A 72,089-nucleotide genomic window follows, 5' to 3' on the forward strand; every position below is an offset into this window, starting at 1 on the left:
TTTCACATCTAGACCTTATCTTCTGCCATGTGGGATTCCGCAGGAATCTTCCCTCAGCCCCACATTGGTTAATGTGTATGTAGTGCCTTTGGCTAGTCTAATTCGTACTTTTGGTTTCATCCCATCTTCCTATGCTGATGACTCCCAGCTTATTATTCCTATTAATCAGCCATGGGAGGAGGTTGCAGATCGGTTTAGTAATTGTATGGTGGAAGTGAGTAACTAGATGAAGACCAATTGGATAAAAAAGAATGCCACCAAAACTGAAGTTTTATGTTTTGGACCTGGAAAGAATTTATGGAACTCACGGTGGTGGCCCTCTGAATGTGGTAACTGCCCTGTGCCCACTACTGTTACTAGAAACCTAGGCATCTTATTCGACAAACATCTGTCTTTTAAAAAACAGATTAATTATGTGGTGAACATCAGTTTATGGTCAATTAAAATGCTCAGAAAAATCTTCCCCTATGTGTTACATGAATGGAGAGTATCTGCTATCATGGCATTGGTAATGTCTAAGATAGACTACTGTAATGCACTGTCCCTTAATTTGGATAAGGGGCTGATAAAAAGACTCCAATTAGTTCAGAATTCAGCTGTCAGAGGGGTTCTTAATCTCCCACTATGTATATCAGTTAGAGAGAGTCTTAGGAAATTACATTGGTTACCAGTGGCGCAGCGTATCCAGTTTAAGTCGCTCTGTCTTACTTTTAAGGCAGTTCATGAAACAGGACCACCGTACCTGACTTCCAGACTCCTCCTGCATGTACCTAAAAGAAGCTTGAGGTCTTCCCAAGCTCACTTGATTCAGGTCCCTCGCACACATAAAGCCAAATGGGGAGACAAAGCTTTTACAGTAGCTGCAGCCAGAGGATGGAACTCTCTCCCACAGAATATTAGGCAAGAATCAGGTTATATGAAATTTAGGAAAATGGGGAAAACTTGGCTCTTTCCTCGTTAATTTTTTGGTACATCAAGATCAGGGTCTTTGATTTAGTTTGTTTCAGTTTCTTCTATTGGATGTTTTTCTATCTTCATTATTTCTGTTATTTTTCTTATCCTCTGTCTTTTTTTTTCTACGCGCTTCAATGCTCTTTGAGTAGGAACGCGCTTTATAAATCTTGAATTACATTACATTACATTACTAATCAGACTGACATATTTAGACATATAGCAACAGGCATTCACATATTTACAAACAAACATAAGATATAGATTTTCTTTCTTTAAACCAGAAAAGGTGGTTCTAACAAGAACTGTTTTTTAACTTCATTTTTTGTAGTTTTCAAACATTTTGTTCTTTGTTGATGTTTTTTTCATTTTGTTTTTAAGAACAAGCACTGAACTTGTGCATAAATTTGTTTAACATGTATGGCCTATTCTAGCCTAAGTCACTGCAGGGATGGACTGCTCCCTAACAGTGAGAACTTGTTTGCGTTCTGTACAAACAGTTCCAAGGTTGCAACATTTTGGAAATGTAGCAGAAAGCTAATGTGTAGTTGTAGGTGGCAGTTGGTCACTCGGTGCTACTTGTAACAAAATAGATGTCGACAGCTGCTGGGCATCAAGTTCTTGCTCAGCTCTCATGAGGAGGTGAGGATGAATAGATTTTTAAATGCTTCATCATGCTACTAGTTCCATGATTGTATTTGTCCAAAGTGCCCCCTGATATTTTTTCTCTCACAAAGAGTACACTGCACCACCTTTGCAACAACCTTCTTTTCTCCAGAAGGTATTTTAAATTTCCACTAGATGGATTCCTTCTTCCTCCAGTGACAGATCTCTATGCTGCTCCCCTGTATTCTCTACAGATGCCTTTTTTGTAAGGAAAATACACCAATTGAAATCTAAAAAGAGCAATGCAAAAAGAACTGTCTCAGCTTGGTGTATATGAAGGTGCTATTCTCATTGCCACAACCAGAGCAGACAAAACTGGGAGGGACTCTACAACAGCATGAAAGGTGTTTTAACCAATGGAATCCCATTCTTGTTGAGTCACATGGGATTTGCGGATCGGTCACATGACCGTACATCTGGAAATTTGTATTAACCCCTTCGCTGCCAGGCCATTTCCTCCTCATGTGCCAAGCCTTTTTTTGCCTATTTGGGGAAGTTCGCGCTTAGGCCTCATAACGTTTTGTCCACATAAGCTAACCAAGCCAAATTTACGTCCTTTTTTTCCAACATCCTAGGGATTCTAGAGGTACCCAGACTTTGTGGGTTCCCCTGAAGGAGGCCAAGAAATTAGCCAAAATACAGTACAATTTTTAGTTTATTTTTTAAATTGGAAAAAGTGGCTGCAGAAGAAGGCTTGTGGTTTTTCCCCTGAAAATGGCATCAACATAGGGTTTGCGGTGCTAAACTCAGCAGCTACCCAGCTTTCAGGAACAGGCAGACTTGAATCAGAAAACCCAATTTTTCAACACAATTTTGGCATTTTACTGGGACATACCCCATTTTTGCAATTTGTTGTGCTTTCAGCCTCCTTCCAGTCAGTGACAGAAATGCGCATGAAACCAATGCTGGATCCCAGTAACCTAAACATTTCTGAAAAGTAGACAAAATTCTGAATTCAGCAAGGGGTCATTTGTATGGCTCCTACAAGGGTTTCCTACAGAAAATAACAACTGAAAAAGAAAAATATTGAAATTTAGGTGAAAAAAACATCAATTTTTCTTTACGTTTTACTCTATAACTTTTTCCTGCAATGTCAGATTATCAAAAGCAATATACCGTTACGTCTCCTAGACTCCTCTGGTTGTGGGGATATATAGGGCTTGTAGGTTCATCGAGAACCCGAGGAACCCAGAGCCAATAAATGAGCTCCACCCTGCAGTCCGTTTTCATTCTTTACCGGGTATACAGCAAAATCGTTTGCTGAAATATAAAGAGTAAAAAATTGCTATCAAGAAAACCTTTGTATTTCCAAAAAGGGCACAAGATAAGGTGTTGAGGAGCAGTGGTTATTTGCACATCTCTGAATTCCGGGGTGACCATACTAGCATGTGAATTACAGGGCATTTCTCAAATAGATGTCTTTTTTACACACTCTCCTATATTTGGAATGAAAAAATGTAGAGAAAGACAAGGGGCAATAAGACTTGTTTTGCTAATCTATGTTCCCCCAAGTCTCCCGATACAAATGATACCTCACTTGTGTGGGTAGGCCTAGCGCCCACGACAGGAAACGCCTCAAAACGCAACGTGGACACATCCCATTTTTTTTTAAGAAAACAGAGGTGTTTTTTGCAAAGTGCCTACCTGTAGATTTTGGCCTCTAGCTCAGCTGGCACCTAGGGAAACCTACCAAACCTGTGCATTTCTGAAAACTAGAGACCTAGGGGAATCCAAGATGGGGTGACTTGTGGGGCTTTGACCTGGTTCTGTTACCCAGAATCAATTGCAAACCTCAAAATTTGGCTAAAAAAACACATGTTCCTCATATTTCTGTGGAGAAAGTTCTGGAATCTGAGAGGAGTCACAAATTTCCTTCCACCCAGCGTTCCCCCAAGTCTCCCGATAAAAATGATACCTCACTTGTGTGGGTAGGCCTAGGGCACCGCGACAGGAAACGCCCCAAAGCGCAACGTGGACACATCCAATTTTTTGAAAGAAAACAGAGGTGTTTTTTGCAAAGTGCCTACCTGTAGATTTTAGCCTCTAGCTCAGCCGGCACCTAGGGAAACCTACCAAACCTGTGCATTTCTGAAAACTAGAGACCTAGGGGAATCCAAGATGGGGTGACTTGTGGGGCTCGGACCAGGTTCTGTTATCCAGAATCCTTTACAAACCTCAAAATTTGGATAAAAAAACACATGTTCCTCACATGTCTGTGGCAGAAAGTTCTGGAATCTGAGAGGAGCCACAAATTTCCTTCCACCCAGCGTTCCCCCAAGTCTCCCGATAAAAATGATTCCTTACTTGTGTGGGTAAGCCTAGCGCCCGAACAGGAAACGCCCCAAAGCGCAACGTGGACACATCCAATTTTTTGAAAGAAAACAGAGGTGATTTTTGCGAAGTGCCTACCTCTAGATTTTGGCCTCTAGCTCAGCCGGCACCTAGAGAAACCTACCAAACCTGTGCATTTCTGAAAACTAGAGACCTAGGGGAATCCAAGATGGGGTGACTTGAGGGGCTCGGACCAGGTTCTGTTACCCAGAATCGTTTGCAAACCTCAAAATTTGGCTAAAAAAACACATGTTCCTCAAATTTCTGTGGCAGAAAGTTCTGGAATCTGAGAGGAGCCACAAATTTCCTTCCACCCAGCGTTCCCCCAAGTCTCCGGATAAAAATGATACCTCACTTGTGTGGGTAGGCCTAGCGCCCGCGACAGGAAACGCCCCAAAGCGCAACGTGGACACATCCAATTTTTTAAAAGAAAACAGGTGATTTTTGCGAAGTGCCTACCTGTAGATATTGGCCTCTAGCTCAGCCGGCACCCAGGGAAACCTACCAAACCTGTGTATTTTTGAAAACTAGAGACCTAGGGGAATCCAAGATGGGCTGACTTGTGAGGCTCTGACCAGGTTCTGTTACCCAGAATCCTTTGCAAACCTCAAAATTTGGCTAAAAAAACACATGTTCCTCACATTTCTGTGGCAGAAAGTTCTGGAAACTGAGAGGAGCCACAAATTTTCTTCCACCCAGCATTCCCCCAAGTCTCCCGATAAAAATGATACCTCACTTGTGTGGGTAGGCCTAGGGCACGCGGCAGGAAATGCCCCAAAGTGCAACGTGGACACATCCAATTTTTTGAAAGAAAACTGAGGTGTTTTTTGCAAAGTGCCTACCTGTAAATTTTGGCCTCTAGCTCAGCCGGCACCTATAGAAACCTACCAAACCTGTGCATTTCTGAAAACTAGAGACCTAGGGGAATCCAAGATGGGGTGACTTGTGGGGCTCAGACCAGGTTCTGTTACCCAGAATCCTTTCAAACCTCAAAATTTGGCTAAAAAAACATATGTTCCTCATATTTCTGTGGAGAAAGTTCTGGAATCTGAGAGGAGTCACAAATTTCCTGCCACCCAGCGTTCCCCCAAGTGTCCCGATAAAAATATACCTCACTTGTGTGGGTAGGCCTAGCGCCTGCGACAGGAAACGCCCTAAAGCGCAACGTGGACACATCCAATTTTTTTAAAGAAAACAGAGGTGATTTTTGCGAAGTGCCTACCTGTAGATTTTGGCCTCTAGCTCAGCCGGCACCTAGGGAAACCTACCAAACCTGTGCATTTCTGAAAACTAGAGACCTAGGGGAATCCAAGATGGGGTGACTTGTGGGGCTCGGACCAGGTTCTGTTACCCAGAATCGTTTGCAAACCTCAAAATTTGGCTAAAAAAACACATGTTCCTCAAATTTCTGTGGCAGAAAGTTCTGGAATCTGAGAGGAGCCACAAATTTCCTTCCACCCAGCGTTCCCCCAAGTCTCCGGATAAAAATGATACCTCACTTGTGTGGGTAGGCCTAGCGCCCGCGACAGGAAACGCCCCAAAGCGCAACGTGGACACATCCAATTTTTTTAAAGAAAACAGGTGATTTTTGCGAAGTGCCTACCTGTAGATTTTGGCCTCTAGCTCAGCCGGCACCTAGGGAAACCTACCAAACCTGTGTATTTTTGAAAACTAGAGGCATAGGGGAATCCAAGATGGGCTGACTTGTGAGGCTCTGACCAGGTTCTGTTACCCAGAATCCTTTGCAAACCTCAAAATTTGGCTAAAAAAACACATGTTCCTCACATTTCTGTGGCAGAAAGTTCTGGAAACTGAGAGGAGCCACAAATTTCCTTCCACCCAGCATTCCCCCAAGTCTCCCGATAAAAATGACACCTCACTTGTGTGGGTAGGCCTAGGGCACGCGGCAGGAAATGCCCCAAAGTGCAACGTGGACACATCCAATTTTTTGAAAGAAAACTGAGGTGTTTTTTGCAAAGTGCCTACCTGTAAATTTTGGCCTCTAGCTCAGCCGGCACCTAGGGAAACCTACCAAACCTGTGCATTTCTGAAAACTAGAGACCTAGGGGAATCCAAGATGGGGTGACTTGTGGGGCTCGGACCAGGTTCTGTTACCTAGAATCCTTTCAAACCTCAAAATTTGGCTAAAAAAACACATGTTCCTCATATTTCTGTGGAGAAAGTTCTGGAATCTGAGAGGAGTCACATATTTCCTGCCACCCAGCGTTCCCCCAAGTGTCCCGATAAAAATGATACCTCACTGGTGTGGGTAGGCCTAGCGCCCGCGACAGGAAACGCCCCAAAGCGCAACGTGGACACATCCAATTTTTGGAAAGAAAACAGAGGTGATTTTTGCGAAGTGCCTACCTGTAGATTTTGGCCTCTAGCTCAGCCGGCACCTAAGGAAACCTACCAAACCTGTGCATTTCTGAAAACTAGAGACCTAGGGGAATCCAAGATGGGGTGACTTGTGGGGCACGGACCAGGTTCTGTTACCCAGAATCCTTTGCAAACCTCAAAATTTGACTAAAAAAACACATGTTCCTCACATTTCTGTGGCAGAAAGTTCTGGAATCTGAGAGGAGCCACAAATTTCCTTCCACCCAGCGTTCCCCCAAGTCCCCCGATAAAAATGATTCCTCACTTGTGTGGGTAAGCCTAGCGCCCGCGACAGAAAACGCCCCAAAGTGCAACGTGGACACATCCAATTTTTTGAAAGAAAACAGAGGTGATTTTTGCGTAGTGCCTACCTGTAGATTTTGGCCTCTAGCTCAGACGGCACCTAGGGAAACCTACCAAACCTGTGCATTTCTGAAAACTAGAGACCTAGGGGAATCCAAGATGGGGTGACTTGTGGGGCTCTGACCAGGTTCTGTTACCCAGAATCCTTTCAAACCTCAAAATTTGGCTAAAAAAACACATGTTCCTCATATTTCTGTGGAGAAAGTTCTGGAATCTGAGAGGAGTCACAAATTTCCTGCCACCCAGCGTTCCCCTAAGTGTCCCGATAAAAATGATTCCTCACTTGTGTGGGTAGGCCTAGCGCCCGCGGCAGGAAATGCCCCAAAGTGCAACGTGGACACATCCAATTTTTGAAAGAAAACAGAGGTGTTTTTTTGCAAAGTGCCTACCTGTAGATTTTGGCCTCTAGCTCAGCCGGCACCTAGGGAAACCTACCAAACCTGTGTATTTTTGAAAACTAGAGACCTAGGGGAATCCAAGATGGGCTGACTTGTGAGGCTCTGACCAGGTTCTGTTACCCAGAATCCTTTGCAAACCTCAAAATTTTCCTTAAAAAAACACATGTTCCTCAAATTTCTGTGGCAGAAAGTTGTGGAATCCGAGAGGAGCCACAAATGTCCTTCCACCCAGTGTTCCCCAAAGTCTCCGGATAAAAATGATACCTCACTTGTGTGGGTAGGCCTAGCGCCCGCGGCAGGAAATACCCCAAAGTGCAACGTGGACACATCCAATTTTTTGAAAGAAAACAGAGGTGTTTTTTTGCAAAGTGCCTACCTGTAGATTTTGGCCTCTAGCTCAGCCGGTACCTAGGGAAACCTACCAAACCTGTGTATTTTTGAAAACTAGAGACCTAGGGGAATCCAAGATGGGCTGACTTGTGAGGCTCTGACCAGGTTCTGTTACCCAGAATCCTTTGCAAACCTCAAAATTTGGCTAAAAAAACACATGTTCCTCACATTTCTGTGGCAGAAAGTTCTGGAAACTGAGAGGAGCCACACATTTCCTTCCACCCAGCATTTCCCCAAGTCTCCCGATAAAAATGATACCTCACTTGTGTGGGTAGGCCTAGCGCCCGCGGCAGGAAATGCCCCAAAGTGCAACGTGGACATATCCAATTTTTTGAAAGAAAACAGAGGTGTTTTTTTGCAAAGTGCCTACCTGTAGATTTTGGCCTCTAGCTCAGCCGGCACCTAGGGAAACCTACCAAACCTGAGTATTTTTTAAAACTAGAGACCTAGGGGAATCTAAGATGAGCTGACTTGTGAGGCTCTGACCAGGTTCTGTTACCCAGAATACTTTGCAAACCTCAAAATTTGGCTAAAAAAAACACATGTTCCTCACATTTCTGTGGCAGAAAGTTCTGGAAACTGAGAGGAGCCACAAATTTCCTTCCAACCAGCGTTCCCCCAAGTCTCCCGATAAAAATGAAACCTCACTTGTGTGGGTAGGCCTAGCGCCCGCGACAGCAAATGCCCCAAAGCGCAACGTGGCCACATCCAGTTTTTTGAAAGAAAACAGAGGTGTTTTTTGCAAAGTGCCTACCTGTAGATTTTGGCCTCTAGCTCAGCCGGTACCTAGGAAACCTACCAAACCTGTGCATTTCTGAAAACTAGAGACCTAGGGGAATCCAAGATGGGGTGACTTGTGGGGCTCTGACCAGGTTCTGTTACCCAGAATCCTTTGCAAACCTCAAAATTTGGCTAAAAAAACACATGTTCCTAACATTTCTGTGGCAGAAAGTTCTGGAATCTGAGAGGAGCCACAAATTTCCTTCCACCCAGCGTTCCCTCAAGTCTCCCGATAAAAATGATACCTCACTTGTGTGGGTAGGCCTAGTGCCCGAGACAGGAAATGCCCCAAAGATCAACGTGGACACATCCAATTTTTTGAAAGAAAACAGAGGTGTTTTCTGCAAAGTGCCTACCTGTAGATTTTGGCCTCTAGCTCAGCCGGCACCTAGGGAAACCTACCAAACCTGTGCATTCCTGAAAACTAGAGACCTAGTGGAATCCAAGATGGGGTGACTTGTGGGGCTCGGAACAGATTCTGTAACGCATAATCCTTTGCAAACCTCAAATTTGGCTAAAAAAACACATGTTCCTAACATTTCTGTGGCAGAAAGTTCTAGAATCTGAGAGGAGCCACAAATTTCCTTCCACCCAGTGTTCCCCCAAGTCTCCGGATAAAAATTATACCTCACTTGTGTGGGTAGGCCTAGCGCCCGCGTCAGGAAATGCCCCAAAGTGCAATGTGGACACATCCAATTTTTTTAAAGAAAACAGAGGTTTTTTTTTGCAAAGTGCCTACCTGTAGATTTTGGCCTCTAGCTCAGCCGGCACCTAGGGAAACCTACCAAACCTGTGTATTTTTTAAAACTAGAGACCTAGGGGAATCCAAGATGGGCTGACTTGTGAGGCTCTGACCAGGTTCTGTTACCCAGAATCCTTTGCAAACCTCAAAATTTGGCTAAAAAAACACATGTTCCTCACATTTCTGTGGCAGAAAGTTCTGGAAACTGAGAGGAGCCACAAATTTCCTTCCACCCAGCGTTCCCCCAAGTCTCCCGATAAAAATGAAACCTCACTTGTGTGGGTAGGCCTAGCGCCCGCGACAGCAAATGCCCCAAAGCGCAACGTGGACACATCCAATTTTTTGAAAGAAAACAGAGGTGTTTTTTGCAAAGTGCCTACCTGTAGATTTTGGCCTCTAGCTCAGCCGGCACCTAGGAAACCTACCAAACCTGTGCATTTCTGAAAACTAGAGACCTAGTGGAATCCAAGATGGGGTGACTTGTGGGGCTCGGAACAGATTCTGTTACCCAGAATCCTTTGCAAACCTCAAATTTGGCTAAAAAAAACACATGTTCCTAACATTTCTGTGGCAGAAAGTTCTGGAATCTGAGAGGAGCCACAAATTTCCTTCCATCCAGCGTTCCCCCAAGTCTCCCAATAAAAATGATACCTCACTTGTGTGGGTAGGCCTAGCGCCTGCGGCAGGAAATGCCCCAAAGTGCAACGTGGACACATCCAATTTTTGAAAGAAAACAGAGGTGTTTTTTTGCAAAGTGCCTACCTGTAGATTTTGGCCTCTAGCTCAGCCGGCACCTAGGGAAACCTACCAAACCTGTGTATTTTTTAAAACTAGAGACCTAGGGGAATCCAAGATGGGCTGACTTGTGAGGCTCTGACCAGGTTCTGTTACCCAGAATCCTTTGCAAACCTCAAAATTTGGCTAAAAAAACACATGTTCCTCACATTTCTGTGGCAGAAAGTTCTGGAAACTGAGAGGAGCCACAAATTTCCTTCCACCCAGCATTTCCCCAAGTCTCCCGATAAAAATGATACCTCACTTGTGTGGGTAGGCCTAGCGCCCGCAGCAGGAAATGCCCCAAAGTGCAACGTGGACACATCCAATTTTTTGAAAGAAAACAGAGGTGTTTTTTTGCAAAGTGCCTACCTGTAGATTTTGGCCTCTAGCTCAGCCGGCACCTAGGGAAACCTACCAAACCTGTGTATTTTTGAAAACTAGAGACCTAGGGGAATCCAAGATGGGGTGACTTGTGGGGCTCTGACCAGGTTCTGTTACCCAGAATCCTTTGCAAACCTCAAAATTTGGCTAAAAAAACACATGTTCCTAACATTTCTGTGGCAGAAAGTTCTGGAATCTGAGAGGAGCCACACATTTCCTTCCACCCAGCGTTCCCCCAAGTCTCCCGATAAAAATGATACCTCACTTGTGTGGGTAGGCCTAGCGCCTGAGACAGGAAATGCCCCAAAGATCAACGTGGACACATCCAATTTTTTGAAAAACAGAGGTGTTTTCTGCAAAGTGCCTACCTGTAGATTTTGGCCTCTAGCTCAGCCGGCACCTAGGGAAACCTACCAAACCTGTGCATTCCTGAAAACTAGAGACTTAGTGGAATCCAAAATGGGGTGACTTGTGGGGCTCGGAACAGATTCTGTTACCCAGAATCCTTTGCAAACCTCAAATTTGGCTAAAAAAACACATGTTCCTCACATTTCTGTGGCAGAAAGTTCTGGAATCTGAGAGGAGCCACCAATTTCCTTCCACCCAGCGTTCCCCCAAGTTTCCCGATAGAAATGATACCTCACTTGTGAGGGTAGGACTAGCGCCCATAAAAGGAAATGGCCCAAAACACAACGTGGACACATCAAATTTTTTCATAGAAAACAGTGCCTACCTGTGGATTTTGGCCTGTAGCTCAGCCGGCACCTGGGGAAACCTAGCAAACCAGTGCATTTTTGGAAACTAGAAACGCAGGGGAATCCAAGATGGGGTGACTTGCGGGGCTCTGACCAGGTTATGTTACCCAGAATCCTTTGCAAACATCAATTTTGGCCAAAAAAACACTTTTTCCTCTCATTTCGGAGACAGAAAGTTCTGGAATCTGAGAGTAGCCACAAATTTCCTTCTACCCAGCGTTCCCCAAAGTCTCTCGGTAAAAATGGTACCTCACTTCTGTGGGTAGGCCTAGCGCCCGCGACAGGAAATGCCCCAAAGATCAACGTGGACACATCCAATTTTTTTAAAGAAAATCGAGTTGTTTTTTGCAAAGTGCCTACCTGTAGATTTTGGCCTCTAGCTCAGCCGGCACCTAGGGAAACCTACCAAACCTGTGCATTTCTGAAAACTAGAGACCTAGGGGAATCCAATATGGGGTGACTTGTGGGGCTCGGACCAGGTTCTGTTACCCAGAATCCTTTACAAACCTCAAAATTTGGATAAAAAAACACATGTTCCTCACATTTCTGTGGCAGAAAGTTCTGGAATCTGAGAGGAGCCACACATTTCCTTCCACCAAGCGTTCCCCCAAGTCTCCCGATAAAAATGATTCCTCACTTGTGTGGGTAAGCCTAGCGCCCGCGACAGGAAACACCCCAAAGCGCAACGTGGACACATCCAATTTTTTTAAAGAAAACAGAGGTGATTTTTGCAAAGTGCCAACCTGTAGATTTGGCCTCTAGCTCAGCCGGCACCTTGGGAAACCTACCAAACCTGTGCATTTCTGAAAACTAGAGACCTAGGGGAATCCAAGATGGGGTGAGTTGTGGGGCTTGGACCAGGTTCTGTTAACCAGAATCCTTTGCAAACCTCAAAATTTGGCTAAAAAAACACATGTTCCTCACATTTCTGTGGCAGAAAGTTCTGGAACCTGAGAGGAGCCACAAATTTCCTTCCACCCAGCGTTCCCCCAAGTCTCCGGATAAAAATGATACCTCACTTGTGGGGTAGGCCTAGCGCCCGCGGCAGGAAATGCCCCAAAGTGCAACGTGGACACATCCAATTTTTTGAAAGAAAACAGAGGTGTTTTTTGCAAAGTGCCTACCTGTAGATTTTGGCCTCTAGCTCAGCCGGCACCTAGGGAAACCTACCAAACCTGTGTAGTTTTGAAAACTAGAGACCTAGGGGAATCCAAGATGGGCTGACTTGTGACGCTCTAACCAGGTTCTGTTACCCAGAATCCTTTGCAAACCTCAAAATTTGGCTAAAAAAACACATGTTCCTCACAATTCTGTGGCAGAAAGTTCTGGAAACTGAGAGGAGCCACAAATTTCCTTCCACCCAGCATTCCCCCAAGTCTCCCAATAACAATGATACCTCACTTGTGTGGGTAGGCCTAGCGCACGTGGCATGAAATGCCCCAAAGTGCAACGTGGACACATCCAATTTTTTTAAAGAAAACAGAGGTGTTTTTTGCAAAGTGCCTACCTGTAGATTTTGGCCTCTAGCTCAGCCGGCACCTAGGGAAACCTACCAAACCTGTGTATTTTTGAAAACTAGAGACCTAGGGGAATCCAAGATGGGGTGACTTGTGGGGCTCTCACCAGGTTCTGTTACCCAGAATCCTTTGCAAACCTCAAAATTTGGCTAAAAAAACACATGTTCCTCACATTTCTGTGGCAGAAAGTTCTGGAAATTGAGAGGAGCCACAAATTTCCTTCCACCCAGCGTTCCCCCAAGTCTCCCGATAAAAATGAAACCTCACTTGTGTGGGTAGGACTAGCGCCCGCGACAGCAAATGCCCCAAAGCGCAACGTAGACGCATCCAATTTTTTGAAAGAAAACAGAGGTGTTTTTTGCAAAGTGCCTACCTGTAGATTTTGGCCTCTAGCTCAGCCGGTACCTAGGAAACCTACCAAACCTGTGCATTTCTGAAAACTAGAGACCTAGGGGAATCCAAGATGGGGTGACTTGTGGGGCTCTGACCAGGTTCTGTTACCCAGAATCCTTTGCAAACCTCAAAATTTGGCTAAAAAAACACATGTTCCTCACATTTCTGTGGCAGAAAGTTCTGGAATCTGAGAGGAGCCACAAATTTCCTTCCACCCAGCGTTCCCCCAACTCCCCCGAAAAAAATGATTCCTCACTTGTGTGGGTAAGCCTAGCGCCCGCGACAGAAAACGCCCCAAAGCGCAACGTGGACACATCCAATTTTTTGAAAGAAAACAGGTGATTTTTGTGAAGTGCCTACCTGTAGATTTTGGCCTCTAGCTCAGATGGCACCTAGGGAAACCTACCAAACCTGTGCATTTCTGAAAACTAGAGACCTAGGGGAATCCAAGATGGGGTGACTTGTGGGGCTCTGACCAGGTTCTGTTACCCAGAATCCTTTGCAAACCTCAAAATTTGGCTAAAAAAACACATGTTCCTCACATTTCTGTGGCAGAAAGTTCTGGAATCTGAGAGGAGCCACAAATTTCCTTCCACCCAGCGTTCCCCCAAGTCTCCGGATAAAAATGATACCTCACTTGTGTGGGTAGGCCTAGCGCCCGCGGCAGGAAATGCCCCAAAGTGCAACGTGGACACATCCAATTTTTTTAAAGAAAACAGAGGTGTTTTTTTGCAAAGTGCCTACCTGTAGATTTTGGCCTCTAGCTCAGCAGGCACCTAGGGAAACCTACCAAAACTGTGTATTTTTGAAAACTAGAGACCTAGGGGAATCCAAGATGGGCTGACTTGTGAGGGTCTGACCAGGTTCTGTTACCCAGAATCCTTTGCAAACCTCAAAATTTGGCTAAAAAAACACATGTTCCTCACATTTCTGTGGCAGAAAGTTCTGGAAACTGAGAGGAGCCACAAATTTCCTTCCACCCAGCATTTCCCCAAGTCTCCTGATAAAAATGATACCTCACTTGTGTGGGTAGGCCTAGCGCCCGCGGCAGGAAATGCCCCAAAGTGCAACGTGGACACATCCAATTTTTTGAAAGAAAACAGAGGTGTTTTTTTGCAAAGTGCCTAGCTGTAGATTTTGGCCTCTAGCTCAGCCTGCACCTAGGGAAACCTACCAAACCTGTGTATTTTTTAAAACTAGAGACCTAGGGGAATCCAAGATGGGCTGACTTGTGAGGCTCTGACCAGGTTCTGTTACCCAGAATCCTTTGCAAACCTCAAAATTTGGCTAAAAAAACACATGTTCCTCACATTTCTGTGGCAGAAAGTTCTGGAAACTGAGAGGAGCCACAAATTTCCTTCCACCCAGCATTCCCCCAAGTCTCTCGATAAAAATGATACCTCACTTGTGTGGGTAGGCCTAGCGCCCGTGGCATGAAATGCCCCAAGTGCAACGTGGACACATCCAATTTTTTTTAAAGAAAACAGAGGTGTTTTTTGCAAAGTGCCTACCTTTAGGTTTTGGCCTCTAGCTCAGCCGGCACCTAGGGAAACCTACCAAACCTGTGTATTTTTGAAAACTAGAGACCTAGGGGAATCCAAGATGGGCTGACTTGTGAGGCTCTGACCAGGTTCTGTTACCCAGAATCCTTTGCAAACCTCAAAATTTGGCTAAAAAAAACACATGTTCCTCACATTTCTGTGGCAGAAAGTTCTGGAAACAAAGAGGAGCCACAAATTTCCTTCCACCCAGCGTTCCCCCAAGTCTCCCGATAAAAATGATACCTCACTTGTGTGGGTAGGCCTTGTGCCCGCGACAGGAAATGCCCCAAAGGGCAACGTGGACACATCCAATTTTTTGAAAGAAAACAGAGGTGTTTTTGGCAAGGTGCCTACCTGTAGATTTTGGCCTCTAGCTCAGCCGGCACCTAGGGAAACCTACCAAACCTGTGCATTTATGAAAACTAGAGACCTAGGGGAATCCAAGATGGGGTGAGTTGTGGGGCTCGGACCAGGTTCTGTTACATAGAATCCTTTACAAACCTCAAAATTTGGATAAAAAAACACATGTTCCTCAAATTTCTGTGGCAGAAGGTTGTGGAATCTGAGAGGAGCCACAAATTATCTTCCACCCAGTGTTCCCCCAAGTCTCCCGATAAAAATGATTCCTCACTTGTGTGGGTAAGCCTAGCGCCCGCGACAGGAAACACCCCAAAGCGCAACGTGGACACATCCAATTTTTTGAAAGAAAACAGAGGTGATTTTTGCGAAGTGCCTACCTGTAGATTTTGCCCTCTAGCTCAGCCGGCACCTAGGGAAACCTACCAAACCTGTGCATTTCTGAAAACTAAAGACCTAGGGGAATCCAAGATGGGGTGACTTGTGGGGCTCGGACCAAGTTCTGTTACCCAGAATCGTTTGCAAACCTCAAAATTTGGCTAAAAAAACACATGTTCCTCAAATTTCTGTGGCAGAAAGTTCTGGAATCTGAGAGGAGCCATTCCACCCAGCGTTCCCCCAAGTCTCCGGATAAAAATGATACCTCACTTGTGTGGGTAGGCCTAGCGCCCGTGACAGGAAACGCCCCAAAGCGCAACGTGGACACATCCAATTTTTTTAAAGAAAACAGGTGATTTTTGCGAAGTGCCTACCTGTAGATTTTGGCCTCTAGCTCAGCCGGCACCTAGGGAAACCTACCAAACCTGTGTATTTTTTAAAACTAGAGACCTAGGGGAATCCAAGATGGGCTGACTTGTGAGGCTCTAACCAGGTTCTGTTACCCAGAATCCTTTGCAAACCTCAAAATTTGGCTAAAAGAACACATGTTCCTCACATTTCTGTGGCAGAAAGTTCTGGAAACTGAGAGGAGCCACAAATTTCCTTCCACTCAGCATTCCCCCAAGTCTTCCGATAAAAATGATACCTCACTTGTGTGAGTAGGCCTAGCGCACGCAGCAGGAAATGCCCCAAAGTGCAACGTGGACACATCCAATTTTTTGAAAGAAAACTGAGGTGTTTTTTGTAAAGTGCCTACCTGTAGATTTTGGCCTCTAGCTCAGCCGGCACCTAGGGAAAGCTACCAAACCTGTGCATTTCTGAAAACTAGAGACCTAGGGGAATCCAAGATGGGGTGACTTGTGGGGCTCGGACCAGGTTCTGTTACCCAGAATCCTTTCAAACCTCAAAATTTGGCTAAAAAAACACATGTTCCTCAAATTTCTGTGGAGAAAGTTCTGGAATCTGAGAGGAGTCACAAATTTCCTGCCACCCAGCGTTCCCCCAAGTGTCCCGATAAAAATGATACCTCACTTGTGTGGGTAGGCCTAGCGCCCGCGACAGGAAACGCCCCAAAGCGCAACGTGGACACATCCAATTTTTTGAAAGAAAACAGAGGTGATTTTTGCGAAGTGCCTACCTGTAGATTTTGGCCTCTAGCTCAGCCGGCACCTAAGGAAACCTACCAAACCTGTGCATTTCTGAAAACTAGAGACCTAGGGGAATCCAAAATGGGGTGACTTGAGGGGCACGGACCAGGTTCTGTTACCCAGAATCCTTTGCAAACCTCAAAATTTGGCTAAAAAAACACATGTTCCTCACATTTCTGTGGCAGAAAGTTCTGGAATCTGAGAGGAGCCACAAATTTCCTTCCACCCAGCGTTCCCCCAAGTCCCCCGATAAAAATGATTCCTCACTTGTGTGGGTAAGCCTAGCGCCCGCAACAGAAAACGCCCCAAAGCGCAACGTGGACACATCCAATTTTTTTAAAGAAAACAGAGGTGTTTTTTGCAAAGTGCCTACCTGTAGATTTTGGCCTCTAGCTCAGACAGCACCTCGGGAAACCTACCAAACCTGTGCATTTCTGAAAACTAGAGACCTAGGGGAATCCATGATGGGGTGACTTGTGGGGCTCTGACCAGGTTCTGTTACCCAGAATCCTTTGCAAACGTCAAAATTTGGCTAAAAAAACAAATGTTCCTCACATTTCTGTGGCAAAAGTTCTGGAATCTGAGAGGAGCCACAAATTTCCTTCCACCCAGCGTTCCCCCAAGTCTCCGGATAAAAATGATACCTCACTTGTGTGGGTAGGCCTAGCGCCCGCGGCAGGAAATGCCCCAAAGTGCAACGTGGACACATCCAATTTTTTGAAAGAAAACAGAGGTGTTTTTTTGCAAAGTGCCTACCTGTAGATTTTGGCCTCTAGCTCAGCCGGCACCTAAGGAAACCTACCAAACCTGTGTATTTTTTAAAACTAGAGACCTAGGGGAATCCAAGATGGGCTGACTTGTGAGGCTCTGACCAGGTTCTGTTACCCAGAATCCTTTGCAAACCTCAAAATTTGGCTAAAAAAACACATGTTCCTCACATTTCTGTGGCAGAAAGTTCTGGAAACTGAGAGGAGCCACAAATTTCCTTCCACCCAGCATTCCCCCAAGTCTCCCGATAAAAATGATACCTCACTTGTGTGGGTAGGCCTAGCGCCCGTGGCATGAAATGCCCCAAGAGCAACGTGGACACATCCGATTTTTTTTAAAGAAAGCAGAGGTGTTTTTTGCAAAGTGCCTACCTGTAGATTTTGGCCTCTAGCTCAGCCGGCACCTAGGGAAACTTACCAAACCTGTGTATTTTTGAAAACTAGAGACCTAGGGGAATCCAAGATGGCGTGACTTGTGGGGCTCTGACCAGGTTCTGTTACCCAGAATCCTTTGCAAACCTCAAAATTTGGCTAAAAAAACACATGTTCCTCACATTTCTGTGGCAGAAAGTTCTGGAAACTGAGAGGAGCCACAAATTTCCTTCCACCCAGCATTCCCCCAAGTCTCCCGATAAAAATGATACCTCACTTGTGTGGGTAGGCCTTGCACCCGCAACAGGAAATGCCCCAAAGGGCAACGTGGACACATCCAATTTTTTTAAAGAAAACAGAGGTGTTTTTGGCAAGGTGCCTACCTGTAGATTTTGGCCTCTAGCTCAGACAGCACCTAGGGAAACCTACCAAACCTGTGCATTTCTGAAAACTAGAGACCTAGGGGAATCCATGATGGGGTGACTTGTGGGGCTCTGACCAGGTTCTGTTACCCAGAATCCTTTGCAAACGTCAAAATTTGGCTAAAAAAACAAATGTTCCTCACATTTCTGTGGCAGAAAGTTCTGGAATCTGAGAGGAGCCACAAATTTCCTTCCACCCAGCGTTCCCCCAAATCTCCGGATAAAAATGATACCTCACTTGTGTGGGTAGGCCTAGCGCCCGCGGCAGGAAATGCCCCAAAGTGCAACGTGGACACATCCAATTTTTTGAAAGAAAACAGAGGTGTTTTTTTGCAAAGTGCCTACCTGTAGATTTTGGCCTCTAGCTCAGCCGGCACCTAAGGAAACCTACCAAACCTGTGTATTTTTTAAAACTAGAGACCTAGGGGAATCCAAGATGGGCTGACTTGTGAGGCTCTGACCAGGTTCTGTTACCCAGAATCCTTTGCAAACCTCAAAATTTGGCTAAAAAAACACATGTTCCTCACATTTCTGTGGCAGAAAGTTCTGGAAACTGAGAGGAGCCACAAATTTCCTTCCACCCAGCATTCCCCCAAGTCTCCCGATAAAAATGATACCTCACTTGTGTGGGTAGGCCTAGCGCCCGTGGCATGAAATGCCCCAAGAGCAACGTGGACACATCCGATTTTTTTTAAAGAAAGCAGAGGTGTTTTTTGCAAAGTGCCTACCTGTAGATTTTGGCCTCTAGCTCAGCCGGCACCTAGGGAAACCTACCAAACCTGTGTATTTTTGAAAACTAGAGACCTAGGGGAATCCAAGATGGCGTGACTTGTGGGGCTCTGACCAGGTTCTGTTACCCAGAATCCTTTGCAAACCTCAAAATTTGGCTAAAAAAACACATGTTCCTCACATTTCTGTGGCAGAAAGTTCTGGAAACTGAGAGGAGCCACAAATTTCCTTCCACCCAGCATTCCCCCAAGTCTCCCGATAAAAATGATACCTCACTTGTGTGGGTAGGCCTTGCACCCGCGACAGGAAATGCCCCAAAGGGCAACGTGGACACATCCAATTTTTTGAAAGAAAACAGAGGTGTTTTTGGCAAGGTGCCTACCTGTAGATTTTGGCCTCTAGCTCAGCCGGCACCTAGGTAAACCTACCAAACCTGTGCATTTCTGAAAACTAGAGACCTAGGGGAATCCAAGATGGGGTGAGTTGTGGGGCTCGGACCAGGTTCTGTTACATAGAATCCTTTACAAACCTCAAAATTTGGATAAAAAAACACATGTTCCTCCAATTTCTGTGGCAGAAGGTTGTGGAATCTGAGAGGAGCCACAAATTATCTTCCACCCAGTGTTCCCCCAAGTCTCCCGATAAAAATGATTCCTCACTTGTGTGGGTAAGCCTAGCGCCCGCGACAGGAAACACCCCAAAGCGCAACGTGGACACATCCAATTTTTTGAAAGAAAACAGAGGTGATTTTTGCGAAGTGCCTACCTGTAGATTTTGCCCTCTAGCTCAGCCGGCACCTAGGGAACCTACCAAACCTGTGCATTTCTGAAAACTAAAGACCTAGGGGAATCCAAGATGGGGTGACTTGTGGAGCTCGGACCAGGTTCTGTTACCCAGAATCGTTTGCAAACCTCAAAATTTGGCTAAAAAAACACATGTTCCTCAAATTTCTGTGGCAGAAAGTTCTGGAATCTGAGAGGAGCCACAAATTTCCTTCCACCCAGCGTTCCCCCAAGTCTCCGGATAAAAATGATACCTCACTTGTGTGGGTAAGCCTAGCGCCCGCGACAGGAAACGCCCCAAAGCGCAACGTGGACACATCCAATTTTTTTAAAGAAAACAGGTGATTTTTGCGAAGTGCCTACCTGTAGATTTTGGCCTCTAGCTCAGCCGGCACCTAGGGAAACCCACCAAACCTGTGTATTTTTGCAAACTAGAGACCTAGGGGAATCCAAGATGGGCTGACTTGTGAGGCTCTGACCAGGTTCTGTTACCCAGAATCCTTTGCAAACCTCAAAATTTGGCTAAAAAAACACATGTTCCTTCTCATTTCTGTGGCAGAAAGTTCTGGAAACTGAGAGGAGCCACAAATTTCCTTCCACCCAGCATTCCCCCAAGTCTCCGGATAAAAATGATACCTCACTTGTGTGGGTAGGCCTAGCGCACGCGGCAGGAAATGCCCCAAAGTGCAACGTGGACACATCCAATTTTTTGAAAGAAAACTGAGGTATTTTTTGCAAAGTGCCTACCTGTAGATTTTGGCCTCTAGCTCAGCCGGCACCTAGGGAAAGCTACCAAACCTGTGCATTTCTGAAAACTAGAGACATAGGGGAATCCAAGATGGGGTGACTTGTGGGGCTCGGACCAGGTTCTGTTACCCAGAATCCTTTCAAACCTCAAAATTTGGCTAATAAAACACATGTTCCTCATATTTCTGTGAAGAAAGTTCTGGAATCTGAGAGGAGTCACAAATTTCCTACCACCCATTGTTCCCCCAAGTGTCCCGATAAAAATGATACCTCACTTGTGTGGGTAGGCCTAGCGCCCGCGACAGGAAACGCCCCAAAGCGCAACGTGGACACATCCAATTTTTTGAAAGAAAACAGAGGTGATTTTTGCGAAGTGCCTACCTGTAGATTTTGGCCTCTAGCTCAGCCGGCACCTAAGGAAACCTACCAAACCTGTGCATTTCTGAAAACTAGAGACCTAGGGGAATCCAAGATGGGGTGACTTGTGGGGCACGGACCAGGTTCTGTTACCCAGAATCCTTTGCAAACCTCAAAATTTGGCTAAAAAAACACATGTTCCTCACATTTCTGTGGCAGAAAGTTCTGGAATCTGAGAGGAGCCACAAATTTCCTTCCACCCAGCGTTCCCCCAAGTCCCCCGATAAAAATGATTCCTCACTTGTGTGGGTAAGCCTAGCGCCCGCGACAGAAAACGCCCCAAAGCGCAACGTGGACACATCCAATTTTTTGAAAGAAAACAGAGGTGATTTTTGTGAAGTGCCTACCTGTAGATTTTGGCCTCTAGCTCAGACGGCACCTAGGGAAACCTACCAAACCTGTGCATTTCTGAAAACTAGAGACCTAGGGGAATCCAAGATGGGGTGACTTGTGGGGCTCTGACCAGGTTCTGTTACCCAGAATCCTTTGCAAACCTCAAAATTTGGCTAAAAAAACACATGTTCCTCACATTTCTGTGGCAGAAAGTTCTGGAATCTGTGTGGAGCCACAAATTTCCTTCCACCCAGCGTTCCCCCAAGTCTCCGGATAAAAATGATACCTCACTTGTGTGGGTAGGCCTAGCGCCCGCGGCAGGAAATGCCCCAAAGTGCAACGTGGACACATCCAATTTTTTGAAAGAAAACAGAGGTGTTTTTTTGCAAAGTGCCTACCTGTAGATTTTGGCCTCTAGCTCAGCCGGCACCTAGGGAAACCTACCACACCTGTGTATTTTTTAAAACTAGAGACCTAGGGGAATCCAAGATGGGCTGACTTGTGAGGCTCTGACCAGGTTCTGTTACCCAGAATCCTTTGCAAACCTCAAAATTTGGCTAAAAAAACACTTGTTCCTCATATTTCTGTGTAGAAAGTTCTGGAATCTGAGAGGAGTCACAAATTTCCTGCCACCCAGCGTTCCCCCAAGTGTCCCGATAAAAATGATACCTAACTTGTATGGGTAGGCCTAGCGCCCGCGACAGGAAACACCCCAAAGCGCAACGTGTACACATCCAATTTTTTGAAAGAAAATAGAGGTGATTTTTGCGAAGTGCCTACCTGTAGATTTTGGCCTCTAGCTCAGCCGGCACCTAAGGAAACCTACCAAACCTGTGCATTTCTGAAAACTAGAGACCTAGGGGAATCCAAGATGGGGTGACTTGTGGGGCACGGACCAGTTTCTGTTACCCAGAATCCTTTGCAAACCTCAAAATTTGACTAAAAAAACACATGTTCCTCACATTTCTGTGGCAGAAAGTTCTGGAATCTGAGAGGAGCCACACATTTCCTTCCACCCAGCGTTCCCCCAAGTCCGTCCCCCGATAAAAATGATTCCTCACTTGTGTGGGTAAGCCTAGCACCCGCGACAGAAAACGCCCCAAAGCGCAACGTGGACACATCCAATTTTTTGAAAGAAAACAGAGGTGATTTTTGTGAAGTGCCTACCTGTAGATTTTGGCCTCTAGCTCAGACGGCACCTAGGGAAATCTACCAAACCTGTGCATTTCTGAAAACTAGAGACCTAGGGGAATCCAAGATGGGGTGACTTGTGGGGCTCTGACCAGGTTCTGTTACCCAGAATCCTTTGCAAACCTCAAAATTTGGCTAAAAAAACACATGTTCCTCACATTTCTGTGGCAGAAAGTTCTGGAATCTGAGAGGAGCCACAAATTTCCTTCCACCCAGCGTTCCCCCAAGTCTCCGGATAAAAATGATACCTCACTTGTGTGGGTAGGCCTAGCGCCCGCGGCAGGAAATGCCCCAAAGTGCAACGTGGACACATCCAATTTTTTGAAAGAAAACAGATGTGTTTTTTTGCAAAGTGCCTACCTGTAGATGTTGGCCTCTAGCTCAGCAGGCACCTAGGGAAACCTACCAAACCTGTGTATTTTTGAAAACTAGAGACCTAGGGGAATCCAAGATGGGCTGACTTGTGAAGCTCTGACCAGGTTCTGTTACCCAGAATCCTTTGCAAACCTCAAAATTTGGCTAAAAAAACACATGTTCCTCACATTTCTGTGGCAGAAAGTTCTGGAAACTGAGAGGAGCCACAAATTTCCTTCCACCCAGCATTTCCCCAAGTCTCCCGATAAAAATGATACCTCACTTGTGTGGGTAGGCCTAGCGCCCGCGGCAGGAAATGCCCCAAAGTGCAACGTGGACACATCCAATTTTTTGAAAGAAAACAGAGGTGTTTTTTTGCAAAGTGCCTACCTGTAGATTTTGGCCTCTCGCTCAGCTGGCACCTAGGGAAACCTACCAAACCTGTGTATTTTTTAAAACTAGAGACCTAGGGGAATCCAAGATGGGCTGACTTGTGAGGCTCTGACCAGGTTCTGTTTCCCAGAATCCTTTGCAAACCTCAAAATTTGGCTAAAAAAACACTTGTTCCTCATATTTCTGTGTAGAAAGTTCTGGAATCTGAGAGGAGTCACAAATTTCCTGCCACCCAGCGTTCCCCCAAGTGTCCCGATAAAAATGATACCTAACTTGTGTGGGTAGGCCTAGCGCCCGCGACAGGAAACACCCCAAAGCGCAACGTGTACACATCCAATTTTTTGAAAGAAAACAGAGGTGATTTTTGCGAAGTGCCTACCTGTAGATTTTGGCCTCTAGCTCAGCCGGCACCTAAGGAAACCTACCAAACCTGTGCATTTCTGAAAACTAGAGACCTAGGGGAATCCAAGATGGGGTGACTTGTGGGGCACGGACCAGTTTCTGTTACCCAGAATCCTTTGCAAACCTCAAAATTTGACTAAAAAAACACATGTTCCTCACATTTCTGTGGCAGAAAGTTCTGGAATCTGAGAGGAGCCACACATTTCCTTCCACCCAGCGTTCCCCCAAGTCCGTCCCCCGATAAAAATGATTCCTCACTTGTGTGGGTAAGCCTAGCACCCGCGACAGAAAACGCCCCAAAGCGCAACGTGGACACATCCAATTTTTTGAAAGAAAACAGAGGTGATTTTTGTGAAGTGCCTACCTGTAGATTTTGGCCTCTAGCTCAGACGGCACCTAGGGAAATCTACCAAACCTGTGCATTTCTGAAAACTAGAGACCTAGGGGAATCCAAGATGGGGTGACTTGTGGGGCTCTGACCAGGTTCTGTTACCCAGAATCCTTTGCAAACCTCAAAATTTGGCTAAAAAAACACATGTTCCTCACATTTCTGTGGCAGAAAGTTCTGGAATCTGAGAGGAGCCACAAATTTCCTTCCACCCAGCGTTCCCCCAAGTCTCCGGATAAAAATGATACCTCACTTGTGTGGGTAGGCCTAGCGCCCGCGGCAGGAAATGCCCCAAAGTGCAACGTGGACACATCCAATTTTTTGAAAGAAAACAGATGTGTTTTTTTGCAAAGTGCCTACCTGTAGATGTTGGCCTCTAGCTCAGCAGGCACCTAGGGAAACCTACCAAACCTGTGTATTTTTGAAAACTAGAGACCTAGGGGAATCCAAGATGGGCTGACTTGTGAAGCTCTGACCAGGTTCTGTTACCCAGAATCCTTTGCAAACCTCAAAATTTGGCTAAAAAAACACATGTTCCTCACATTTCTGTGGCAGAAAGTTCTGGAAACTGAGAGGAGCCACAAATTTCCTTCCACCCAGCATTTCCCCAAGTCTCCCGATAAAAATGATACCTCACTTGTGTGGGTAGGCCTAGCGCCCGCGACAGGAAACACCCCAAAGCGCAACGTGTACACATCCAATTTTTTGAAAGAAAACAGAGGTGATTTTTGCGAAGTGCCTACCTGTAGATTTTGGCCTCTAGCTCAGCCGGCACCTAAGGAAACCTACCAAACCTGTGCATTTCTGAAAACTAGAGACCTAGGGGAATCCAAGATGGGGTGACTTGTGGGGCACGGACCAGTTTCTGTTACCCAGAATCCTTTGCAAACCTCAAAATTTGACTAAAAAAACACATGTTCCTCACATTTCTGTGGCAGAAAGTTCTGGAATCTGAGAGGAGCCACACATTTCCTTCCACCCAGCGTTCCCCCAAGTCCGTCCCCCGATAAAAATGATTCCTCACTTGTGTGGGTAAGCCTAGCACCCGCGACAGAAAACGCCCCAAAGCGCAACGTGGACACATCCAATTTTTTGAAAGAAAACAGAGGTGATTTTTGTGAAGTGCCTACCTGTAGATTTTGGCCTCTAGCTCAGACGGCACCTAGGGAAATCTACCAAACCTGTGCATTTCTGAAAACTAGAGACCTAGGGGAATCCAAGATGGGGTGACTTGTGGGGCTCTGACCAGGTTCTGTTACCCAGAATCCTTTGCAAACCTCAAAATTTGGCTAAAAAAACACATGTTCCTCACATTTCTGTGGCAGAAAGTTCTGGAAACTGAGAGGAGCCACAAATTTCCTTCCACCCAGCATTCCCCCAAGTCTCCGGATAAAAATGATACCTCACTTGTGTGGGTAGGCCTAGCGCCCGCGGCAGGAAATGCCCCAAAGTGCAACGTGGACACATCCAATTTTTTGAAAGAAAACAGATGTGTTTTTTTGCAAAGTGCCTACCTGTAGATGTTGGCCTCTAGCTCAGCAGGCACCTAGGGATACCTACCAAACCTGTGTATTTTTGAAAACTAGAGACCTAGGGGAATCCAAGATGGGCTGACTTGTGAAGCTCTGACCAGGTTCTGTTACCCAGAATCCTTTGCAAACCTCAAAATTTGGCTAAAAAAACACATGTTCCTCACATTTCTGTGGCAGAAAGTTCTGGAAACTGAGAGGAGCCACAAATTTCCTTCCACCCAGCATTTCCCCAAGTCTCCCGATAAAAATGATACCTCACTTGTGTGGGTAGGCCTAGCGCCCGCGGCAGGAAATGCCCCAAAGTGCAACGTGGACACATCCAATTTTTTGAAAGAAAACAGAGGTGTTTTTTTGCAAAGTGCCTACCTGTAGATTTTGTCCTCTAGCTCAGCCTGCACCTAGGGAAACCTACCAAACCTGTGTATTTTTTAAAACTAGAGACCTAGGGGAATCCAAGATGGGTGGACTTGTGAGGCTCTGACCAGGTTCTGTTACCCAGAATCCTTTGCAAACCTCAAAATTTGGCTAAAAAAACACATGTTCCTCACATTTCTGTGGCAGAAAGTTCTGGAAACTGAGAGGAGCCACAAATTTCCTTCCACCCAGCGTTCCCCCAAGTCTCCCGATAAAAATGAAACCTCACTTGTGTGGGTAGGCCTAGCGCCCGCGACAGCAAATGCCCCAAAGCGCAACGTGGACACATCCAATTTTTTGAAAGAAAACAGAGGTGTTTTTTGCAAAGTGCCTACCTGTAGATTTTGGCCTCTAGCTCAGCCGGCACCTAGGAAACCTACCAAACCTGTGCATTTCTGAAAACTAGAGACCTAGGGGAATCCAAGATGGGGTGACTTGTGGGGCTCTGACCAGGTTCTGTTACCCAGAATCCTTTGCAAACCTCAAAATTTGGCTAAAAAAACACATGTTCCTAACATTTCTGTGGCAGAAAGTTCTGGAATCTAAGAGGAGCCACAAATTTCCTTCCACCCAGCGTTCCCCCAAGTCTCCCAATAAAAATGATACCTCACTTGTGTGGGTAGGCCTAGCGCCCGAGACAGGAAATGCCCCAAAGATCAACGTGGACACATCCAATTTTTTGAAAGAAAACAGAGGTGTTTTCTTTAAAGTGCCTACCTGTAGATTTTGGCCTCTAGCTCAGCTGGCACCTATGGAAACCTACCAAACCTGTGCATTCCTGAAAACTAGAGACCTAGTGGAATCCAAGATGGGGTGACTTGTGGGGCTCGGAACAGATTCTGTTACCCAGAATCCTTTGCAAACCTCAAATTTGGCTAAAAAAACACATGTTCCTAACATTTCTGTGGCAGAAAGTTCTGGAATCTGAGAGGAGCCACAAATTTCCTTCCACCCAGCGTTCCTACAAGTCTCCGGATAAAAATGATACCTCACTTGTGTGGGTAGGCCTAGCGCCCGCGGCAGGAAATGCCCCAAAGTGCAACGTGGACACATCCAATTTTTGAAAAAAACAGAGGTGTTTTTTTGCAAAGTGCCTACCTGTAGATTTTGGCCTCTAGCTCAGCCGGCACCTAGGGAAACCTACCAAACCTGTGTATTTTTGAAAACTAGAAAACTAGGGGAATCCAAGATGGGCTGACTTGTGAGGCTCTGACCAGGTTCTGTTACCCAGAATCCTTTGCAAACCTCAAAATTTGGCTAAAAAAACACATGTTCCTCACATTTCTGTGGCAGAAAGTTCTGGAAACTGAGAGGAGCCACAAATTTCATTCCACCCAGCATTTCCCCAAGTCTCCCGATAAAAATGATACCTCACTTGTGTGGGTAGGCCTAGCGCCTGAGACAGGAAATGCCCCAAAGTGCAACGTGGACTCATCCAACTTTTTGAAAGAAAACAGAGGTGTTTTCTGCAAAGTGCCTACCTGTAGATTTTGGCCTCTAGCTCAGCCGGCACCTAGGGAAACCTACCAAACCTGTGCATTCCTGAAAACTAGAGACCTAGTGGAATCCAAGATGGGGTGACTTGTGGGGCTCGGAACAGATTCTGTTACCCAGAATCCTTTGCAAACCTCAAATTTGGCTAAAAAAACACATGTTCCTCACATTTCTGTAGCAGAAAGTTCTGGAATCTGAGAGGAGCCACAAATTTCCTTCCACCCAGGGTTCCCCCAAGTTTCCCGATAGAAATGATACCTCACTTGTTAGGGTAGGACTAGCACCCATAAAAGGAAATGGCCCAAAACACAATGTGGACACATCACATTTTTTCATAGAAAACAGTGCCTACCTGTGGATTTTGGCCTGTAGCTCAGCCGGCACCTGGGGAAACCTAGCAAACCAGTGCATTTTTGGAAACTAGAAACCCAGGGGAATCCAAGATGGGGTGACTTGCGGGGCTCTGACCAGGTTATGTTACCCAGAATCATTTGCAAACATCAAAATTTGGCCAAAAAAACACTTTTTCCTCTCATTTCGGAGACAGAAAGTTCTGGAATCTGAGAGGAGCCACAAATTTCCTTCTACCCAGCGTTCCCCAAAGTCTCTCGGTAAAAATGGTACCTCACTTCTGTGGGTAGGCCTAGCGCCCGCGACAGGAAATGCCCCAAAGATCAACGTGGACACATCCAATTTTTTGAAAGAAAAACGAGGTGTTTTTTGCAAAGTGCCTACCTGTAGATTTTGGCCTCTAGCTCAGCCGGCACCTAGGGAAACCTACCAAACCTGTGCATTTCTGAAAACTAGAGACCTAGGGGAATCCAAGATGGGGTGACTTGTGGGGCTTGGACCAGGTTCTGTTACCCAGAATCCTTTGCAAACCTCAAAAATTGGCTAAAAAAACACATGTTCCTCACATTTCTGTGGCAGAAAGTTCTGGAATCTGAGAGGAGCCACAAATTTCCTTCCACCCAGCGTTCCCCCAAGTCTCCGGATAAAAATGATACCTCACTTGTGTGGGTAGGCCTAGCGCCCGCGGCAGGAAATGCCCCAAAGTGCAACGTGGACACATCCAATTTCTTGAAAGAAAACAGAGGTGTTTTTTGCAAAGTGCCTACCTGTAGATTTTGGCCTCTAGCTCAGCCGGCACCTAGGGAAACCTACCAAACCTGTGTATTTTTGAAAACTAGAGACCTAGGGGAATCCAAGATGGGCTGACTTGTGACGCTCTGACCAGGTTCTGTTACCCAGAATCCTTTGCAAACCTCAAAATTTGGCTAAAAAAACACATGTTCCTCACATTTCTGTGGCAGAAAGTTCTGGAAACTGAGAGGAGCCACAAATTTCCTTCCACCCAGCATTCCCCCAAGTCTCCCGATATAAATGAAACCTCACTTGTGTGGGTAGGCCTAGCGCCCGCAGCAGGAAATGCCCCAAAGTGCAACGTGGACACATCCAATTTTTTGAAAGAAAACAGAGGTGTTTTTTGCAAAGTGCCTACCTGTAGACTTTGGCCTCTAGCTCAGCCGTCACCTAGGGAAACCTACCAAACCTGTGTATTTTTGAAAACTAGAGACCTAGGGGAATCGAAGATGGGCTGACTTGTGAGGCTCCGACCAGGTTCTGTTACCCAGAATCCTCTGCAAACCTCAAAATTTGGCTAAAAAAACACATGTTCCTCACATTTCTGTGGCAGAAAGTTCTGGAATCTGAGAGGAGCCACAAATTTCCTTCCACCCAGCGTTCCCCCAAGTCTCCCGATAAAAATGATACCTCACTTGTGTGGGTAGGCCTAGCGCCTGAGACAGGAAATGCCCCAAAGATCAACGTGGACACATCCAATTTTTTGAAAGAAAACAGAGGTGTTTTCTGCAAAGTGCCTACCTGTAGATTTTGGCCTCTAGCTCAGCCGGCACCTAGGGAAACCTACCAAACCTGTGCATTCCTGAAAACTAGAGACCTAGTGGAATCCAAGATGGGGTGACTTGTGGGGCTCGGAACAGATTCTGTTACCCCGAATCCTTTGCAAACCTCAAATTTGGCTAAAAAAACACATGTTCCTCACATTTCTGTGGCAGAAAGTTCTGAAATCTGAGAGGAGCCACAAATTTCCTTCCACCCAGTGTTCCCCCAAGTTTCCCGATAGAAATGATACCTCACTTGTTAGGGTAGGACTAGCGCCCATAAAAGGAAATGGCCCAAAACACAACGTGGACACATCACATTTTTTCATAGAAAACAGTGCCTACCTGTGGATTTTGGCCTGTAGCTCAGCCGGCACCTGGGGAAACCTAGCAAACCAGTGAATTTTTGGAAACTAGAAACCCAGGGGAATCCAAGATGGGGTGACTTGCGGGGCTCTGACCAGGTTATGTTACCCAGAATCCTTTGCAAACATCAACATTTGGCCAAAAAAACACTTTTTCCTCTCATTTCGGAGACAGAAAGTTCTGGAATCTGAGAGGAGCCACAAATTTCCTTCTACCCAGCGTTCCCCAAAGTCTCTCGGTAAAAATGGTACCTCACTTCTGTGGGTAGGCCTAGCGCCCGCGACAGGAAATGCCCCAAAGATCAACGTGGACACATCCAATTTTTTGAAAGAAAAACGAGGTGTTTTTTGCAAAGTGCCTACCTGTAGATTTTGGCCTCTAGCTCAGCCGGCACCAAGGGAAACCTACCAAACCTGTGCATTTCTGAAAACTAAAGACCTATGGGAATCCAATATGGGGTGACTTGTGGGGCTCGGACCAGGTTCTGTTACCCAGAATCCTTTACAAACCTCAAAATTTTGATAAAAAAAACATGTTCCTCACATTTCTGTGGCAGAAAGTTCTGGAATCTGAGAGGAGCCACAAATTTCCTTTCACCCAGCGTTCCCCCAAGTCTCCCAATAAAAATGATTCCTCACTTGTGTGGGTAAGCCTAGCGCCCGCGACAGGAAACACCGCAAAGCGCAACGTGGACACATCCAATTTTTTTAAAGAAAACAGAGGTGATTTTTTGCAAAGTGCCAACCTGTAGATTTTGGCCTCTAGCTCAGCCGGCACCTAGGGAAACCTACCAAACCTGTGCATTTCTGAAAACTAGAGACCTAGGGGAATCCAAGATGGGGTGACTTGTGGGGCTTGGACCAGGTTCTGTTACCCAGAATCCTTTGCAAACCTCAAAATTTGGCTAAAAAAACACATGTTCCTCACATTTCTGTGGCAGAAAGTTCTGGAATCTGAGAGGAGCCACAAATTTCCTTCCACCAAGCGTTCCCCCAAGTCTGCGGATAAAAATGATACCTCACTTGTGTGGGTAGGCCTAGCGCCCGCGGCAGGAAATGCCCCAAAGTGCAACGTGGACACATCCAATTTCTTGAAAGAAAACAGAGGTGTTTTTTGCAAAGTGCCTAAATGTAGATTTTGGCCTCTAGCTCAGCCGGCACCTAGGGAAACCTACCAAACCTGTGTAGTTTTGAAAACTAGAGACCTAGGGGAATCCAAGATGGGCTGACTTGTGACGCTCTGACCAGGTTCTGTTACCCAGAATCCTTTGCAAACCTCAAAATCTGGCTAAAAAAACACATGTTCCTCACATTTCTGTGGCAGAAAGTTCTGGAAACTGAGAGGAGCCACAAATTTCCTTCCACCCAGCATTCCCCCACGTCTCCCGATAAAAATGATACCTCACTTGTGTGGGTAGGCCTAGCGCCCGTGGCAGGAAATGCCCCAAGTGCAACGTGGACACATCCAATTTTTTTTAAAGAAAACAGAGGTGTTTTTTGCAAAGTGCCTACCTGTAGATTTTGGCCTCTAGCTCAGCCAGCACCTAGGGAAACCTACCAAACCTGTGTATTTTTGAAAACTCGAGACCTAGGGGAATCCAAGATGGGCTGACTTGTGAGGCTCTGACCAGGTTCTGTTATCCAGAATCCTTTGCAAACCTCAAAATTTGGCTAAAAAAACACATGTTCCTCACATTTCTGTGGCAGAAAGTTCTGGAAACTGAGAGGAGCCACAAATTTCCTTCCACCCAGCATTCCCCCAAGTCTCCCGATAAAAATGATACCTCACTTGTGTGGGTAGGCCTAGCGCCCGCGGCAGGAAATGCCCCAAAGTGCAACGTGGACACATCCAATTTTTTGAAAGAAAACAGAGGTGTTTTTTGCAAAGTGCCTACCTGTAGATTTTGGCCTCTAGCTCAGCCGGCACCTAGGGAAACCTACCAAACCTGTGTAGTTTTGAAAACTAGAGACCTAGGGGAATCCAAGATGGACTGACTTGTGACGCTCTTACCAGGTTCTGTTACCCAGAATCCTTTGCAAACCTCAAAATTTGGCTAAAAAAACACATGTTCCTCACATTTCTGTGGCAGAAAGTTCTGGAAACTGGGAGGAGCCACAAATTTCCTTCCACCCAGCATTCCCCCAAGTCTCCCGATAAAAATGATACCTCACTTGTGTGGGTAGGCCTAGCGCCCGTGGCAGGAAATGCCCCAAGTGCAACGTGGACACATCCAATTTTTTTGAAAGAAAACAGAGGTGTTTTTTGCAAAGTGCCTACCTGTAGATTTTGGCCTCTAGCTCAGCCGGCACCTAGGGAAACCTACCAAACCTGTGCATTTCTGAAAACTAGAGACCTAGGGGAATCCAAGATGGGGGGAGTTGTGGGGCTCGGACCAGGTTCTGTTACCCAGAATCCTTTACAAACCTCAAAATATGGATAAAAAAACACATGTTCCTCAAATTTCTGTGGCAGAAGGTTGTGGAATCTGAGAGGAGCCACAAATTATCTTCCACCCAGCGTTCCCCCAAGTCTCCCGATAAAAATGATTCCTCACTTGTGTGGGTAAGCCTAGCGCCCGCGACAGGAAACACCCCAAAGCGCAACGTGGACACATCCAATTTTTTGAAAGAAAACAGAGGTGTTTTTTGCGAAGTGCCTACCTGTAGATTTTGGCCTCTAGCTCAGCCGGCACCTAGGGAAACCTACCAAACCTGTGCATTTCTGAAAACTAGAGACCTAGGGGATTGCAAGATAGGGTGACTTGTGGGGCTCGGACCAGGTTCTGTTACCCAGAATCCTGTGCAAACCTCAAAATTTGGCTAAAAAAAACATGTTCCTCACATTTCTGTGGCAGAAAGTTCTGGAATCTGAGAGGAGCCACAAATTTCCTTCCACCCAGCATTCCCCCAAGTCTCCCGATAAAAATGATAACTCACCTGTGTGGGTAGGCCTAGCGCCCGTGGCAGGAAATGCCCCAAGTGCAACATGGACTTATCCAATTTTTTTGAAAGAAAACAGAGGTGTTTTTTGCAAAGTGCCTACCTGTAGATTTTGGCCTCTAGCTCAGCCGGCACCTAGGGAAACCTACCAAATCTGTGTATTTTTGAAAACTAGAGACCTAGGGGAATCCAAGATGGGCTGACTTGTGAGGCTCTGACCAGGTTCTGTTACCCAGAATCCTTTGCAAACCTCAAAATTTGGCTAAAAAAAACACATGTTCCTCACATTTCTGTGGCAGAAAGTTCTGGAAACTGAGAGGAGCCACAAATTTCCTTCCACCCAGCATTCCCCCAAGTCTCCCGATAAAAATGATACCTCACTTGTGTGGGTAGGCCTTGCGCCCGCGACAGGAAATGCCCCAAAGGGCAACGTGGACACATACCATTTTTTGAAAGAAAACAGAGGTGTTTTTGGCAAGGTGCCTACCTGTAGATTTTGGCCTCTAGCTCAGCCGGCACCTAGGGAAACCTACCAAACCTGTGCATTTCTGAAAACTAGAGACCTAGGGGATTGCAAGATAGGGTGACTTGTGGGGCTCGGACCAGGTTCTGTTACCCAGAATCCTTTGCAAACCTCAAAATTTGGCTAAAAAAAACATGTTCCTCACATTTCTGTGGCAGAAAGTTCTGGAATCTGAGAGGAGCCACAAATTTCCTCCCACCCAGCGTTCCCCCAAGTCTCCGGATAAAAATGATACCTCACTTGTGTGGGTAGGCCTAGCGCCCGCAGCAGGAAATGCCCCAAAGTGCAACGTGGACACATCCAATTTTTTGAAAGAAAACAGGTGTTTTTTGCAAAGTGCCTATCTGTAGATTTTGGCCTCTAGCTCAGCCAGCACCTAGGGAAACCTACCAAACCTGTGTATTTTTGAAAACTAGAGACCTAGGGGAATCCAAGATGGGCTGACTTGTGAGGCTCTGACCAGGTTCTGTTATCCAGAATCCTTTGCAAACCTCAAAAGTTGGCTAAAAAAACACATGTTCCTCACATTTCTGTGGCAGAAAGTTCTGGAAACTGAGAGGAGCCACAAATTTCCTTCCACCCAGCATTTCCCCAAGTCTCCCGATAAAAATGATACCTCACTTGTGTGGGTAGGCCTAGCGCCCGCGGCAGGAAATGCCCCAAAGTGCATCGTGGACACATCCAATTTTTTGAAAGAAAACAGAGGTGTTTTTTGGAAAGGGCCTACCTATAGACTTTGGCCTCTAGCTCAGCCGGAACCTAGGGAAACCTACCAAACCTGTGTATTTTTGAAAACTAGAGACCTAGGGGAATCCAAGATGGGCTGACTTGTGAGGCTCTGACCAGGTTCTGTTACCCAGAATCCTCTGCAAACCTCAAAATTTGGCTAAAAAAACACATGTTCCTCACATTTCTGTGGCAGAAGTTCTGGAATCTGAGAGGAGCCACAAATTTCCTCCCACCCAGCGTTTCCCCAAGTCTCCGGATAAAAATGATACCTCACTTGTGTGGGTAGGCCTAGCGCCCGCAGCAGGAAATGCCCCAAAGTGCAACGTGGACACATCCAATTTTTTGAAAGAAAACAGAGGTGTTTTTTGCAAAGTGCCTATCTGTAGATTTTGGCCTCTAGCTCAGCCAGCACCTAGGGAAACCTACCAAACCTGTGTATTTTTGAAAACTAGAGACCTAGGGGAATCCAAGATGGGCTGACTTGTGAGGCTCTGACCAGGTTCTGTTATCCAGAATCCTTTGCAAACCTCAAAAGTTGGCTAAAAAAACACATGTTCCTCACATTTCTGTGGCAGAAAGTTCTGGAAACTGAGAGAAGCCACAAATTTCCTTCCACCCAGCATTCCCCCAAGTCTCCCGATAAAAATGATACCTCACTTGTGTGGATAGGCCTAGCGCCCGCGGCAGGAAATGCCCCAAAGTGCAAAGTGGACACATCCAATTTTTTGAAAGAAAACAGAGGTGTTTTTTGGAAAGGGCCTACCTGTAGACTTTGGCCTCTAGCTCAGCCGGCACCTAGGGAAACCTACCAAACCTGTGTATTTTTGAAAACTAGAGACCTTGGGGAATCCAAGATGGGCTGACTTGTGAGGCTCTGACCAGGTTCTGTTACCCAGAATCCACTGCAAACCTCAAAATTTGGCTAAAAAAACACATGTTCCTCACATTTCTGTGGCAGAAAGTTCTGGAAACTGAGAGGAGCCACAAATTTCCTTCCACCCAGCGTTCCCCCAAGTCTCCCGATAAAAATGATACCTCACTTGTGTGGGTAGGCCTAGCGCCCGCGACAGGAAATGCACCAAAGGGCAACGTGGACACATCCAATTTTTTTAAAGAAAACAGAGGTGTTTTTGGAAAAGTGCCTACCTTTAGATTTTGGCCTCTAGCTCAGCCGGCACCTAGGGAAACCTAGCAAACCAGTGCATTTTTGGAAACTAGAAACCCAGGGGAATCCATGATGGGGTGACTTGCGGGGCTCTGACCAGGTTATGTTACCCAGAATCCTTTGCAAACATCAAAATTTGGCCAAAAAAACCCTTTTTCCTCTCATTTCGGAGACAGAAAGTTCTGGAATCTGAGAGGAGCCACAAATTTCCTTCTACCCAGCGTTCCCCAAAGTCTCTCGATAAAAATGGTACCTCACTTCTGTGGGTAGGCCTAGCGCCCGCGACAGGAAATGCCCCAAAGATCAACGTGGACACATCCAATTTTTTTAAAGAAAACAGAGGTATTTTTTGCAAAGTGCCTACCTGTAGATTTTGGCCTCTAGCTCAGCTGGCACCTAAGGAAACCTACCAAACCTGTGCATTTCTGAAAACTAGAGACCTAGGGGAATCCAAGATGGGCTTACTTGTGAGGCTCTGACCAGGTTCTGTTACCCAGAATCCTTTGCAAACCTCAAAATTTGGCTAAAACAAACACATGTTCCTCACATTTCTGTGGCAGAAAGTTCTGGAAACTGAGAGGAGCCACGAATTTCCTTCCACCCAGCGTTCCCCCAAGTCCCCCGATAAAAATGATTCCTCACTTGTGTGGGTAAGCCTAGCGCCCGCGACAGGAACCACCCCAAAGCGCAACGTGGACACATCCAATTTTTTGAAAGAAAACAGAGGTGATTTTTGCGAAGTGCCAACCTGTAGATTTTGGCCTCTAGCTCAGCCGGCACCTAGTGAAACCTACCAAACCTGTGCATTTCTGAAAACTTGAGACCTAGGGGAATCCAAGATGGGGTGACTTGTGGGGCTCGCACCAGGTTCTGTTACCCAGAATCCTTTGCAAACCTCAAAATTTGGCTAAAAAAACACATGTTCCTCACATTTCTGTGGCAGAAAGTTCTGGAAACTGAGAGGAATCACAAATGTCCTTCCACCCAGCGTTCCCTCAAGTCTCCCGATAAAAATGAAACTTCACTTGTGTGGGTAGGCCTAGCTCCCGCGACAGGAAATGCCCCAAAGCGCAACGTGGACACATCCAATTTTTTGAAAGAAAACAGAGGTGTTTTTTGCAAAGTGCCTACCTGTAGATTTTGGCCTCTAGCTCAGCCGGCACCTAGGGAAACCTACCAAACCTGTGCATTTCTGAAAACTAGAGACCTAGGGAAATCCAAGATGGGGTGACTTGTGGGGCTCTGACCAGGTTCTGTTACCCAGAATCCTTTGCAAACCTTCAAATTTGGCTAAAAAAACACATGTTCCTCACATTTCTGTGGCAGAAAGTTCTGGAATCTGAGAGGAGCCACAAATTTCCTTCCACCCAGCGTTTCCCAAAGTCTCCCGATAAAAATGATACCTCACTTGTGTGGGTAGGCCTAGCGACGGCGACAGGAAATGCCCCAAAGATCAACGTGGACACATCCAATTTTTTTAAAGAAAACAGAGGTGTTTTCTGCAAAGTGCCTACCTGTAGATTTTGGCCTCTAGCTCAGCCGGCACCTAGGGAAATTACCAAGCCTGTGCATTTCTGAAAACTAGAGACCTAGTGGAATCCAAGATGGGTGACTTGTGGGGCTCGGAACAGATTCTGTTACCCAGAATCCTTTGCAAACCTCAAATTTGGCTAAAAAAACACTTGTTCCTCACATTTCTGTGTCAGAAAGTTCTGGAATCTCAGAGGAGCTTCAAATTTCCTTCCACCCAGCGTTCCCCCAAGTTTCCCGATAGAAATGATACCTCACTTGTGTGGGTAGGACTAGCGCCCACGAAAGGAAATGGCCCAAAACACAACGTGGAAACATCACATTTTTTCATAGAAAACAGTGGCTACCTGTGGATTTTGGCCTGTAGCTCAGCCGGCACCTGGGGAAACCTAGCAAACCAGTGCATTTCTGAAAACAAGAGACCCAGGGGAATCCAAGATGGGGTGACATGCGGGGCTCTGACCAGGTTATGTTACCCAGAATCCTTTGCAAACATCAAAATTTGGCCCAAAAAACACTTTTTCCTCTCATTTCGGAGACAGAAAGTTCTGGAATCTGAGAGGAGCCACAAATTTCCTTCTACCCAGCGTTCCCCAAAGTCTCTTGATAAAAATGGTACCTCACTTCTGTGGGTAGGCCTAGCGCCCGCGACAGGAAATGCCCCAAAGATCAACGTGGACACATCCAATTTTTTGAAAGAAAACAGAGGTGTTTTTTGCAAAGTGCCTACCTGTAGATTTTGGCCTCTAGCTCAGCCGGCACCTAGGAAACCTACCAAACCTGTGCATTTCTGAAAACTAGAGACCTAGGGGAATCCAAGATGGGGTGACTTGTGGGGCTCTGACCAGGTTCTGTTACCCAGAATCCTTTGCAAATCTCAAAATTTGGCTAAAAAAACACATGTTCCTAACATTTCTGTGGCAGAAAGTTCTGGAATCTGAGAGGAGCCACAAATTTCCTTCCACCCAGCGTTCCCCCAAGTCTCCCGATAAAAATGATACCTCACTTGTGTGGGTAGGCCTAGCGCCCGAGACAGGAAAGGCCCCAAAGATCAACGTGGACACATCCAATTTTTTGAAAGAAAACAGAGGTGTTTTCTGCAAAGTGCCTACCTGTAGATTTTGGCCTCTAGCTCAGCCGGCACCTAGGGAAACCTACCAAACCTGTGCATTCCTGAAAACTAGAGACCTAGTGGAATCCAAGATGGGGTGACTTGTGGGGCTCGGAACAGATTCTGTTACCCAGAATCCTTTGCAAACCTCAAATTTGGCTAAAAAAACACATGTTCCTAACATTTCTGTGGCAGAAAGTTCTGGAATCTGAGAGGAGCCACAAATTTCCTTCCACCCAGCGTTCCCCCAAGTCTCCGGATAAAAATGATACCTCACTTGTGTGGGTAGGCCTAGCGCCCGCAGCAGGAACTGCCCCAAAGTGCAACGTGGACACATCCAATTTTTGAAAGAAAACAGAGGTGTTTTTTTGCAAAGTGCCTACCTGTAGATTTTGGCCTCTAGCTCAGCCGGCACCTAGGGAAACCTACCAAACCTGTGTATTTTTGAAAACTAGAGACCTAGGGGAATCCAAGATGGGCTGACTTGTGAGGCTCTGACCAGGTTCTGTTACCCAGAATCCTTTACAAACCTCAAAATTTGGCTAAAAAAACACATGTTCCTCACATTTCTGTGGCAGAAAGTTCTGGAATCTGAGAGGAGCCACAAATTTCCTTCCACCCAGCGTTCCCCCAAGTTTCCCGATAGAAATGATACCTCACTTGTGTGGGTAGGCCTAGCGACGGCGACAGGAAATGCCCCAAAGATCAACGTGGACACATCCAATTTTTTGAAAGAAAACAGAGGTGTTTTCTGCAAAGTGCTTACCTGTAGATTTTGGCCTCTAGCTCAGCCGGCACCTAGGGAAATTACCAAACCTGTGCATTTCTGAAAACTAGAGACCTAGTGGAATCCAAGATGGGGTGACTTGTGGGGCTCGGAACAGATTCTGTTACCCAGAATCCTTTGCAAACCTCAAATTTGGCTAAAAAAACACTTGTTCCTCACATTTCTGTGTCAGAAAGTTCTGGAATCTGAGAGGAGCCACAAATTTCCTTCCACCCAGCGTTCCCCAAAGTTTCCCGATAGAAATGATACCTCACTTGTGTGGGTAGGACTAGCGCCCACGAAAGGAAATGGCCCAAAACACAACGTGGAAACATCACATTTTTTCATAGAAAACAGTGGCTACCTGTGGATTTTGGCCTGTAGCTCAGCCGGCACCTGGGAAAACCTAGCAAACCAGTGCATTTCTGAAAACAAGAGACCCAGGGAATCCAAGATGGGGTGACATGCGGGGCTCTGACCAGGTTATGTTACCCAGAATCCTTTGCAAACATCAAAATTTGGCCAAAAAAACACTTTTTCCTCTCATTTCGGAGACAGAAAGTTCTGGAATCTGAGAGGAGCCACAAATTTCCTTCTACCCAGCGTTCCCCAAAGTCTCTCGATAAAAATGGTACCTCACTTCTGTGGGTAGGCCTAGCGCCCGCGACAGGAAATGCCCCAAAGATCAACGTGGACACATCCAATTTTTTGAAAGAAAACAGAGGTGTTTTTTGCAAAGTGCCTACCTGTAGATTTTGGCCTCTAGCTCAGCCGGCACCTAGGGAAACCTACCAAACCTGTGTATTTTTTAAAACTAGAGACATAGGGGAATCCAAGATGGGCTGACTTGTGAGGCTCTGACCAGGTTCTGTTACCCAGAATCCTTTGCAAACCTCAAAATTTGGCTAAAAAAACACATGTTCCTCACATTTCTGTGGCAGAAAGTTCTGGAAACTGAGAGGAGCCACAAATTTCCTTCCACCCAGCGTTCCCCCAAGTCTCCCGATAAAAATGAAACCTCACTTGTGTGGGTAGGCCTAGCGCCCGCGACAGCAAATGCCCCAAAGCGCAACGTGGACATATCCAATTTTTTGAAAGAAAACAGAGGTGTTTTTTGCAAAGTGCCTACCTGTAGATTTTGGCCTCTAGCTCAGCCGGCACCTAGGAAACCTACCAAACCTGTGCATTTCTGAAAACTAGAGACCTAGGGGAATCCAAGATGGGGTGACTTGTGGGGCTCGCACCAGGTTCTGTTACCCAGAATCCTTTGCAAACCTCAAAATTTGGCTAAAAAAACACATGTTCCTAATATTTCTGTGGCAGAAAGTTCTGGAATCTGAGAGGAGCCACAAATTTCCTTCCACCCTGCGTTCCCCCAAGTCTCCCGATAAAAATGATACCTCACTTGTGTGGGTAGGCCTAGCGCCCGAGACAGGAAATGCCCCAAAGATCAACGTGGACACATCCAATTTTTTGAAAGAAAACAGGTGTTTTCTGCAAAGTGCCTACCTGTAGATTTTGGCCTCTAGCTCAGCCGGCACCTAGGGAAACCTACCAAACCTGTGCATTCCTGAAAACTAGAGACCTAGTGGAATCCAAGATGGGGTGACTTGTGGGGCTCGGAACAGATTCTGTTACCCAGAATCCTTTGCAAACCTCAAATTTGGCTAAAAAAACACATGTTCCTAACATTTCTGTGGCAGAAAGTTCTGGAATCTGAGAGGAGCCACAAATTTCCTTCCACCCAGCGTTCCCCCAAGTCTCGGGATAAAAATGCTACCTCACTTGTGTGGGTAGGCCTAGCGCCCGCGGCAGGAAATGCCCCAAAGTGCAACGTGGACACATCCAATTTTTGAAAGAAAACAGAGGTGTTTTTTTGCAAAGTGCCTACCTGTAGATTTTGGCCTCTATCTCAGCCGGCACCTAGGGAAACCTACCAAACCTGTGTATTTTTGAAAACTAGAGACCTAGGGGAATCCAAGATGGGCTGACTTGTGAGGCTCTGACCAGGTTCTGTTACCCAGAATCCTTTGCAAACCTCAAAATTTGGCTAAAAAAACACATGTTCCTCACATTTCTGTGGCAGAAAGTTCTGGAAACTGAGAGGAGCCACAAATTTCCTTCCACCCAGCGTTCCCCCAAGTCTCCCGATAAAAATGAAACCTCACTTGTGTGGGTAGGCCTAGCGCCCGCGACAGCAAATGCCCCAAAGCGCAACGTGGACATATCCAATTTTTTTAAAGAAAACAGAGGTGTTTTTTGCAAAGTGCCTACCTGTAGATTTTGGCCTCTAGCTCAGCCGGCACCTAGGAAACCTACCAAACCTGTGCATTTCTGAAAACTAGAGACCTAGGGGAATCCAAGATGGGGTGACTTGTGGGGCTCTGACCAGGTTCTGTTACCCAGAATCCTTTGCAAACCTCAAAATTTGGCTAAAAAAACACATGTTCCTAACATTTCTGTGGCAGAAAGTTCTGGAATCTGAGAGGAGCCACAAATTTCCTTCCACCCTGCGTTCCCCCAAGTCTCCCGATAAAAATGATACCTCACTTGTGTGGGTAGGCCTAGCGCCCGAGACAGGAAATGCCCCAAAGATCAACGTGGACACATCCAATTTTTTGAAAGAAAACAGAGGTGTTTTCTGCAAAGTGCCTACCTGTAGATTTTGGCCTCTAGCTCAGCCGGCACCTAGGGAAACCTACCAAACCTGTGCATTCCTGAAAACTAGAGACCTAGTGGAATCCAAGATGGGGTGACTTGTGGGGCTCGGAACAGATTCTGTTACCCAGAATCCTTTGCAAACCTCAAATTTGGCTAAAAAAACACATGTTCCTAACATTTCTGTGGCAGAAAGTTCTGGAATCTGAGAGGAGCCACAAATTTCCTTCCACCCAGCGTTCCCCCAAGTCTCGGGATAAAAATGCTACCTCACTTGTGTGGGTAGGCCTAGCGCCCGCGGCAGGAAATGCCCCAAAGTGCAACGTGGACACATCCAATTTTTGAAAGAAAACAGAGGTGTTTTTTTGCAAAGTGCCTACCTGTAGATTTTGGCCTCTAGCTCAGCCGGCACCTAGGGAAACCTACCAAACCTGTGTATTTTTGAAAACTAGAGACCTAGGGGAATCCAAGATGGGCTGACTTGTGAGGCTCTGACCAGGTTCTGTTACCCAGAATCCTTTACAAACCTCAAAATTTGGCTAAAAAAACACATGTTCCTAACATTTCTGTGGCAGAAAGTTCTGGAATCTGAGAGGAGCCACAAATTTCCTTCCACCCAGCGTTCCCCCAAGTCTCGGGATAAAAATGCTACCTCACTTGTGTGGGTAGGCCTAGCGCCCGCGGCAGGAAATGCCCCAAAGTGCAACGTGGACACATCCAATTTTTGAAAGAAAACAGAGGTGTTTTTTTGCAAAGTGCCTACCTGTAGATTTTGGCCTCTAGCTCAGCCGGCACCTAGGGAAACCTACCAAACCTGTGTATTTTTGAAAACTAGAGACCTAGGGGAATCCAAGATGGGCTGACTTGTGAGGCTCTGACCAGGTTCTGTTACCCAGAATCCTTTGCAAACCTCAAAATTTGGCTAAAAAAACACATGTTCCTCACATTTCTGTGGCAGAAAGTTCTGGAAACTGAGAGGAGCCACAAATTTCCTTCCACCCAGCGTTCCCCCAAGTCTCCCGATAAAAATGAAACCTCACTTGTGTGGGTAGGCCTAGCGCCCGCGACAGCAAATGCCCCAAAGCGCAACGTGGACATATCCAATTTTTTTAAAGAAAACAGAGGTGTTTTTTGCAAAGTGCCTACCTGTAGATTTTGGCCTATAGCTCAGCCGGCACCTAGGAAACCTACCAAACCTGTGCATTTCTGAAAACTAGAGACCTAGGGGAATCCAAGATGGGGTGACTTGTGGGGCTCTGACCAGGTTCTGTTACCCAGAATCCTTTGCAAACCTCAAAATTTGGCTAAAAAAACACATGTTCCTAACATTTCTGTGGCAGAAAGTTCTGGAATCTGAGAGGAGCCACAAATTTCCTTCCACCCTGCGTTCCCCCAAGTCTCCCGATAAAAATGATACCTCACTTGTGTGGGTAGGCCTAGCGCCCGAGACAGGAAATGCCCCAAAGATCAACGTGGACACATCCAATTTTTTGAAAGAAAACAGAGGTGTTTTCTGCAAAGTGCCTACCTGTAGATTTTGGCCTCTAGCTCAGCCGGCACCTAGGGAAACCTACCAAACCTGTGCATTCCTGAAAACTAGAGACCTAGTGGAATCCAAGATGGGGTGACTTGTGGGGCTCGGAACAGATTCTGTTACCCAGAATCCTTTGCAAACCTCAAATTTGGCTAAAAAAACACATGTTCCTAACATTTCTGTGGCAGAAAGTTCTGGAATCTGAGAGGAGCCACAAATTTCCTTCCACCCAGCGTTCCCCCAAGTCTCGGGATAAAAATGCTACCTCACTTGTGTGGGTAGGCCTAGCGCCCGCGGCAGGAAATGCCCCAAAGTGCAACGTGGACACATCCAATTTTTGAAAGAAAACAGAGGTGTTTTTTTGCAAAGTGCCTACCTGTAGATTTTGGCCTCTAGCTCAGCCGGCACCTAGGGAAACCTACCAAACCTGTGTATTTTTGAAAACTAGAGACCTAGGGGAATCCAAGATGGGCTGACTTGTGAGGCTCTGACCAGGTTCTGTTACCCAGAATCCTTTACAAACCTCAAAATTTGGCTAAAAAAACACATGTTCCTAACATTTCTGTGGCAGAAAGTTCTGGAATCTGAGAGGAGCCACAAATTTCCTTCCACCCAGCGTTCCCCCAAGTCTCGGGATAAAAATGCTACCTCACTTGTGTGGGTAGGCCTAGCGCCCGCGGCAGGAAATGCCCCAAAGTGCAACGTGGACACATCCAATTTTTGAAAGAAAACAGAGGTGTTTTTTTGCAAAGTGCCTACCTGTAGATTTTGGCCTCTAGCTCAGCCGGCACCTAGGGAAACCTACCAAACCTGTGTATTTTTGAAAACTAGAGACCTAGGGGAATCCAAGATGGGCTGACTTGTGAGGCTCTGACCAGGTTCTGTTACCCAGAATCCTTTACAAACCTCAAAATTTGGCTAAAAAAACACATGTTCCTCACATTTCTGTGGCAGAAAGTTCTGGAAACTGAGAGGAGCCACAAATTTCCTTCCACCCAGCATTTCCCCAAGTCTCCCGATAAAAATGATACCTCACTTGTGTGGGTAGGCCTAGCGCCCACGGCAGGAAATGCCCCAAAGTGCAACGTGGACACATCCAATTTTTTGAAAGAAAACAGAGGTGTTTTTTGCAAAGTGCCTACCTGTAGATTTTGGCCTCTAGCTCAGCCGGCACCTAGGGAAACCTACCAAACCTGTGTATTTTTGAAAACTAGAGACCTAGGGGAATCCAAGATGGGGTGACTTGTGGGGCTCTGACCAGGTTCTGTTACCCAGAATCCTTTGCAAACCTCAAAATTTGGCTAAAAAAACACATGTTCCTAACATTTCTGTGGCAGAAAGTTCTGGAATCTGAGAGGAGCCACAAATTTCCTTCAACCCAGCGTTCCCCCAAGTCTCCCGATAAAAATGATACCTCACTTGTGTGGGTAGGCCTAGCGCCCGAGACAGGAAATGCCCCAAAGATCAACGTGGACACATCCAATTTTTTGAAAGAAAACAGAGGTGTTTTCTGCAAAGTGCCTACCTGTAGATTTTGGCCTCTAGCTCAGCCGGCACCTAGGGAAACCTACCAAACCTGTGCATTCCTGAAAACTAGAGACCTAGTGGAATCCAAGATGGGGTGACTTGTGGGGCTCGGAACAGATTCTGTTACCCAGAATCCTTTGCAAACCTCAAATTTGGCTAAAAAAACACATGTTCCTCACATTTCTGTGGCAGAAAGTTCTGGAATCTGAGAGGAGCCACAAATTTCCTTCCACCCAGCGTTCCCCCAAGTTTCCCGATAGAAATGATACCTCACTTGTGTGGGTAGGCCTAGCGACGGCGACAGGAAATGCCCCAAAGATCAACGTGGACACATCCAATTTTTTGAAAGAAAACACAGGTGTTTTCTGCAAAGTGCTTACCTGTAGATTTTGGCCTCTAGCTCAGCCGGCACCTAGGGAAATTACCAAACCTGTGCATTTCTGAAAACTAGAGACCTAGTGGAATCCAAGATGGGGTGACTTGTGGGGCTCGGAACAGATTCTGTTACCCAGAATCCTTTGCAAACCTCAAATTTGGCTAAAAAAACACTTGTTCCTCACATTTCTGTGTCAGAAAGTTCTGGAATCTGAGAGGAGCCACAAATTTCCTTCCACCCAGCGTTCCCCAAAGTTTCCCGATAGAAATGATACCTCACTTGTGTGGGTAGGACTAGCGCCCACGAAAGGAAATGGCCCAAAACACAACGTGGAAACATCACATTTTTTCATAGAAAACAGTGGCTACCTGTGGATTTTGGCCTGTAGCTCAGCCGGCACCTGGGGAAACCTAGCAAACCAGTGCATTTCTGAAAACAAGAGACCCAGGGGAATCCAAGATGGGGTGACATGCGGGGCTCTGACCAGGTTATGTTACCCAGAATCCTTTGCAAACATCAAAATTTGGCCAAAAAAACACTTTTTCCTCTCATTTCGGAGACAGAAAGTTCTGGAATCTGAGAGGAGCCACAAATTTCCTTCTACCCAGCGTTCCCCAAAGTCTCTCGATAAAAATGGTACCTCACTTCTGTGGGTAGGCCTAGCGCCCGCGACAGGAAATGCCCCAAAGATCAACGTGGACACATCCAATTTTTTGAAAGAAAACAGAGGTGTTTTTTGCAAAGTGCCTACCTGTAGATTTTGGCCTCTAGCTCAGCCGGCACCTAGGGAAACCTACCAAACCTGTGTATTTTTTAAAACTAGAGACATAGGGGAATCCAAGATGGGCTGACTTGTGAGGCTCTGACCAGGTTCTGTTACCCAGAATCCTTTGCAAACCTCAAAATTTGGCTAAAAAAACACATGTTCCTCACATTTCTGTGGCAGAAAGTTCTGGAAACTGAGAGGAGCCACAAATTTCCTTCCACCCAGCGTTCCCCCAAGTCTCCCGATAAAAATGAAACCTCACTTGTGTGGGTAGGCCTAGCGCCCGCGACAGCAAATGCCCCAAAGCGCAACGTGGACATATCCAATTTTTTGAAAGAAAACAGAGGTGTTTTTTGCAAAGTGCCTACCTGTAGATTTTGGCCTCTAGCTCAGCCGGCACCTAGGAAACCTACCAAACCTGTGCATTTCTGAAAACTAGAGACCTAGGGGAATCCAAGATGGGGTGACTTGTGGGGCTCTGACCAGGTTCTGTTACCCAGAATCCTTTGCAAACCTCAAAATTTGGCTAAAAAAACACATGTTCCTAACATTTCTGTGGCAGAACGTTCTGGAATCTGAGAGGAGCCACAAATTTCCTTCCACCCAGCGTTCCCCCAAGTCTCCCGATAAAAATGATACCTCACTTGTGTGGGTAGGCCTAGCGCCCGAGACAGGAAATGCCCCAAAGATCAACGTGGACACATCCAATTTTTTGAAAGAAAACAGAGGTGTTTTCTGCAAAGTGCCTACCTGTAGATTTTGGCCTCTAGCTCAGCCGGCACCTAGGGAAACCTACCAAACCTGTGCATTCCTGAAAACTAGAGACCTAGTGGAATCCAAGATGGGGTGACTTGTGGGGCTCGGAACAGATTCTGTTACCCAGAATCCTTTGCAAACCTCAAATTTGGCTAAAAAAACACATGTTCCTCACATTTCTGTGGCAGAAAGTTCTGGAATCTGAGAGGAGCCACAAATTTCCTTCCACCCAGCTTTCCCCCAAGTTTCCCGATAGAAATGATACCTCACTTGTGTGGGTAGGCCTAGCGACGGCGACAGGAAATGCCCCAAAGATCAACGTGGACACATCCAATTTTTTTAAAGAAAACAGAGGTGTTTTCTGCAAAGTGCTTACCTGTAGATTTTGGCCTCTAGCTCAGCCGGCACCTAGGGAAATTACCAAACCTGTGCATTTCTGAAAACTAGAGACCTAGTGGAATCCAAGATGGGGTGACTTGTGGGGCTCGGAACAGATTCTGTTACCCAGAATCCTTTGCAAACCTCAAATTTGGCTAAAAAAACACTTGTTCCTCACATTTCTGTGTCAGAAAGTTCTGGAATCTGAGAGGAGCCACAAATTTCCTTCCACCCAGCGTTCCCCAAAGTTTCCCGATAGAAATGATACCTCACTTGTGTGGGTAGGACTAGCGCCCACGAAAGGAAATGGCCCAAAACACAACGTGGAAACATCACATTTTTTCATAGAAAACAGTGGCTACCTGTGGATTTTGGCCTGTAGCTCAGCCGGCACCTGGGGAAACCTAGCAAACCAGTGCATTTCTGAAAACAAGAGACCCAGGGGAATCCAAGATGGGGTGACATGCGGGGCTCTGACCAGGTTATGTTACCCAGAATCCTTTGCAAACATCAAAATTTGGCCAAAAAAACACTTTTTCCTCTCATTTCGGAGACAGAAAGTTCTGGAATCTGAGAGGAGCCACAAATTTCCTTCTACCCAGCGTTCCCCAAAGTCTCTCGATAAAAATGGTACCTCACTTCTGTGGGTAGGCCTAGCGCCCGTGACAGGAAATGCCCCAAAGATCAACGTGGACACATCCAATTTTTTGAAAGAAAACAGAGGTGTTTTTTGCAAAGTGCCTACCTGTAGATTTTGGCCTCTAGCTCAGCCGGCACCTAGGGAAACCTACCAAACCTGTGTATTTTTGAAAACTAGAGACATAGGGGAATCCAAGATGGGCTGACTTGTGAGGCTCTGACCAGGTTCTGTTACCCAGAATCCTTTACAAACCTCAAAATTTGGCTAAAAAAACACATGTTCCTCACATTTCTGTGGCAGAAAGTTCTGGAAACTGAGAGGAGCCACAAATTTCCTTCCACCCAGCGTTCCCCCAAGTCTCCCGATAAAAATGAAACCTCACTTGTGTGGGTAGGCCTAGCGCCCGCGACAGCAAATGCCCCAAAGCGCAACGTGGACATATCCAATTTTTTGAAAGAAAACAGAGGTGTTTTTTGCAAAGTGCCTACCTGTAGATTTTGGCCTCTAGCTCAGCCGGCACCCAGGAAACCTACCAAACCTGTGCATTTCTGAAAACTAGAGACCTAGGGGAATCCAAGATGGGGTGACTTGTGGGGCTCTGACCAGGTTCTGTTACCCAGAATCCTTTGCAAACCTCAAAATTTGGCTAAAAAAACACATGTTCCTAACATTTCTGTGGCAGAAAGTTCTGGAATCTGAGAGGAGCCACAAATTTCCTTCCACCCAGCGTTCCCCCAAGTCTCCCGATAAAAATGATACCTCACTTGTGTGGGTAGGCCTAGCGCCCGAGACAGGAAATGCCCCAAAGATCAACGTGGACACATCCAATTTTTTGAAAGAAAACAGAGGTGTTTTCTGCAAAGTGCCTACCTGTAGATTTTGGCCTCTAGCTCAGCCGGCACCTAGGGAAACCTACCAAACCTGTGCATTCCTGAAAACTAGAGACCTAGTGGAATCCAAGATGGGGTGACTTGTGGGGCTCGGAACAGATTCTGTTACCCAGAATCCTTTGCAAACCTCAAATTTGGCTAAAAAAACACTTGTTCCTCACATTTCTGTGTCAGAAAGTTCTGGAATCTCAGAGGAGCTTCAAATTTCCTTCCACCCAGCGTTCCCCCAAGTTTCCCGATAGAAATGATACCTCACTTGTGTGGGTAGGACTAGCGCCCACGAAAGGAAATGGCCCAAAACACAACGTGGAAACATCACATTTTTTCATAGAAAACAGTGGCTACCTGTGGATTTTGGCCTGTAGCTCAGCCGGCACCTGGGGAAACCTAGCAAACCAGTGCATTTCTGAAAACAAGAGACCCAGGGGAATCCAAGATGGGGTGACATGCGGGGCTCTGACCAGGTTATGTTACCCAGAATCCTTTGCAAACATCAAAATTTGGCCCAAAAAACACTTTTTCCTCTCATTTCGGAGACAGAAAGTTCTGGAATCTGAGAGGAGCCACAAATTTCCTTCTACCCAGCGTTCCCCAAAGTCTCTTGATAAAAATGGTACCTCACTTCTGTGGGTAGGCCTAGCGCCCGCGACAGGAAATGCCCCAAAGATCAACGTGGACACATCCAATTTTTTGAAAGAAAACAGAGGTGTTTTTTGCAAAGTGCCTACCTGTAGATTTTGGCCTCTAGCTCAGCCGGCACCTAGGGAAACCTACCAAACCTGTGTATTTTTTAAAACTAGAGACATAGGGGAATCCAAGATGGGCTGACTTGTGAGGCTCTGACCAGGTTCTGTTACCCAGAATCCTTTGCAAACCTCAAAATTTGGCTAAAAAAACACATGTTCCTCACATTTCTGTGGCAGAAAGTTCTGGAAACTGAGAGGAGCCACAAATTTCCTTTCACCCAGCGTTCCCCCAAGTCTCCCGATAAAAATTAAACCTCACTTGTGTGGGTAGGCCTAGCGCCCGCGACAGCAAATGCCCCAAAGCGCAACGTGGACACATCCAATTTTTTGAAAGAAAACAGAGGTGTTTTTTGCAAAGTGCCTACCTGTAGATTTTGGCCTCTAGCTCAGCCGGCACCTAGGAAACCTACCAAACCTGTGCATTTCTGAAAACTAGAGACCTAGGGGAATCCAAGATGGGGTGACTTGTGGGGCTCTGACCAGGTTCTGTTACCCAGAATCCTTTGCAAACCTCAAAATTTGGCTAAAAAAACACATGTTCCTAACATTTCTGTGGCAGAAAGTTCTGGAATCTGAGAGGAGCCACAAATTTCCTTCCACCCAGCGTTCCCCCAAGTCTCCCGATAAAAATGATACCTCACTTGTGTGGGTAGGCCTAGCGCCCGAGACAGGAAAGGCCCCAAAGATCAACGTGGACACATCCAATTTTTTGAAAGAAAACAGAGGTGTTTTCTGCAAAGTGCCTACCTGTAGATTTTGGCCTCTAGCTCAGCCGGCACCTAGGGAAACCTACCAAACCTGTGCATTCCTGAAAACTAGAGACCTAGTGGAATCCAAGATGGGGTGACTTGTGGGGCTCGGAACAGATTCTGTTACCCAGAATCCTTTGCAAACCTCAAATTTGGCTAAAAAAACACATGTTCCTAACATTTCTGTGGCAGAAAGTTCTGGAATCTGAGAGGAGCCACAAATTTCCTTCCACCCAGCGTTCCCCCAAGTCTCCGGATAAAAATGATACCTCACTTGTGTGGGTAGGCCTAGCGCCCGCAGCAGGAACTGCCCCAAAGTGCAACGTGGACACATCCAATTTTTGAAAGAAAACAGAGGTGTTTTTTTGCAAAGTGCCTACCTGTAGATTTTGGCCTCTAGCTCAGCCGGCACCTAGGGAAACCTACCAAACCTGTGTATTTTTGAAAACTAGAGACCTAGGGGAATCCAAGATGGGCTGACTTGTGAGGCTCTGACCAGGTTCTGTTACCCAGAATCCTTTACAAACCTCAAAATTTGGCTAAAAAAACACATGTTCCTCACATTTCTGTGGCAGAAAGTTCTGGAATCTGAGAGGAGCCACAAATTTCCTTCCACCCAGCGTTCCCCCAAGTTTCCCGATAGAAATGATACTTCACTTGTGTTGGTAGGCCTAGCGACGGCGACAGGAAATGCCCCAAAGATCAACGTGGACACATCCAATTTTTTGAAAGAAAACAGAGGTGTTTTCTGCAAAGTGCTTACCTGTAGATTTTGGCCTCTAGCTCAGCCGGCACCTAGGGAAATTACCAAACCTGTGCATTTCTGAAAACTAGAGACCTAGTGGAATCCAAGATGGGGTGACTTGTGGGGCTCGGAACAGATTATGTTACCCAGAATCCTTTGCAAACCTCAAATTTGGCTAAAAAAACACTTGTTCCTCACATTTCTGTGTCAGAAAGTTCTGGAATCTGAGAGGAGCCACAAATTTCCTTCCACCCAGCGTTCCCCAAAGTTTCCCGATAGAAATGATACCTCACTTGTGTGGGTAGGACTAGCGCCCACGAAAGGAAATGGCCCAAAACACAACGTGGAAACATCACATTTTTTCATAGAAAACAGTGGCTACCTGTGGATTTTGGCCTGTAGCTCAGCCGGCACCTGGGAAAACCTAGCAAACCAGTGCATTTCTGAAAACAAGAGACCCAGGGAATCCAAGATGGGGTGACATGCGGGGCTCTGACCAGGTTATGTTACCCAGAATCCTTTGCAAACATCAAAATTTGGCCAAAAAAACACTTTTTCCTCTCATTTCGGAGACAGAAAGTTCTGGAATCTGAGAGGAGCCACAAATTTCCTTCTACCCAGCGTTCCCCAAAGTCTCTCGATAAAAATGGTACCTCACTTCTGTGGGTAGGCCTAGCGCCCGCGACAGGAAATGCCCCAAAGATCAACGTGGACACATCCAATTTTTTGAAAGAAAACAGAGGTGTTTTTTGCAAAGTGCCTACCTGTAGATTTTGGCCTCTAGCTCAGCCGGCACCTAGGGAAACCTACCAAACCTGTGTATTTTTTAAAACTAGAGACATAGGGGAATCCAAGATGGGCTGACTTGTGAGGCTCTGACCAGGTTCTGTTACCCAGAATCCTTTGCAAACCTCAAAATTTGGCTAAAAAAACACATGTTCCTCACATTTCTGTGGCAGAAAGTTCTGGAAACTGAGAGGAGCCACAAATTTCCTTCCACCCAGCGTTCCCCCAAGTCTCCCGATAAAAATGAAACCTCACTTGTGTGGGTAGGCCTAGCGCCCGCGACAGCAAATGCCCCAAAGCGCAACGTGGACATATCCAATTTTTTGAAAGAAAACAGAGGTGTTTTTTGCAAAGTGCCTACCTGTAGATTTTGGCCTCTAGCTCAGCCGGCACCTAGGAAACCTACCAAACCTGTGCATTTCTGAAAACTAGAGACCTAGGGGAATCCAAGATGGGGTGACTTGTGGGGCTCGCACCAGGTTCTGTTACCCAGAATCCTTTGCAAACCTCAAAATTTGGCTAAAAAAACACATGTTCCTAACATTTCTGTGGCAGAAAGTTCTGGAATCTGAGAGGAGCCACAAATTTCCTTCCACCCTGCGTTCCCCCAAGTCTCCCGATAAAAATGATACCTCACTTGTGTGGGTAGGCCTAGCGCCCGAGACAGGAAATGCCCCAAAGATCAACGTGGACACATCCAATTTTTTGAAAGAAAACAGGTGTTTTCTGCAAAGTGCCTACCTGTAGATTTTGGCCTCTAGCTCAGCCGGCACCTAGGGAAACCTACCAAACCTGTGCATTCCTGAAAACTAGAGACCTAGTGGAATCCAAGATGGGGTGACTTGTGGGGCTCGGAACAGATTCTGTTACCCAGAATCCTTTGCAAACCTCAAATTTGGCTAAAAAAACACATGTTCCTAACATTTCTGTGGCAGAAAGTTCTGGAATCTGAGAGGAGCCACAAATTTCCTTCCACCCAGCGTTCCCCCAAGTCTCGGGATAAAAATGCTACCTCACTTGTGTGGGTAGGCCTAGCGCCCGCGGCAGGAAATGCCCCAAAGTGCAACGTGGACACATCCAATTTTTGAAAGAAAACAGAGGTGTTTTTTTGCAAAGTGCCTACCTGTAGATTTTGGCCTCTAGCTCAGCCGGCACCTAGGGAAACCTACCAAACCTGTGTATTTTTGAAAACTAGAGACCTAGGGGAATCCAAGATGGGCTGACTTGTGAGGCTCTGACCAGGTTCTGTTACCCAGAATCCTTTGCAAACCTCAAAATTTGGCTAAAAAAACACATGTTCCTCACATTTCTGTGGCAGAAAGTTCTGGAAACTGAGAGGAGCCACAAATTTCCTTCCACCCAGCGTTCCCCCAAGTCTCCCGATAAAAATGAAACCTCACTTGTGTGGGTAGGCCTAGCGCCCGCGACAGCAAATGCCCCAAAGCGCAACGTGGACATATCCAATTTTTTTAAAGAAAACAGAGGTGTTTTTTGCAAAGTGCCTACCTGTAGATTTTGGCCTCTAGCTCAGCCGGCACCTAGGAAACCTACCAAACCTGTGCATTTCTGAAAACTAGAGACCTAGGGGAATCCAAGATGGGGTGACTTGTGGGGCTCTGACCAGGTTCTGTTACCCAGAATCCTTTGCAAACCTCAAAATTTGGCTAAAAAAACATGTTCCTAACATTTCTGTGGCAGAAAGTTCTGGAATCTGAGAGGAGCCACAAATTTCCTTCCACCCTGCGTTCCCCCAAGTCTCCCGATAAAAATGATACCTCACTTGTGTGGGTAGGCCTAGCGCCCGAGACAGGAAATGCCCCAAAGATCAACGTGGACACATCCAATTTTTTGAAAGAAAACAGAGGTGTTTTCTGCAAAGTGCCTACCTGTAGATTTTGGCCTCTAGCTCAGCCGGCACCTAGGGAAACCTACCAAACCTGTGCATTCCTGAAAACTAGAGACCTAGTGGAATCCAAGATGGGGTGACTTGTGGGGCTCGGAACAGATTCTGTTACCCAGAATCCTTTGCAAACCTCAAATTTGGCTAAAAAAACACATGTTCCTAACATTTCTGTGGCAGAAAGTTCTGGAATCTGAGAGGAGCCACAAATTTCCTTCCACCCAGCGTTCCCCCAAGTCTCGGGATAAAAATGCTACCTCACTTGTGTGGGTAGGCCTAGCGCCCGCGGCAGGAAATGCCCCAAAGTGCAACGTGGACACATCCAATTTTTGAAAGAAAACAGAGGTGTTTTTTTGCAAAGTGCCTACCTGTAGATTTTGGCCTCTAGCTCAGCCGGCACCTAGGGAAACCTACCAAACCTGTGTATTTTTGAAAACTAGAGACCTAGGGGAATCCAAGATGGGCTGACTTGTGAGGCTCTGACCAGGTTCTGTTACCCAGAATCCTTTACAAACCTCAAAATTTGGCTAAAAAAACACATGTTCCTAACATTTCTGTGGCAGAAAGTTCTGGAATCTGAGAGGAGCCACAAATTTCCTTCCACCCAGCGTTCCCCCAAGTCTCGGGATAAAAATGCTACCTCACTTGTGTGGGTAGGCCTAGCGCCCGCGGCAGGAAATGCCCCAAAGTGCAACGTGGACACATCCAATTTTTGAAAGAAAACAGAGGTGTTTTTTTGCAAAGTGCCTACCTGTAGATTTTGGCCTCTAGCTCAGCCGGCACCTAGGGAAACCTACCAAACCTGTGTATTTTTGAAAACTAGAGACCTAGGGGAATCCAAGATGGGCTGACTTGTGAGGCTCTGACCAGGTTCTGTTACCCAGAATCCTTTGCAAACCTCAAAATTTGGCTAAAAAAACACATGTTCCTCACATTTCTGTGGCAGAAAGTTCTGGAAACTGAGAGGAGCCACAAATTTCCTTCCACCCAGCGTTCCCCCAAGTCTCCCGATAAAAATGAAACCTCACTTGTGTGGGTAGGCCTAGCGCCCGCGACAGCAAATGCCCCAAAGCGCAACGTGGACATATCCAATTTTTTTAAAGAAAACAGAGGTGTTTTTTGCAAAGTGCCTACCTGTAGATTTTGGCCTCTAGCTCAGCCGGCACCTAGGAAACCTACCAAACCTGTGCATTTCTGAAAACTAGAGACCTAGGGGAATCCAAGATGGGGTGACTTGTGGGGCTCTGACCAGGTTCTGTTACCCAGAATCCTTTGCAAACCTCAAAATTTGGCTAAAAAAACACATGTTCCTAACATTTCTGTGGCAGAAAGTTCTGGAATCTGAGAGGAGCCACAAATTTCCTTCCACCCTGCGTTCCCCCAAGTCTCCCGATAAAAATGATACCTCACTTGTGTGGGTAGGCCTAGCGCCCGAGACAGGAAATGCCCCAAAGATCAACGTGGACACATCCAATTTTTTGAAAGAAAACAGAGGTGTTTTCTGCAAAGTGCCTACCTGTAGATTTTGGCCTCTAGCTCAGCCGGCACCTAGGGAAACCTACCAAACCTGTGCATTCCTGAAAACTAGAGACCTAGTGGAATCCAAGATGGGGTGACTTGTGGGGCTCGGAACAGATTCTGTTACCCAGAATCCTTTGCAAACCTCAAATTTGGCTAAAAAAACACATGTTCCTAACATTTCTGTGGCAGAAAGTTCTGGAATCTGAGAGGAGCCACAAATTTCCTTCCACCCAGCGTTCCCCCAAGTCTCGGGATAAAAATGCTACCTCACTTGTGTGGGTAGGCCTAGCGCCCGCGGCAGGAAATGCCCCAAAGTGCAACGTGGACACATCCAATTTTTGAAAGAAAACAGAGGTGTTTTTTGCAAAGTGCCTACCTGTAGATTTTGGCCTCTAGCTCAGCCGGCACCTAGGGAAACCTACCAAACCTGTGTATTTTTGAAAACTAGAGACCTAGGGGAATCCAAGATGGGCTGACTTGTGAGGCTCTGACCAGGTTCTGTTACCCAGAATCCTTTACAAACCTCAAAATTTGGCTAAAAAAACACATGTTCCTAACATTTCTGTGGCAGAAAGTTCTGAAATCTGAGAGGAGCCACAAATTTCCTTCCACCCAGCGTTCCCCCAAGTCTCGGGATAAAAATGCTACCTCACTTGTGTGGGTAGGCCTAGCGCCCGCGGCAGGAAATGCCCCAAAGTGCAACGTGGACACATCCAATTTTTGAAAGAAAACAGAGGTGTTTTTTTGCAAAGTGCCTACCTGTAGATTTTGGCCTCTAGCTCAGCCGGCACCTAGGGAAACCTACCAAACCTGTGTATTTTTGAAAACTAGAGACCTAGGGGAATCCAAGATGGGCTGACTTGTGAGGCTCTGACCAGGTTCTGTTACCCAGAATCCTTTACAAACCTCAAAATTTGGCTAAAAAAACACATGTTCCTCACATTTCTGTGGCAGAAAGTTCTGGAAACTGAGAGGAGCCACAAATTTCCTTCCACCCAGCATTTCCCCAAGTCTCCCGATAAAAATGATACCTCACTTGTGTGGGTAGGCCTAGCGCCCACGGCAGGAAATGCCCCAAAGTGCAACGTGGACACATCCAATTTTTTGAAAGAAAACAGAGGTGTTTTTTGCAAAGTGCCTACCTGTAGATTTTGGCCTCTAGCTCAGCCGGCACCTAGGGAAACCTTCCAAACCTGTGTATTTTTGAAAACTAGAGACCTAGGGGAATCCAAGATGGGGTGACTTGTGGGGCTCTGACCAGGTTCTGTTACCCAGAATCCTTTGCAAACCTCAAAATTTGGCTAAAAAAACACATGTTCCTAACATTTCTGTGGCAGAAAGTTCTGGAATCTGAGAGGAGCCACAAATTTCCTTCAACCCAGCGTTCCCCCAAGTCTCCCGATAAAAATGATACCTCACTTGTGTGGGTAGGCCTAGCGCCCGAGACAGGAAATGCCCCAAAGATCAACGTGGACACATCCAATTTTTTGAAAGAAAACAGAGGTGTTTTCTGCAAAGTGCCTACCTGTAGATTTTGGCCTCTAGCTCAGCCGGCACCTAGGGAAACCTACCAAACCTGTGCATTCCTGAAAACTAGAGACCTAGTGGAATCCAAGATGGGGTGACTTGTGGGGCTCGGAACAGATTCTGTTACCCAGAATCCTTTGCAAACCTCAAATTTGGCTAAAAAAACACATGTTCCTCACATTTCTGTGGCAGAAAGTTCTGGAATCTGAGAGGAGCCACAAATTTCCTTCCACCCAGCGTTCCCCCAAGTTTCCCGATAGAAATGATACCTCACTTGTGTGGGTAGGCCTAGCGACGGCGACAGGAAATGCCCCAAAGATCAACGTGGACACATCCAATTTTTTGAAAGAAAACACAGGTGTTTTCTGCAAAGTGCTTACCTGTAGATTTTGGCCTCTAGCTCAGCCGGCACCTAGGGAAATTACCAAACCTGTGCATTTCTGAAAACTAGAGACCTAGTGGAATCCAAGATGGGGTGACTTGTGGGGCTCGGAACAGATTCTGTTACCCAGAATCCTTTGCAAACCTCAAATTTGGCTAAAAAAACACTTGTTCCTCACATTTCTGTGTCAGAAAGTTCTGGAATCTGAGAGGAGCCACAAATTTCCTTCCACCCAGCGTTCCCCAAAGTTTCCCGATAGAAATGATACCTCACTTGTGTGGGTAGGACTAGCGCCCACGAAAGGAAATGGCCCAAAACACAACGTGGAAACATCACATTTTTTCATAGAAAACAGTGGCTACCTGTGGATTTTGGCCTGTAGCTCAGCCGGCACCTGGGGAAACCTAGCAAACCAGTGCATTTCTGAAAACAAGAGACCCAGGGGAATCCAAGATGGGGTGACATGCGGGGCTCTGACCAGGTTATGTTACCCAGAATCCTTTGCAAACATCAAAATTTGGCCAAAAAAACACTTTTTCCTCTCATTTCGGAGACAGAAAGTTCTGGAATCTGAGAGGAGCCACAAATTTCCTTCTACCCAGCGTTCCCCAAAGTCTCTCGATAAAAATGGTACCTCACTTCTGTGGGTAGGCCTAGCGCCCGCGACAGGAAATGCCCCAAAGATCAACGTGGACACATCCAATTTTTTGAAAGAAAACAGAGGTGTTTTTTGCAAAGTGCCTACCTGTAGATTTTGGCCTCTAGCTCAGCCGGCACCTAGGGAAACCTACCAAACCTGTGTATTTTTTAAAACTAGAGACATAGGGGAATCCAAGATGGGCTGACTTGTGAGGCTCTGACCAGGTTCTGTTACCCAGAATCCTTTGCAAACCTCAAAATTTGGCTAAAAAAACACATGTTCCTCACATTTCTGTGGCAGAAAGTTCTGGAAACTGAGAGGAGCCACAAATTTCCTTCCACCCAGCGTTCCCCCAAGTCTCCCGATAAAAATGAAACCTCACTTGTGTGGGTAGGCCTAGCGCCCGCGACAGCAAATGCCCCAAAGCGCAACGTGGACATATCCAATTTTTTGAAAGAAAACAGAGGTGTTTTTTGCAAAGTGCCTACCTGTAGATTTTGGCCTCTAGCTCAGCCGGCACCTAGGAAACCTACCAAACCTGTGCATTTCTGAAAACTAGAGACCTAGGGGAATCCAAGATGGGGTGACTTGTGGGGCTCTGACCAGGTTCTGTTACCCAGAATCCTTTGCAAACCTCAAAATTTGGCTAAAAAAACACATGTTCCTAACATTTCTGTGGCAGAACGTTCTGGAATCTGAGAGGAGCCACAAATTTCTTTCCACCCAGCGTTCCCCCAAGTCTCCCGATAAAAATGATACCTCACTTGTGTGGGTAGGCCTAGCGCCCGAGACAGGAAATGCCCCAAAGATCAACGTGGACACATCCAATTTTTTGAAAGAAAACAGAGGTGTTTTCTGCAAAGTGCCTACCTGTAGATTTTGGCCTCTAGCTCAGCCGGCACCTAGGGAAACCTACCAAACCTGTGCATTCCTGAAAACTAGAGACCTAGTGGAATCCAAGATGGGGTGACTTGTGGGGCTCGGAACAGATTCTGTTACCCAGAATCCTTTGCAAACCTCAAATTTGGCTAAAAAAACACATGTTCCTCACATTTCTGTGGCAGAAAGTTCTGGAATCTGAGAGGAGCCACAAATTTCCTTCCACCCAGCGTTCCCCCAAGTTTCCCGATAGAAATGATACCTCACTTGTGTGGGTAGGCCTAGCGACGGCGACAGGAAATGCCCCAAAGATCAACGTGGACACATCCAATTTTTTGAAAGAAAACAGAGGTGTTTTCTGCAAAGTGCTTACCTGTAGATTTTGGCCTCTAGCTCAGCCGGCACCTAGGGAAATTACCAAACCTGTGCATTTCTGAAAACTAGAGACCTAGTGGAATCCAAGATGGGGTGACTTGTGGGGCTCGGAACAGATTCTGTTACCCAGAATCCTTTGCAAACCTCAAATTTGGCTAAAAAAACACTTGTTCCTCACATTTCTGTGTCAGAAAGTTCTGGAATCTGAGAGGAGCCACAAATTTCCTTCCACCCAGCGTTCCCCAAAGTTTCCCGATAGAAATGATACCTCACTTGTGTGGGTAGGACTAGCGCCCACGAAAGGAAATGGCCCAAAACACAACGTGGAAACATCACATTTTTTCATAGAAAACAGTGGCTACCTGTGGATTTTGGCCTGTAGCTCAGCCGGCACCTGGGGAAACCTAGCAAACCAGTGCATTTCTGAAAACAAGAGACCCAGGGGAATCCAAGATGGGGTGACATGCGGGGCTCTGACCAGGTTATGTTACCCAGAATCCTTTGCAAACATCAAAATTTGGCCAAAAAAACACTTTTTCCTCTCATTTCGGAGACAGAAAGTTCTGGAATCTGAGAGGAGCCACAAATTTCCTTCTACCCAGCGTTCCCCAAAGTCTCTCGATAAAAATGGTACCTCACTTCTGTGGGTAGGCCTAGCGCCTGCGACAGGAAATGCCCCAAAGATCAACGTGGACACATCCAATTTTTTGAAAGAAAACAGAGGTGTTTTTTGCAAAGTGCCTACCTGTAGATTTTGGCCTCTAGCTCAGCCGGCACCTAGGGAAACCTACCAAACCTGTGTATTTTTGAAAACTAGAGACATAGGGGAATCCAAGATGGGCTGACTTGTGAGGCTCTGACCAGGTTCTGTTACCCAGAATCCTTTACAAACCTCAAAATTTGGCTAAAAAAACACATGTTCCTCACATTTCTGTGGCAGAAAGTTCTGGAAACTGAGAGGAGCCACAAATTTCCTTCCACCCAGCGTTCCCCCAAGTCTCCCGATAAAAATGAAACCTCACTTGTGTGGGTAGGCCTAGCGCCCGTGACAGCAAATGCCCCAAAGCGCAACGTGGACATATCCAATTTTTTGAAAGAAAACAGAGGTGTTTTTTGCAAAGTGCCTACCTGTAGATTTTGGCCTCTAGCTCAGCCGGCACCCAGGAAACCTACCAAACCTGTGCATTTCTGAAAACTAGAGACCTAGGGGAATCCAAGATGGGGTGACTTGTGGGGCTCTGACCAGGTTCTGTTACCCAGAATCCTTTGCAAACCTCAAAATTTGGCTAAAAAAACACATGTTCCTAACATTTCTGTGGCAGAAAGTTCTGGAATCTGAGAGGAGCAACAAATTTCCTTCCACCCAGCGTTCCCCCAAGTCTCCCGATAAAAATGATACCTCACTTGTGTGGGTAGGCCTAGCGCCCGAGACAGGAAATGCCCCAAAGATCAACGTGGACACATCCAATTTTTTGAAAGAAAACAGAGGTGTTTTCTGCAAAGTGCCTACCTGTAGATTTTGGCCTCTAGCTCAGCCGGCACCTAGGGAAACCTACCAAACCTGTGCATTCCTGAAAACTAGAGACCTAGTGGAATCCAAGATGGGGTGACTTGTGGGGCTCGGAACAGATTCTGTTACCCAGAATCCTTTGCAAACCTCAAATTTGGCTAAAAAAACACATGTTCCTAACATTTCTGTGGCAGAAAGTTCTGGAATCTGAGAGGAGCCACAAATTTCCTTCCACCCAGCGTTCCCCCAAGTCTCGGGATAAAAATGCTACCTCACTTGTGTGGGTAGGCCTAGCGCCCGCGGCAGGAAATGCCCCAAAGTGCAACGTGGACACATCCAATTTTTGAAAGAAAACAGAGGTGTTTTTTTGCAAAGTGCCTACCTGTAGATTTTGGCCTCTAGCTCAGCCGGCACCTAGGGAAACCTACCAAACCTGTGTATTTTTGAAAACTAGAGACCTAGGGGAATCCAAGATGGGCTGACTTGTGAGGCTCTGACCAGGTTCTGTTACCCAGAATCCTTTACAAACCTCAAAATTTGGCTAAAAAAACACATGTTCCTAACATTTCTGTGGCAGAAAGTTCTGGAATCTGAGAGGAGCCACAAATTTCCTTCCACCCAGCGTTCCCCCAAGTCTCGGGATAAAAATGCTACCTCACTTGTGTGGGTAGGCCTAGCGCCCGCGGCAGGAAATGCCCCAAAGTGCAACGTGGACACATCCAATTTTTGAAAGAAAACAGAGGTGTTTTTTTGCAAAGTGCCTACCTGTAGATTTTGGCCTCTAGCTCAGCCGGCACCTAAGGAAACCTACCAAACCTGTGTATTTTTGAAAACTAGAGACCTAGGGGAATCCAAGATGGGCTGACTTGTGAGGCTCTGACCAGGTTCTGTTACCCAGAATCCTTTACAAACCTCAAAATTTGGCTAAAAAAACACATGTTCCTCACATTTCTGTGGCAGAAAGTTCTGGAAACTGAGAGGAGCCACAAATTTCCTTCCAACCAGCATTTCCCCAAGTCTCCCGATAAAAATGATACCTCACTTGTGTGGGTAGGCCTAGCGCCCGCGGCAGGAAATGCCCCAAAGTGCAACGTGGACACATCCAATTTTTTGAAAGAAAACAGAGGTGTTTTTTGCAAAGTGCCTACCTGTAGATTTTGGCCTCTAGCTCATCCGGCACCTAGGGAAACCTACCAAACCTGTGTATTTTTGAAAACTAGAGACCTAGGGGAATCCAAGATGGGGTGACTTGTGGGGCTCTGACCAGGTTCTGTTACCCAGAATCCTTTGCAAACCTCAAAATCTGGCTAAAAAAACACATGTTCCTAACATTTCTGTGGCAGAAAGTTCTGGAATCTGAGAGGAGCCACAAATTTCCTTCCACCCAGCGTTCCCCCAAGTCTCCCGATAAAAATGATACCTCACTTGTGTGGGTAGGCCTAGCGCCCGAGACAGGAAATGCCCCAAAGATCAACGTGGACACATCCAATTTTTTGAAAGAAAACAGAGGTGTTTTCTGCAAAGTGCCTACCTGTAGATTTTGGCCTCTAGCTCAGCCGGCACCTAGGGAAACCTACCAAACCTGTGCATTCCTGAAAACTAGAGACCTAGTGGAATCCAAGATGGGGTGACTTGTGGGGCTCGGAACAGATTCTGTTACCCAGAATCCTTTGCAAACCTCAAATTTGGCTAAAAAAACACATGTTCCTCACATTTCTGTGGCAGAAAGTTCTGGAATCTGAGAGGAGCCACAAATTTCCTTCCACCCAGCGTTCCCCCAAGTTTCCCGATAGAAATGATACCTCACTTGTGTGGGTAGGCCTAGCGACGGCGACAGGAAATGCCCCAAAGATCAACGTGGACACATCCAATTTTTTGAAAGAAAACAGAGGTGTTTTCTGCAAAGTGCTTACCTGTAGATTTTGGCCTCTAGCTCAGCCGGCACCTAGGGAAATTACCAAACCTGTGCATTTCTGAAAACTAGAGACCTAGTGGAATCCAAGATGGGGTGACTTGTGGGGCTCGGAACAGATTCTGTTACCCAGAATCCTTTGCAAACCTCAAATTTGGCTAAAAAAACACTTGTTCCTCACATTTCTGTGTCAGAAAGTTCTGGAATCTGAGAGGAGCCACAAATTTCCTTCCACCCAGCGTTCCCCAAAGTTTCCCGATAGAAATGATACCTCACTTGTGTGGGTAGGACTAGCGCCCACGAAAGGAAATGGCCCAAAACACAACGTGGAAACATCACATTTTTTCATAGAAAACAGTGGCTACCTGTGGATTTTGGCCTGTAGCTCAGCCGGCACCTGGGGAAACCTAGCAAACCAGTGCATTTCTGAAAACAAGAGACCCAGGGGAATCCAAGATGGGGTGACATGCGGGGCTCTGACCAGGTTATGTTACCCAGAATCCTTTGCAAACATCAAAATTTGGCCAAAAAAACACTTTTTCCTCTCATTTCGGAGACAGAAAGTTCTGGAATCTGAGAGGAGCCACAAATTTCCTTCTACCCAGCGTTCCCCAAAGTCTCTCGATAAAAATGGTACCTCACTTCTGTGGGTAGGCCTAGCGCCCGCGACAGGAAATGCCCCAAAGATCAACGTGGACACATCCAATTTTTTGAAAGAAAACAGAGGTGTTTTTTGCAAAGTGCCTACCTGTAGATTTTGGCCTCTAGCTCAGCCGGCACCTAGGGAAACCTACCAAACCTGTGTATTTTTTAAAACTAGAGACATAGGGGAATCCAAGATGGGCTGACTTGTGAGGCTCTGACCAGGTTCTGTTACCCAGAATCCTTTGCAAACCTCAAAATTTGGCTAAAAAAACACATGTTCCTCACATTTCTGTGGCAGAAAGTTCTGGAAACTGAGAGGAGCCACAAATGTCCTTCCACCCAGCGTTCCCCCAAGTCTCCCGATAAAAATGAAACCTCACTTGTGTGGGTAGGCCTAGCGCCCGCGACAGCAAATGCCCCAAAGCGCAACGTGGACATATCCAATTTTTTGAAAGAAAACAGAGGTGTTTTTTGCAAAGTGCCTACCTGTAGATTTTGGCCTCTAGCTCAGCCGGCACCTAGGAAACCTACCAAACCTGTGCATTTCTGAAAACTAGAGACCTAGGGGAATCCAAGATGGGGTGACTTGTGGGGCTCTGACCAGGTTCTGTTACCCAGAATCCTTTGCAAACCTCAAAATTTGGCTAAAAAAACACATGTTCCTAACATTTCTGTGGCAGAAAGTTCTGGAATCTGAGAGGAGCCACATATTTCCTTCCACCCAGCGTTCCCCCAAGTCTCCCGATAAAAATGATACCTCACTTGTGTGGGTAGGCCTAGCGCCCGAGACAGGAAATGCCCCAAAGATCAACGTGGACACATCCAATTTTTTGAAAGAAAACAGAGGTGTTTTCTGCAAAGTGCCTACCTGTAGATTTTGGCCTCTAGCTCAGCCGGCACCTAGGGAAACCTACCAAACCTGTGCATTCCTGAAAACTAGAGACCTAGTGGAATCCAAGATGGGGTGACTTGTGGGGCTCGGAACAGATTCTGTTACCCAGAATCCTTTGCAAACCTCAAATTTGGCTAAAAAAACACATGTTCCTAACATTTTTGTGGCAGAAAGTTCTGGAATCTGAGAGGAGCCACAAATTTCCTTCCACCCAGCGTTCCCCCAAGTCTCGGGATAAAAATGCTACCTCACTTGTGTGGGTAGGCCTAGCGCCCGCGGCAGGAAATGCCCCAAAGTGCAACGTGGACACATCCAATTTTTGAAAGAAAACAGAGGTGTTTTTTTGCAAAGTGCCTACCTGTAGATTTTGGCCTCTAGCTCAGCCGGCACCTAGGGAAACCTACCAAACCTGTGTATTTTTGAAAACTAGAGACCTAGGGGAATCCAAGATGGGCTGACTTGTGAGGCTCTGACCAGGTTCTGTTACCCAGAATCCTTTACAAACCTCAAAATTTGGCTAAAAAAACACATGTTCCTCACATTTCTGTGGCAGAAAGTTCTGGAAACTGAGAGGAGCCACAAATTTCCTTCCACCCAGCATTTCCCCAAGTCTCCCGATAAAAATGATACCTCACTTGTGTGGGTAGACCTAGCGCCCGCGGCAGGAAATGCCCCAAAGTGCAACGTGGACACATCCAATTTTTTTAAAGAAAACAGAGGTGTTTTTTGCAAAGTGCCTACCTGTAGATTTTGGCCTCTAGCTCAGCCGGCACCTAGGGAAACCTACCAAACCTGTGCATTTCTGAAAACTAGAGACCTAGTGGAATCCAAGATGGGGTGACTTGTGGGGCTCGGAACAGATTCTGTTACCCAGAATCCTTTGCAAACCTCAAATTTGGCTAAAAAAACACTTGTTCCTCACATTTCTGTGTCAGAAAGTTCTGGAATCTGAGAGGAGCCACAAATTTCCTTCCACCCAGCGTTCCCCCAAGTTTCCCGATAGAAATTATACCTCACTTGTGTGGGTAGGACTAGCGCCCACGAAAGGAAATGGCCCAAAACACAACGTGGAAACATCACATTTTTTCATAGAAAACAGTGGCTACCTGTGGATTTTGGGCTGTAGCTCAGCCGGCACCTGGGGAAACCTAGCAAACCAGTGCATTTCTGAAAACAAGAGACCCAGGGGAATCCAAGATGGGGTGACATGCGGGGCTCTGACCAGGTTATGTTACCCAGAATCCTTTGCAAACCTCAAAATTTGGACAAAAAAACACTTTTTCCTCTCATTTCGGAGACAGAAAGTTCTGGAATCTGAGAGGAGCCACGAATTTCCTTCTACCCAGCGTTCCCCCAAGTTTCCCGATAGAAATTATACCTCAATTGTGTGGATAGGACTAGCGCCCACGAAAGGAAATGGCCCAAAACACAACGTGGAAACATCACATTTTTTCATAGAAAACAGTGGCTACCTGTGGATTTTGGCCTGTAGCTCAGCCGGCACCTGGGGAAACCTAGCAAACCAGTGCATTTCTGAAAACAAGAGACCCAGGGGAATCCAAGATGGGGTGACATGCGGGGCTCTGACCAGGTTATGTTACCCATAATCCTTTGCAAACATCAAAATTTGGCCAAAAAAACACTTTTTCCTCTCATTTCGGAGACAGAAAGTTCTGGAATCTGAGAGGAGCCACAAAGTTCCTTCTACCCAGCGTTCCCCAAAGTCTCTCGATAAAAATGGTACCTCACTTCTGTGGGTAGGCCTAGTGCCCGCAACAGGAAATGCCCCAAAGATCAACGTGGACACATCCAATTTTTTGAAAGAAAACAGAGGTGTTTTTTGCAAAGTGCCTACCTGTAGATTTTGGCCTCTAGCTCAGCCGGCTACTAGGGAAACCTACCAAACCTGTGCATTTCTGAAAACTAGAGACCTAGGGGACTCCAAGATGGGGTGACTTGTGGAGCTTGGACCAGGTTCTGTTACCCAGAATCCTTTACAAACCTCAAAATTTGGATAAAAAATCAAATGTTCCTCACATTTCTGTGGCAGAAAGTTCTGGAATCTGAGAGGAGCCACAAATTTCCTTCCACTCAGTGTTCCCCCAAGTCTCCCGATAAAAATTATTCCTCACTTGTGTGTGTAAGCCTAGCGCCCGCGACAGGAAACACCCCAAAGCGCAACGTGGACACATCCAATTTTTTGAAAGAAAACAGAGGTGATTTTTGCGAAGTGCCAACCTGTAGATTTTGGCCTCTAGCTCAGCCGGCACCTAGTGAAACCTACCAAACCTGTGCATTTCTGAAAACTAGACACCTAGGGGAATCCAAGATGGGGTGACTTGTGGGGCTCGGACCAGGTTCTGTTACCCAGAATCCTTTACAAACCTCAAAATTTGGCTAAAAAAACACATGTTCCTCACATTTCTGTGGCAGAAAGTTCTGGAAACTGAGAGGAATCACAAATGTCCTTCCACCCAGCGTTCCCTCAAGTCTCCCGATAAAAATGAAACTTCACTTGTGTGGGTAGGCCTAGCTCCCGCGACAGGAAATGCCCCAAAGCGCAACGTGGACACATCCAATTTTTTGAAAGAAAAACGAGGTGTTTTTTGCAAAGTGCCTACCTGTAGATTTTGGCCTCTAGCTCAGCCGGCTACTAGGGAAACCTACCAAACCTGTGCATTACTGAAAACTAGAGACCTAGGGGAATCCAATATGGGGTGACTTGTGGGGCTCAGACCAGGTTCTGTTACCCAGAATCCTTTGCAAACCTCAAAATTTGGCTAAAAAAACACATGTTCCTAACATTTCTGTGGCAGAAAGTTCTGGAATCTGAGAGGAGCCACAAATTTCCTTCCACCCAGCGTTCCCCCAAGTCTCCCTATAAAAATGATACCTCACTTGTGTGGGTAGGCCTAGCGCCCGAGACAGGAAATGCCCCAAAGATCAACGTGGACACATCCAATTTTTTGAAAGAAAACAGAGGTGTTTTCAGCAAAGTGCCTCCCTATAGATTTTGGCCTCTAGCTCAGCCGGCACCTAGGGAAACCTACCAAACCTGTGCATTCCTGAAAACTAGAGACCTAGTGGAATCCAAGATGGGGTGACTTGTGGGGCTCGGAACAGATTCTGTTACCCAGAATCCTTTGCAAACCTCAAATTTGGCTAAAAAAACACATGTTCCTCACATTTCTGTGTCAGAAAGTTCTGGAATCTGAGAGGAGCCACAAATTTCCTTCCACCCAGCGTTCCCCCAAGTTTCCCGATAGAAATTATACCTCACTTGTGTGGGTAGGACTAGCGCCCACGAAAGGAAATGGCCCAAAACACAACGTGGAAACATCACATTTTTTCATAGAAAACAGTGGCTACCTGTGGATTTTGGGCTGTAGCTCAGCCGGCACCTGGGGAAACCTAGCAAACCAGTGCATTTCTGAAAACAAGAGACCCAGGGGAATCCAAGATGGGGTGACATGCGGGGCTCTGACCAGGTTATGTTACCCAGAATCCTTTGCAAACATCAAAATTTGGCCAAAAAAACACTTTTTCCTCTCATTTCGGAGACAGAAAGTTCTGGAATCTGAGAGGAGCCACGAATTTCCTTCTACCCAGCGTTCCCCAAAGTCTCTCGATAAAAATGGAACCTCACTTCTGTGGGTAGGTCTAGCGCCCGCGACAGGAAATGCCCCAAAGATCAACGTGGACACATCCAATTTTTTGAAAGAAAACAGAGGTGTTTTCTGCAAAGTGCCTACCTGTAGATTTTGGCCTCTAGCTCAGCCGGCACCTAGGGAAACCTACCAAACCTGTGAATTTCTGAAAACTAGAGACCTAGTGGAATCCAAGATGGGGTGACTTGCGGGGCTCGGAACAGATTCTGTTACCCAGAATCCTTTGCAAACCTCAAATTTGGCTAAAAAAACACATGTTCCTCACATTTCTGTGGCAGAAAGTTCTGGAATCTGAGAGGAGCCACAAATTTCCTTCCACCCAGCGTTCCCCCAAGTTTCCCGATAGAAATGATACCTCACTTGTGTGGGTAGGACTAGCGCCCACGAAAGGAAATGGCCCAAAACACAACGTGGAAACATCACATTTTTTCATAGAGAACAGTGGCTACCTGTGGATTTTGGCCTGTAGCTCAGCCGGCACCTGGGGAAACCTAGCAAACCAGTGCATTTCTGAAAACAAGAGACCCAGGGGAATCCAAGATGGGGTGACATGCGGGGCTCTGACCAGGTTATGTTACCCAGAATCCTTTGCAAACATCAAAATTTGGCCAAAAAAACACTTTTTCCTCTCATTTCGGAGACAGAAAGTTCTGGAATCTGAGAGGAGCCACAAATTTCCTTCTACCCAGCGTTCCCCAAAGTCTCTCGATAAAAATGGTAGTTCACTTCTGTGGGTAGGCCTAGCGCCCGAGACAGGAAATGCCCCAAAGATGAACGTGGACACATCCAATCTTTTGAAAGAAAACAGAGGTGTTTTTTGCAAAGTGCCTACCTGTATATTTTGGCCTCTAGCTCAGCCGGCACCTGGGAATACCTACCAAACCTGTGTATTTTTGAAAACTAGAGACCTAGGGGAATCCAAGATGGAGTGACTTGTGGGGCTCGGACCAGGTTCTGTTACCCAGAATCCTTTGCAAACCTCAAAATTTGGCTAAAAAAACACATGTTCCTCACATTTCTGTGGCAGAAAGTTCTGGAAACTGAGAAGAGCCACAAATTTCCTTCCACCCAGCATTCCCCCAAGTCTCCTGATAAAAATGATTCCTCACTTGTGTGGGTAGGCCTAGCGCCCGCGGCTGGAAATGCCCCAAAGTGCAACGTGGACACATCCAATTTTTTGAAAGAAAACAGAGGTGTTTTTTGCAAAGTGCCTACCTGTAGATTTTGGCCTATAGCTCAGCCGGCACCTGGGGAAACCTACCAAACCTGTGTATTTTTGAAAACTAGAGACCTAGGGGAATCCAAGATGGGCTGACTTGTGAGGCTCTGACCAGGTTCTGTTACCCAGAATCCTTTACAAACCTCAAAATTTGGCTAAAAAAACACATGTTCCTCACATTTCTGTGGCAGAAAGTTCTGGAAACTGAGAGGAGCCACAAATTTCCTTCCACCCAGCATTTCCCCAAGTCTCCCGATAAAAATGATACCTCACTTGTGTGGGTAGGCCTAGCGCCCGCGGCAGGAAATGCCCCAAAGTGCAACGTGGACACATCCAATTTTTTGAAAGAAAACAGAGGTGTTTTTTGCAAAGTGCCTACCTGTAGATTTTGGCCTCTAGCTCAGCCGGCACCTAGGGAAACCTACCAAACCTGTGTATTTTTGAAAACTAGAGACCTAGGGGTATCCAAGATGGGGTGACTTGTGGGGCTCGGAACAGATTCTGTTACCCAGAATCCTTTGCAAACCTCAAATTTGGCTAAAAAAACACATGTTCCTCACATTTCTGTGGCAGAAAGTTCTGGAATCTGAGAGGAGCCACAAATTTCCTTCCACCCAGCGTTCCCCCAAGTTTCCCGATAGAAATGATACCTCACTTGTGTGGGTAGGCCTAGCGACGGCGACAGGAAATGCCCCAAAGATCAACGTGGACACATCCAATTTTTTGAAAGAAAACAGAGGTGTTTTCTGCAAAGTGCTTACATGTAGATTTTGGCCTCTAGCTCAGCCGGCACCTAGGGAAATTACCAAACCTCTGCATTTCTGAAAACTAGAGACCTAGTGGAATCCAAGATGGGGTGACTTGTGGGGCTCGGAACAGATTCTGTTATCCAGAATCCTTTGCAAACCTCAAATTTGGCTAAAAAAACACTTGTTCCTCACATTTCTATGTCAGAAAGTTCTGGAATCTGAGAGGAGCCACAAATTTCCTTCCACCCAGCGTTCCCCAAAGTTTCCCCATAGAAATGATACCTCACTTGTGTGGGTAGGACTAGCGCCCACGAAAGGAAATGGCCCAAAACACAACGTGGAAACATCACATTTTTTCATAGAAAACAGTGGCTACCTGTGGATTTTGGGCTGTAGCTCAGCCGGCACCTGGGGAAACCTAGCAAACCAGTGCATTTCTGAAAACAAGAGACCCAGGGGAATCCAAGATGGGGTGACATGCGGGGCTCTGACCAGGTTATGTTACCCAGAATCCTTTGCAAACATCAAAATTTGGCCAAAAAAACACTTTTTCCTCTCATTTCGGAGACAGAAAGTTCTGGAATCTGAGAGGAGCCACAAATTTCCTTCTACCCAGCGTTCCCCAAAGTCTCTCGATAAAAATGGTACCTCACTTCTGTGGGTAGGCCTAGCGCCCGCGACAGGAAATGCCCCAAAGATCAACGTGGACACATCCAATTTTTTTAAAGAAAACAGAGGTGTTTTTTGCAAAGTGCCTACCTGTAGATTTTGGCCTCTAGCTCAGCCGGCACCTAGGGAAACCTACCAAACCTGTGTATTTTTTAAAACTAGAGACATAGGGGAATCCAAGATGGGCTGACTTGTGAGGCTCTGATCAGGTTCTGTTACCCAGAATCCTTTGCAAACCTCAAAATTTGGCTAAAAAAACACATGTTCCTCACATTTCTGTGGCAGAAAGTTCTGGAAACTGAGAGGAGCCACAAATTTCCTTCCACCCAGCGTTCCCCCAAGTCTCCCGATAAAAATGAAACCTCACTTGTGTGGGTAGGCCTAGCGCCCGCGACAGCAAATGCCCCAAAGCGCAACGTGGACATATCCAATTTTTTTAAAGAAAACAGAGGTGTTTTTTGCAAAGTGCCTACCTGTAGATTTTGGCCTCTAGCTCAGCCGGCACCTAGGAAACCTACCAAACCTGTGCATTTCTGAAAACTAGAGACCTAGGGGAATCCAAGATGGGGTGACTTGTGGGGCTCTGACCAGGTTCTGTTACCCAGAATCCTTTGCAAACCTCAAAATTTGGCTAAAAAAACACATGTTCCTAACATTTCTGTGGCAGAAAGTTCTGGAATCTGAGAGGAGCCACAAATTTCCTTCCACCCAGCGTTCCCCCAAGTCTCCCGATAAAAATTATACCTCACTTGTGTGGGTAGGCCTAGCCTTCCTTTGGGACAGGAAATGCCCCAAAGATCAACGTGGACACATCCAATTTTTTGAAAGAAAACAGAGGTGTTTTCTGCAAAGTGCCTACCTGTAGATTTTGGCCTCTAGCTCAGCCGGCACCTAGGGAAACCTACCAAACCTGTGCATTCCTGAAAACTAGAGACCTAGTGGAATCCAAGATGGGGTGACTTGTGGGGCTCGGAACAGATTCTGTTACCCAGAATCCTTTGCAAACCTCAAATTTGGCTAAAAAAACACATGTTCCTAACATTTCTGTGGCAGAAAGTTCTGGAATCTGAGAGGAGCCACAAATTTCCTTCCACCCAGCGTTCCCCCAAGTCTCGGGATAAAAATGCTACCTCACTTGTGTGGGTAGGCCTAGCGCCCGCGGCAGGAAATGCCCCAAAGTGCAACGTGGACACATCCAATTTTTTGAAAGAAAACAGAGGTGTTTTCTGCAAAGTGCTTACCTGTAGATTTTGGCCTCTAGCTCAGCCGGCACCTAGGGAAATTACCAAACCTGTGCATTTCTGAAAACTAGAGACCTAGTGGAATCCAAGATGGGGTGACTTGTGGGGCTCGGAACAGATTCTGTTACCCAGAATCCTTTGCAAACCTCAAATTTGGCTAAAAAAACACTGGTTCCTCACATTTCTGTGTCAGAAAGTTCTGGAATCTGAGAGGAGCCACAAATTTCCTTCCACCCAGCGTTCCCCAAAGTTTCCCGATAGAAATGATACCTCACTTGTGTGGGTAGGACTAGCGCCCACGAAAGGAAATGGCCCAAAACACAACGTTGAAACATCACATTTTTTCATAGAAAACAGTGGCTACCTGTGGATTTTGGCCTGTAGCTCAGCCGGCACCTGGGGAAACCTAGCAAACCAGTGCATTTCTGAAAACAAGAGACCCAGGGGAATCCAAGATGGGGTGACATGCGGGGCTCTGACCAGGTTATGTTACCCAGAATCCTTTGCAAACATCAAAATTTGGCCAAAAAAACACTTTTTCCTCTCATTTTGGAGACAGAAAGTTCTGGAATCTGAGAGGAGCCACAAATTTCCTTCTACCCAGCGTTCCCCAAAGTCTCTCGATAAAAATGGTACCTCACTTCTGTGGGTAGGCCTAGCGCCCGCGACAGGAAATGCCCCAAAGATCAACGTGGACACATCCAATTTTTTGAAAGAAAACAGAGGTGTTTTTTGCAAAGTGCCTACCTGTAGATTTTGGCCTCTAGCTCAGCCGGCACCTAGGGAAACCTACCAAACCTGTGTATTTTTTAAAACTAGAGACATAGGGGAATCCAAAATGGGCTGACTTGTGAGGCTCTGACCAGGTTCTGTTACCCAGAATCCTTTGCAAACCTCAAAATTTGGCTAAAAAAACACATGTTCCTCACATTTCTGTGGCAGAAAGTTCTGGAAACTGAGAGGAGCCACAAATTTCCTTCCACCCAGCGTTCCCCCAAGTCTCCCGATAAAAATGAAACCTCACTTGTGTGGGTAGGCCTAGCGCCCGCGACAACAAATGCCCCAAAGCGCAACGTGGACATATCCAATTTTTTGAAAGAAAACAGAGGTGTTTTTTGCAAAGTGCCTACCTGTAGATTTTGGCCTCTAGCTCAGCCGGCACCTAGGAAACCTACCAAACCTGTGCATTTCTGAAAACTAGAGACCTAGGGGAATCCAAGATGGGGTGACTTGTGGGGCTCTGACCAGGTTCTGTTACCCAGAATCCTTTGCAAACCTCAAAATTTGGCTAAAAAAACACATGTTCCTAACATTTCTGTGGCAGAAAGTTCTGGAATCTGAGAGGAGCCACAAATTTCCTTCCACCCAGCGTTCCCCCAAGTCTCCCGATAAAAATGATACCTCACTTGTGTGGGTAGGCCTAGCGCCCGAGACAGGAAATGCCCCAAAGATCAACGTGGACACATCCAATTTTTTGAAAGAAAACAGAGGTGTTTTCTGCAAAGTGCATACCTGTAGATTTTGGCCTCTAGCTCAGCCGGCACCTAGGGAAACCTACCAAACCTGTGCATTCCTGAAAACTAGAGACCTAGTGGAATCCAAGATGGGGTGACTTGTGGGGCTCGGAACAAATTCTGTTACCCAGAATCCTTTGCAAACCTCAAATTTGGCTAAAAAAACACATGTTCCTAACATTTTTGTGGCAGAAAGTTCTGGAATCTGAGAGGAGCCACAAATTTCCTTCCACCCAGCGTTCCCCCAAGTCTCGGGATAAAAATGCTACCTCACTTGT

This window comes from Pleurodeles waltl, chromosome 3_1 (genome assembly GCF_031143425.1).
Source record: "Pleurodeles waltl isolate 20211129_DDA chromosome 3_1, aPleWal1.hap1.20221129, whole genome shotgun sequence".
Taxonomy (NCBI): domain Eukaryota; kingdom Metazoa; phylum Chordata; class Amphibia; order Caudata; family Salamandridae; genus Pleurodeles; species Pleurodeles waltl.